Below are 72,089 nucleotides of genomic sequence, written 5' to 3'. Positions count from 1 at the left end.
AGATGAAGGAACTGAGATGCAAAGAGATTAAATTCACCCAGTGAGTTAATTAATAATGAAAACATTGAGATTTGGAACAATGGAAAATTATTTAGAATAATCAAAATTTCTAGAACAATTATAAAGATTCGGCAACTGTTGAAAAGTACAGTATGGAAGACTATAGAATGAATGACCCCATAAGTAATTTGTAGTTATAGGGATTACTCAGTAGGAGAAGTTCTGTAGTTGTTCTTAATTTAACCATAGGTTAGAACAAAACAGAACAGGATGAATTTAAATTTGATGGGGGGGAAATACAAAGAAGAGCATTTGCAAAGTACTGGACAAATTTTATGTATGTCAAGAAGAATCTCTTTATTGAAAGGACTGACCAGTTATTCAACTGGCTATTTGCTAAGCCAGGGACTAGGATCAGCTTTAAAAACTTGACTTCTTGCTAGTTCTGAGTTAGCATATGTGTGAGAGTGGGAATGTTGTTCCAAATCTATTTGGTCTGGTGCATGCATGTCAGAATTGTAACTTTAGAAGTATTTATGTGATAATTTAATGTTTTATTTTATTAGTTTTCTAGGCATATAGCAAAATTAATTGATTATAATAAAATTATTTAAAAAATAGTTTGCTATAGAGCAAGGAGATCAAACCAGTGAATCCTAAAGGAAATCAATCCTGAATATTCACTGGAAGGATTGATGCTGAAACTCAAATACTTTGGCCACCTGTTGCAAAGAGCAGACTCATTGGAAACCACCCTGATGCTGCCGAAGATTGAGGGCAGGAGAAGGGGGTGACAGAGGACTAGATGGTTGGATGGCATCACCGACTCAATGTACATGAGTCTGAGCAAACTGTGAAATGGTGAGCGAAAGGGGTGCTTGACATGCTGTAGTGCACCGGGTCACAAAGAGTCAGACACAACTTAGCAACTGAACAACAACAAAGGCAACAAAACACCCCAAACTGAGTAGTTTAAACCACAATTTATTTTCTCAGTTTTGGTGGCTAGAAGTCCAAGATCAAAGTGTTGTCAGGGTTGGTTTCATGTGAGGCACCTCTCCTTGGCTTTCAGATGGCCACTGTCTCACTGTGTTCTCAAATGGTCTTTCCTCCCCATGTGCACAATCTTCGCGTCTCTCTGTGTATCTACTTCCCTCTTTTTCTAAGGATACCAACTAGAATGGCCTCATTTTGACTCATTTAAAAAGTCCTGTATCCAAACATGGTAATGCTCTGAGTTACTAAAGGTTATTGCAGCTTCACCTCCTCCTCCTTACAGCTTCAGGGCTTCCCTTGTGGTTCAGTAGGTAAAGAATCCACCTGCAATGCAGGAGACCTAGGTTCCATCCCTCCATTGGGAAGACCCCCTGGAGAAGGGAAAGGCTACCCAGTCCAGTATTCTGGCCTGGAGAATTCTATGGACTGTATAGTCCATGGGGTCACAAAGAGTCGGACTAGACTGAGCGACTTTCACTTTCACATTACATATAAATTTACACATCACAAACATATAAATTTGAGGGGAACAAACTCTGCCTATTATGTCTGTCTTCCCTCTAGAATGTAAAATTCATGACGCTATGTCCTATGTTAATTTTGTTCCTCACTGTATTCCAGAACCTAGTGCTGGGCCTGGCATGTTTTAGATGGTCAGTGTTATTTTTGATGAATGAATGAATGAATATAGAGGTTGAAACAGAAGGTACAAAAAACATTTGAGGAGATGTTTCTATTATTTGGAAATAAAAATGTTGATAAGCTTGCTACTTTTCTTTTTTTTGCAAATCATGTATGATGTTATAAGCCGTCTAGGATTTTCTTTTTGTGAGAGTTATAAAGAACAGTGTAGATGGCAACAGTTCCATGAAAAAAATGAATGAGGATTGCAGAAGATTCAAATTCTTTGACAAAACAGAAGGAAAAATTGTGGTATTGCTCATTGTGAAAGGCTAAAATATTGTCTATGAGTTGCTGCATTTTTAAAATACCCTTTTCTCTTTATTTGTAGAGGAGGAATATTCTCTGGGAATAGAAAGTATGTCCTTTCTGCTTTTAAACTGTACTTCATAATATTATCATTAAGTGTTCAGCTAGCTGATAGGCAAGACAGTCCCTTCTAAGGTTAAAAACAGCAGTTTTTATTTACAGCCAAAGCCAAATATGTACTATCTTTTAGATGCAAAGGAGACCAAGTATCCCAGAAAAATGGATATGACTTTCCTGTCAGTAGCTGGACAAAAAAAGCCTGTGGATGAATTGAAAGCATTGTTAAAAATTCAATCATGTCAGTGAGTTTTCTTCTGTTAGTAATATTTTTTCTTTGAATAAGTCTGACCATCATAAAGATTTACGTCTTAAGTGTTTTACCTTTCTCATCCTTGCTGTAGTCTCATTTTTTTTCCATCCTTCTTTAATGTGTTTGAACTATGTGCTTTCATAGTTCACTAAAGTAATATAGAAAAGTAATAAGAAACTCTATAGAAACAATAATTTTTCATGGAGTATAGAATTAGAACAACTGGATGTAACACACCAAAGGAAAATCACCTGAAACAACTTATGAGGAGAAATGTTTTATTAAAAACAACATTTAATTTCTCTAATTTAGAGTTCTTTTCATTTTTCAAAGATGTTGGCAATAACTTCTATGTTACTATAGGAAGTACATAGTTACAAAGAAAAAGGATCTTTTTTTGTAAAATAAGTTAATGATACACTTGGAAACCACACTTAGGACCAGGAACTAAAATGAAGTTAGAAGTTACATAGTTACATATTCAGAAATCTCAGATTTAGGGAAAAAAAAAAAAAAAACTAAACAAAAAAGCAAGCCATTGCCAGTAATGAGTTGTGAAGCTAAAAGAAACATTTCTAAATTATTATTTTAAAAACATATACACTAATCAACATTGCCAGAGAAAAGACTGAGTTATCCTTCCAATACCCAAGAGAAAATGGTATGACAGAATTTGATTTTGCTGATGTTGTTTCATGGCTAAGTCATGCCTGACTCTTAGCAATCCCATGGACTATACTCTGCCAGGCTCCTCTGTCTATGGGATTTCCCAGGCAAGAATACTGGAGTGGGTTGCCATTTCCTTCTCCAGGGGATCTGCCCTACCCAGAGATCAAAACTGCATCTCCTGCCTTGGCAGGTGGATTCTTTACCTCTGAGCCACCAGGGAAGACCCATGACAGAAACAGTATCCAAAAAAGATGTGTTAAGTATATGCAGTCAAAAATATAGGGGGATGGTATTATAGAAGTATAACAGACACTTCAATTAAAATATTGGGTTATTTTTTAGACTTTATAAAATTTGTGGTATTGGACATCTTTTAAAAATGCATACATTGCTGGATATTTTCTCACTCTAAATAAGCATGTGCTGCTGTACCTATTTCTATATTGCAGTTATGTATTTTTGTTTACTTTTGTAAAGACAGTGCTGCAAAATTGCAAAATCTTTAGGTTCCAAAAACTCAGGAGCTCTCCTTCAATTTAATATATTTCATCTCAGATGCCATTGCATCGTAAGGCATGTAACTTGTATTATCATGTTGAACTCAAACTTGTCAACCTTTTTTCCTATACACCAAGGCTCAATCCTCAAAAACCAAAAAAGAGCAACCTTTATTTTTTTTTTCCAAACTAAAGTGATTATTCTCTTTAACCTCTGTCTTATTTTTGCTGGACAGTATCCTCAGTTTCCTCAGTTACTTTTTATATGAAAATAGTAAACTGATCTTTCTTTTCTGTCTATGCTTCATGTTACTCTTAAAGTGTTGCTAAGATCATAACAAGCAAGATATGATATGATGAATTTTTAATAAAGTCATAAAATATTGTTATAATAAAATAGTATTTCTGCTGTCCCATTTTAGATACTATTCATAAAATAACTGAAATAATTAGCTTTTGTTTGTGAGTGATATCCTCAATGGGCAATGGGGTGATCTTCAACAAAATTATACATGTGTTTATCATATGACCAATTTCACTTTGGAGAATTTACCTTCATATATGTTTGTACATGTGTGAAAAAACTTACATATAAGATTATTTATTACAGTATTACATAGTGTACCAAAAATCAAAAATAACCTAGATGCCTATCAGTAGAGGACTGGTTAAATAAATCATGGTGCATTCATACAACAGAATTATATGCCTCTGTTTTAAAAATGGCAATGTAGTCAAATGATGAAATACAGAACAATTAAAGCTTTATAGAAATTATAACAACAAATTAAATACATTAAATATATAAAATCATGAGTTCAAAATGACAAAATGTACCTCCCTGAGTCACTGTTATAGGATGCTGGGACATTAATTCACTACCCCAAGAAGTGATAAATATCCTATCTTTCCTATAGGTATTTCACAGTACCCCAAAAGTTGGTGAATAAAGGTCTGTTATCAAAGAATTATAGCGAATTAAAGCAAGAGGGATGATAGAATTATAAAAGCATCATTTTGTAATTCCTTATGAAAAATGAATCTAGGCAACAATCATCAGTGACTGCTAAAAGCATCAGGGGATCAGTGAAAGAGAATTTTGTACTGAATAAGCCAGGATGATACCACCTAGACCCACTGATTAATCTCTGCAAGTGAGCTATCCCATGATATGTGCATCCTGCTGAGATGCATCAGGAAGAAAATAGGCTCACTTATGAAAGATGCTTGTTAAGTAATTACACCTGAATTTAATAAAGCACCTGACTCTAATAAACCCTCTAGTTCTAACTGTCCTTTTATAGGAAGTATAGTGGGAAGAGGACCATGTTAAATAGTAGGAGGACACAGTCAATTAAATCTGAATGTGGGAACTTCTACATGACAAATGATCCTTAGATTAAAAAAATCCAGGCCAGGGAGAGAAAAGAGAAAGAGAAATGTTATAGATTAAAAGAGGCTTTAAGAGAGACATCAACCAAAAGCAATATATAGACTTGTCTGAATAGTGATTCAAATAAACCAGTTGTACAAAACTAATTTTGAGCAAAGTTGAGGAGTGACTTGAACATGATCTGAGTTTTAGATTAAATAAATGAATTGTTAATTTAACTGAGTGTGATAGTGGCAATGTGTTTATGCAAATAAGTAAATTATGTTTTTAGCTATTAGAAATACAGTCGACCCTTGAATAATGTGGGAATTAAGGCTGCTGACTCTTTGTGCTACCAGAAATATACATATAACTTTTAGTTGACCCTCCTTATACAAGAGTCCTCTGTATCTGAGGTGCCCCATCCCATGAATTCAACTAACCTTGGGTCCTCTAATACTGTTGTTCAGTTGCTAAGTCGTGTATGACTTTTTGTGACCCCATGGACTGCAGCACACTAGGCTTCCCTGTCCTTCACCATCTCCAGGAGTTTGCTCAAACTCATGTATCTACTGTTAAAAAAAATCCAGTTGAATTGAACTTTCACAATTCAAATCCATATTTTTCAATGGTCAGCTGTACAAAGCACAGTATTCATTGATGAGATATCAGAGATTTGTTTTAAAATAACCAAGAAAATATTCCATGGTGTATATGTACCACAGCTTCCTCATCCATTCGTCTGCTGATGGGCATCTTTGAATCAGTTCTAATGAGATGGGTGAAACTGGAGCCCATTATACAGAGCGAAGTAAGCCAGAAAGATAAAGACCATTACAGTATACTAACACATATATATGGAATTTAGAAAGATGGTAACGATAACCCTATATGCAAAAAAAGAAAAAGAGACTCAGATGTATAGAACAGACTTGTGGACTCTGTGGGAGAAGGCGAGGGTGGGATGTTTCAAGAGAACAGCATCTAAACATGTATATCTAGGGTGAAACAGATCACCAGCCCAGGTTGGATGCATGAGACAAGTGCTCAGGCCTGGTGCACTGGGAAGACCCAGAGGGATGGGGTGGAGAGGGAGGTGGGAGGGGGGACCGGGATGGGGAATACATGTAAATCCATGGCTAATTCATTTCAATGTATGACAAAAACCACTGCAATGTTGTAAAGTAATTAGCCTCCAACTAATAAAAATAAATGGAGAAAAAAAATAAAATAAAATAAAATAACCAAGAAAAAATAAAAATAGGAAACAGATGAAGCATGAGTAGCAGAATATTGATAATTATTTCAGAAATCATACTATTCTTTCTACCTTTATTTGTTTCAACAGTTTCCATAATAAAAACTGAAAATAGAATAGAACCAAAAACCTCTTTATGTGTACATATGGAAAGATTACCAAAATACGATGAAATTGGGAGATATCTAGTTAGAAAATATTTTGTATACTATGCTACCATTTGTATACAAGAAGAGGAAAGAGAAATAAAAATGTAGATTCATATTCTTGTAATGATATACAGTAAAGCTTTGGAAAGGTACATAAAAAACTAATACTAGAAGTGGTTGGCTACAGAAGAGGATAGGGTAATAAACTTAAACATAGTATTAATTTTACTTACATCACACAAATCAGTAAAAGTAAACAATGAGTTGTTAATATATGCAACTGTGAAAACTGAAAACTAAACATAATCATCAACATGAAATTAAAGAATTTAATTATGTACTTTGTAAATTCCAGTATTTTAACTATGTTCATATAAAATCTATTCAAATATTAGAAAATGTATGGAGAATGGCAATTTGGAGTTATATTCTTCATGTTTTTCTTAGTCATTTTGTATCTATTTAATTAAGATCAGGAGGAAATGGCAACTCACTCCAGTGTTCTTGCCTGGAGAATTCCAGGGACGGGGGAGCCTGGTGGGCTTCCGTCTATGGGGTCGCACAGAGTCAGACACGACTGAAGCGACTTAGCAGCATCAGCAGCAGCAACTGTACTTAAATGTCCCTGTTCTCTGAGTTTAGTAGAACTTCCTTTTGCCAAGTATAGAATTTTATAAAATTCTGAAATGATTATTTAGTCATCATACTAACAGTTTTTAAAAACATAAATAAAAATATTTTTAAGAGATAACTTCTCTTTTTAGCATGGTTACAACTGCCTGTTACCAATATTTATTCCTCATTCATTCTACAGAGTTGAATGAGTGCACTTTAAACTGTAATTTGGTAATATCAAAATTAACCAGATTGGCCCTATCAAACTACCAACGGTATTTTTCACAGAATTAGAACAAATAATTTCACAGTTTGTATGGAAATACAAAAAACCTCGAATAGCCAAAGTAACCTTAAGACAGAAGAATGGAACTGGAGGAATCAACCTGCCTGACTTCGGACTATACTACAAAGCCACAGTCATCAAGACAGTATGGTACTGGCACAAAGACAGAAATATAGATCAATGGAACAGAATAGAAAGCCCAGAGATAAATCCACGAACCTATGGTCACCTTATCTTCGACAAAGGAGGCAAGGATATACAATGGAAAAAAGACAACCTCTTTAACAAGTGGTGCTGGGAAAACTGGTCAACCACCTGTAAAAGAATGAAACTAGAACACTTTCTAACACCATACACAAAAATAAACTCAAAATGGATTAAAGATCTAAATGTAAGACCAGAAACTATAAAACTCCTAGAGGAGAACATAGGCAAAACACTCTCCGACATAAATCACAGCAGGATCCTCTATGACCCACATCCCAGAATTTTAGAAACAAAAGCAAAAATAAACAAATGGGACCTAATGAAACTTAAAAGCTTTTGCACAACAAAGGATACTATAAGTAAGGTGAAAAGACAGCCCTCAGATTGGGAGAAAATAATAGCAAATGAAGCAACAGACAAAGGATTAATCTCAAAAATATACAAGCAACTCCTCCAGCTCAACTCCAGAAAAATAAATGACCCAATCAAAAAATGGGCCAAAGAACTAAACAGACATTTCTCCAAGGAAGACATACGGATGGCAAAAAAACACATGGAAAGATGCTCAACATCACTCATTATCAGAGAAATGCAAATCAAAACCACAATGAGGTACCATTATACACCAGTCAGGATGGCTGCTATCCAAAAGTCTACAAGCAATAAATGCTGGAGAGGGTGTGGAGAAAAGGGAACCCTCTTACACTGTTGGTGGGAATGCAAATTAGTACAGCCACTATGGAAAACAGTGTGGAGATTCCTTAAAAAGCTGGAAATAGATCTGCCATATGACCCAGCAATACCACTTCTAGGCATACACACTGAGGAAACCAGATCTAAAAGAGACACATGCACCCCAATGTTCATCGCAGCACTGTTTATAATAGCCAGGTCACGGAAGCACCCTAGATGCCCATCAGCAGACGAATGGATGAGAAAGCTGTGGTACATATACACCATGGAATATTACTCAGCCATTAAAAAGAATTCATTTGAATCAGTTCTAATGAGATGGGTGAAACTGGAGCCCATTATACAGAGCGAAGTAAGCCAGAAAGATAAAGACCATTACAGTATACTAACACATATATATGGAATTTAGAAAGATGGTAACGATAACCTTATATGCAAAAAAAGAAAAAGAGACTCAGATGTATAGAACAGACTTGTGGACTCTGTGGGAGAAGGCGAGGGCGGGATGTTTCAAGAGAACAGCATCGAAACATGTATATCTAGGGTGAAACAGATCACCAGCCCAGGTTGGATACATGAGACAAGTGCTCAGGCCTGGTGCACTGGGAAGACCCAGAGGGATGGGGTGGAGAGGGAGGTGGGAGGGGGGACCGGGATGGGGAATACATGTAAATCCATGGCTGATTCATTTCAATGTATGACAAAAACCACTGCAATGTTGTAAAGTAATTAGCCTCCAACAAATAAAAATAAATGGAAGAAAAAAAAACAACAACAACAACAAAATTAACCAGATTGGATTTTTGTCCTCAATTGAGTACGGGAAACTGATGTGAACAAATGATTATAATACGAGTAGAGAGAAACCCAGTGAGAGTTAAGTAGTCTGGTTTCCTTCTCATGACTTAAATTTACATCACAATCTCCACATAATAATCTACATTTAAGGGCCTTTGTGTTTCTAGATTTAAACTTTCCTGTCATTGTCCTGACATAATCAAACCATATGTTCATTTTCTAAGTCTCCTCATCTCTGTCAATCCATATCTTGTAAGACTCGCTGGTCAACTCCAGCGGTTCTTAAAGCTACAGCTGTCTGCTTTCTTACTGGAATTGTAAGTGACTTCTTTTTTAAATGCATGTCCTTTAAACCATTTTTATTTTAGAGATCCAGACTATGGGATCATATCCAACACATTCTTTCAAGTTTTTGAAATGTAACTTCCCATAGTATGGCCTGTCAGACTGGCTCTCCTAGATTTCTTCATTATCACAGTCTCTTAAATGGCTAACTCCAATTCTCCAACCTCCTATTTCCAATTCATCAACTGGCTCGTCCATGATGGTAAAAGTAGGACAAGGGTAGTAAAACTTCTTGTCACTTGCTTTTTCTTCTCAGTGGGAAAATCGACATTAAGTCCTCAATTAAATTGAAAAATTTATCTGCTAACCTGCTTTTACACTGAATCATCCAGACCATTACCATATCTTATCTCTGATTTAGTTTGGTCGTCTCTAATTTGACCTTGTCGGTTACTTTCTCTTTGCCTTTATTTTCACCATAGGTTTTCAGTATACTTCTTTTCCCAAATACATGGATTTTCATGCAAATATATGACGTGAAATGCTATTCATTGTTCTTCTCTAAGCTCTCCCCCCAAACATATTATGCTAATGCTTCTAAGATTTTGAAATAAGATTTTCAACATAAAATGCATTGTAAGGAAAAACTAGTTCTAGAAGAAGAAATAAAGACCCTCAACTTGATCCTCTTTCCTATCTACTACAAACTTCAATGAGCATAAGAATGAGCTAGGGACCTTGTTAAAATGCAGATTTTGATTCAGTATGTCTGGGAGGGGCTGAGATTCTCCATTTCTAACAAACTCCCTCAGTTCAGTTCAGTCGCTCAGACGTGTCTTGACTCTTTCTCACCCCATGGACTGCAGCATGCCAGGCTTCCCTGTCCATCACCAACTCCCGGAGCCTACTCAAACTCAATGTCCATCACGTCGGTGATGCCATCCAACCATCTCATCTTCTATCGTCCCCTTCTCCTCCTGCCTTCAATCTTTCCCAGCATCAGGATCTTTTTCAATGAGTTGGTACTTCATATCAGATGGTCAAAGTATTGGAGTTTCAGCTTCAGCATCAGTCCTTCCAGTGAATATTCAGGACTGATTTACTTTAAGACTGACTGGTTGGATCTCCTTGCAGTCCAAAGGACTCTCAAGAGTCTTCTCCAACACCACAGTTCAAAAGCATCAATTCTTCAGTGCTCAGGTTTCTTTATAGTCCAACTCTCACATCCATACATGACTACTGGAAAAACCATAGCTTTGACTAGATGGACCTTTGTTGGCAAAGTAATGTCTCTGCTTTTTAATATGCTGTCTAGGTTGGTCATAACTTTCCTTCCAAGGAGTAAGCATCTTTTAATTTCATGGCTGCAGTCACCATCTGCAGTGATTTTGGAGCCCTCCAAAATAAAGTCTGTCACTGTTTCCATTGTTTCCCCATCTATTTGCCGTGAAGTGATGGGACCAGATGCCATAATCTTCGTTTTTTGAATGTTGAGTTTTAAGCCAGCTTTTTCACTCTCCTCTTTCACTGTCATCAAGAGGCTCTTTAGTTCTTCTTTGCTTTTTGCCATAAGGGTGGTGTCATCTGCATATCTGAGATTAGTGATATTTCTCCCGGCAATCTTGATTCCAACTTGAATCTCTCTTTGTGTAGCAAAGCTCTCCCTCATAATAGAGTGTATACTAATACATTGATTATATTGGGATCCCTAAATTAATATAAAGACTATCCATGTGACAATATAGCTGAATATGCTATAGAACTATTATTATATTTGTTAAAGACAAATTAATCTGCCATTTTAGTTCACACTTCTAATGTGAAACTATTAGTATTTAGTCAATAGATCAAAAAAGTTACTTATAACAAGAAACCCCAGAAGTAATATCTGTCAATCTTAAATATTTCATTGTAGCTTTAAACTTATGAATATACATTCAGACACAATCATTCCACATAATTCCAAAGTTTTTCTTTTGAGTGAATTAGTTAATTAGAGTATTCCTTTCTCTTTCTTGCCATTCCACATCCTAAGATATTAATTAAATGTAGAGTATCACTTTCTTTAAAAGGGTATAAGAACTTAACATTTCTGAAATAAATTTAATGAAAATCAGTTTAGAATTCAACATTTAAGCATTTAAGCATAAATTCAACATTTAACATTAAGTTCATTGTCTTGCTCACAATTATCCCAGCAGTAACAATTTTTACATATTGTCAATTTAGTAATTATCTGTTGAGATTTAATAGAAACAATAACTCTTTCACCCTCTTTTTTTAAAAATTTGTTTACCAGTTCTTGTCCACTGCTAATCCAGTCATTCTTCCTATTTTAGAGAAGAAACAGACTAATCCACATTACAAAAAATATGAGGGACAGGCAAGGGTCACCAGGCCTCTGAGGAAAACCTCTAGAATAAAATAAACAAAATTACATTTAAACAGAGAATAAACAGATTTTTCAGGGGATATGAAAATAGCAAACTAGATTGGTATATATAAAAAGATCTAAATATAGCACTGAAAAAATCAAGAGTGTTTTGTTTCTGAAAATAAAATACTTAATTCTGAAAAAGGAAATGTCCTGGGAAAATAGCTCCTTGAAATCTGAAATATGACTGTATGTGTTATAAATTGTAAAAATACTGTAGGATAGAATGTGATCAAATTTTTCAAAGCAAAGAGCAAACGTACAAAGGGGTGAAAATATGAAAGGAAAAATGAAAAAGAACAATTAAATACATATCAGAACAATAGAAAGAAGGTCAAAAACTAAACAGGAAACAAGAGGAAGAATGTGATAAAAGTTAATTTCCCAGATCCAAAGGGAGGAAACATCTTCAGAATAAAAGGACCCATAAAATATTGCGAGGAATGAGTGATGTAACCGTAACAATAACTATTTTTCTTAGGCTGTTTATTGTGTGTGATTTTCTGTGCCAAATATTTATTCCTCTTTTACAGGAAAGTAAGGCTGTAGAAATAAAATTATTTGCTCAATGTTACATGACTAGTGCCTAATGGATTCAGGTGTCACTCTAAACCTCCTGCTCTTCAACACCACAGAAATAGAATATATTTTATGCCCCCTAATCTCACCTACGAAGTAGATTGTCCAATCAACTGTGATTTTGCACATTGACCAGTTTACTTAGAAGACTAAAATATTCATGCTGGTTTATGCACAGCATGACTGGTTTCTTTTTCTGTGAAAATGAATTCTTTCACTGGATCTTCTCTAGTCACATATAAGTTGGTCATAAACGGTCTACCAGACATTACCACATAAATTCAATATAAATTCAAAATGTTTTTTTCTTTTGGTTGATGCTGATGACAGTTGGGAATTTATTAGACATAGTGTTGACTTGCCTGGTGGCTCAGACTGTGAAGAATCTGCCTGCAAAGCAGGAGACCTCGGTTTCATCCCTGAATTGGAAAAATCCCTTGGAGGAGGACACGGCAACCCACTCCAGTATTCTTGCCGGGAGAATCCCATAAACAGAGGAGCCTGGCAGGCTGCAGTGCACAGGGTCACGAAGAGTCATATATAACTGAGCAACTACACACACACAGTAGAAGCGGTGCTGGGCTTCTCGGATGGCAGTAGTTATGAAGAACCTGACTGCCAGTGCAGCAGACAGAAGAGACACGGGTTCGATCCCTGGTTTGGGTAGATCCTCTGGAGGAGGGCATGGCAACCCACTCTGGTGTTCTTGTCTGGAGAATCCCATGGACAGAGGAGCATATCAGGCTATAGTCCATAGGGTCGCAAAGAGTTGGACACAGCTGAAGACACTTAGCACACACTTAGAGGCATAGTGTTAAAGTCTTTGCAGAATTGTTAAAAGTCTGTATTATTGCTACTCAGTTAATACAAGCCAGTAAAGAATGCCATTTCCCTTACTCTGAGTTATCTTCAATATTCTAGAGTCAATCTTCTTTGTATCATAACAATAAAAGTTATATCTAAATAGCACTTACCATTTCAGACACCTCACAGTGCTCAGCCTTTTACTGCTTGCTAACATCCTTCAGTTTCTCATTATCTCACTGGCAAGAAGTCAATTCAAAGCAGCAATAATCAGCCAACTCTGAGGTCCTTGTAGGAATCATTGACCCCATATTTCTAAAACTCCTGAATTTTTTTTTTTTTACTAATCAGAAAACTATTTTTTAATTGAAGCATAGTTGATTTATAATACTATATTAATTTCAGGTGTACAACATAGTGATTCAATGTTCTTGTATACTATACTCCATTTAAAGTTATTATAAGATATTGTTTATATTTCCTGTGTTGTGCAACATATCCTTGTAACTTATTTATTTTATACATAGTAGTTTGTGCCTCTTAATCCTCTGCCCCTGTCTTGCCCCTTCCCATGCCCCTCTCTCCACTGCCAAACACTGTCTTTCTCTGTATTTCTGAGTCTGTTTCTGTTTTGGTATATTCATTCATTTGTTTTATTTTTTTTAAATCCACATATAAATGATAACACATATTATTTGTCTTTCTCTGAATTATTTCAACAAGTGTAATATAACCATGTTATTGCAAATGGAAGAATTTCATTCTTTTTTATGGTTGAATAATATTCTGTTGTGTATATATATACACACCACTTGTTTATTCATTCATCTGCTGATAGACACTTAGATTGCTTCCATATTGTGGCTTTCATAAAGAATGCTTTATGAACATTTAGGTGCATGTATTTTTGAATCAGTGTTTTACTTCTTTGGATATATACCCAGGAGTGGAATTGCTAGATCATATGGTAATTCTGTTTTTAGTATTTTGGGGAACCTCCATGTGTTTTCCACAATGGCTGCGCCAATTTGTATTCTCATCAGCAGTGTACTAGGGTTCCCTTTTCTCCACAACCTTGCCAAAATGTGTTATTTGTAGACTTTTTGATACAGCCATTGAGTGATTAACATTATACTACTATTCTGACAGCTGTGAGGTGACATCTCCTTGTGTTTCGGATTTGCATTTCTCTAGTAATTAGCAGTATTGAGCATCTTTTAAATTTCTGTTGACCATCTGTATGTCTTCTTTGGGAAAATGTCTGTTAAGGTATTACGCCCATTTTTTAATCAAGTTGTTTGTTTTTTGGATATTGAGGTGTATAAACTGTTTGTATATTTGAATGTTAGCCCATTATTGGTCATGTCATTTGAAATATAAAATGTCTCAATCTTTGCTCCTTCATGGGGCTTCCCCAGTACCAGGACATTTTCCCAGGTTACTTCCAGTAAAATCTTCAGCACTTAGGCCACCACTTCTGCTCAGGGCTGTCTATGCACAGATACCATGTAAGATAGTATCCTCCTTGCTCACCAGGCAACAAGTGAACCAGTCACGAAACCCCATGTTCTTTGGACTACTCTTGGTACCAAATGTGTTATTTCAGCTTTCCCAAGAAACAGGGGATTTCCACGTGGAGTTTATGGTAAATAATCCATCTGCCATTGCTGGAGATGTGGGTTCGATCCCTGAGTTCAGATGATCCCCTGCAGAAGGACATGGCACCCCATGCTGGAAGAATCCCATGGACAGCAGAGCCTGGCAGGCTACAGTCCATAGGGTCACAAAGAGTCAGACGTATCTGAGCATAAGAAGCAGTCTCCAAACCTAGATTAGTCATGAAAGAGAGATTGAGGGTGGGGGAAGGGAACATATATGAAAGATAAAAAGGAAGAAGAGGAAATAAAGAGAAAAACCAATCAGTGCATAGCGACCTGACCTGAAAAAAATAAATAATAAATAAGAGGGGAGAGGTAGGAGGACTTGGAAGGAAAATTCTCAGACTTTAGCACAAAAGAATGCTTCATCAGGTGAAGAGGAATGGAACCAAAGGCGTCCATTAGAAGAGTCCCCCATCCCACAGGAACGGCCTCCACAAGTACCCCACAGCTCTCAGTTTTAGATCCAAAACAAGCCAAGGGAGGCATAGCTTCTACCTTAATAAAGCATTGAGTCCAGCCGGGGCTCTCAGTCAACTGTTCTCCACAGTAGGAGACCTGAGCAGTGCATTTTCTTGGCCAGCAGAGACTTGAAGTACCATTCCCCCACTTACTGACATTTACTGTTAATTCAAATTTAGCTTCTGTTTATTTCCACTGGGAAAACTTCCCTCTCCTCTTCCCTTCCCTTTCTCCATGTCCTTATAACATGCAAAACTTTAATCCATTCCCCAGATCCCAGTGTATACCAAATGTCTGCTTGCTTTGATCTTTCATATGAGCACCTGGAAGGCAGGCATTTTTCTTTTTTAATTTTTGACTTTTTACTGCATCATAGAGTTCTTAGGATGTGGCAAATTCTGAGTGAGTGTTTGCTGAGTGAATAAGTGCATGCACAAGAGACCAAAGGAGCTCTGTTCAGGTTAGATGTTCAAACTGATATACAACAGTGATGAAAAGAAAGTGCCAAGTCAAGTCTACAATCTCTCTGTAAATAGTGAAATATTTGCAACTGCCTGGAATGGTTTGGAGACTTAAACTTTGAAGTGATTTAAGAAGTAAATGACTCAAGGTGCCATTCAGCCCCTGCTGTTATCAAAATCTGAGTGTCAGCTTTTTTTTTTTTAAGTTGTGCTTTAAACTAATAGCAAGATGTGCATTCTGATTACAAGCAATAATGATCACAGTAATAATACCATGAACGAGAAACATTAGCAGATGAAATAAGTCACCACAAAAAGGTAAGGAAATAGATAATGTTACTAAAAAGGATGAGAATTTAGGAGTAATATAAATTTAAAGGGACTGACTTCTTTGCTACAAATCTAATCTCTGGGGCAGTGTGATTGTCAAGAATTTTGTCTCCATTAAAGAAAAAAATTCAAAGTGAAAAAGAACAAGGCAAAAAAACCAAATGTCAGACATGCCCGATTAGCCAGCTAGGGTTAAGACCTACAGTCTTGAATTTAAATTCAGATTTGCAGTGTTTACATTCATTTTTTTTTTTACTGAGAAATAGCAATATGGTCAGAAGATTTCCCACTGATTAAATAGAATTTAATTTTAAAATGATTTGCATAACCTTGAATTTTTATTAAGACATTTGGCCAAAATATCAGGAAATGATTTATATACTTCAGGGATTATAAATTCCTAAAGTTATTACAAAGTAAAGTGAAGTCACTCATTCGTGTCTGACTCTTTGCAACCCCATGGACTATAGCCTACCAGGCTTCTCCATCCATGTGATTTTCCAAGCAAGAATACTGGAGTGGGTTGCCATTTCCTTCTCTATGGGATCTTCCCAACCCAGGGATCAAACCCAGGTCTCCCGAATTGCAGGCAGACGCTTTACCTTCTGAGCCACCAGGGAAGACCTAAAGCTATTACACTTTCTCAAGTGAGAAAAATATCACATTCTTTAATATATTGAAACAGGTACATTTTATAGCAATCATTTGTGTTGCCACTCTAAGTGCTTCTGTTTGTAGCAAGATGATTTTTTAAAGCATATATTTTAATTTTTTAGTTTTCAATATACTTATCGTGTGGTTCACAAGTGCATTATTTAATTTAGGGGATAGACATTAATGTCACACATTCTTTCGGGCATAATGAAGACCACTGATTAACTTTAAAAAGAAAGTATACTAATTAACTTGTCTTCATCTGTATTAAAGCATTTGCTTCAATTTTCTTGGAGCCAAATTAAAAAAAAAAGAGTCATAATCAGGCTGAAGATGTGTAGATGATCCAAAAAATTAATAAGAACGTCTCTGTTATCTCATCTATCTGGATCTTTCAGGTTAAAATTTATTAACAGATTTTTTAGTTACTTAAATAGTAGCTTAAAAGTTTGTATAATATTAAACATTAATCAAATAATGATGAAATATAAATAATAACCAATTCTGATTTTAAAAGTATATTCTAAGTCTATCTCCTTGTACCATCACAAAAGACCATAAATTATTATTTAATCTTTTTAAATGAACTTATGTGCATGTATATGTATATGTGTAGAGCATATTATACATTGTATTATGCACACAATATGTTGTATTATGCATACAACATATTATATATAATATACAACATCACATATTACATAAATTGTGTATATGTTCTAACTGGAAATCTCTTTTTTATTATGTCTTTTGAGAGTAGGAATCAAGTCTACTCTAAAATGTATAGCTCCAAGTGTCTCATACTGAATGAAACTAATTGTTAATTCATTGGCTGATGTTTTTTTTAAAAAAAATTATTGGAGTATATTTTACCTACAATGCTGTGTTATTTTCAGGAGTACATCAAAATGAATCAGTTCTACATACACATATCCCCTGTTTATTAGATCCTTTTCTCATATAAACCCTTACAGAGTATTGAGTAATGCCCCCTGTGCTATACAGTAGGTCATTATTAGGCATCCGGTCCCATCACTTCACAGCAAATAGATGGGGAAACAATGGAAACAGTGACAGACTATTTTGGGGAGCTCCAAAATCACTGTAAATGGTGACTGCAGCCATGAAATTAAAAGACACTTGCTCCTTGGAAGAAAAGTTATGACCAACCTAGACAGCATGTTAAAAAGCAGAGACATTACTTTGCCAACAAAGGTCCATGTAGTCAAAGCTCTGATTTTTCCAGTAGTAATGTATGGATATGAGAGTTGAACTATAAAGAAAGCTGAGTGCCAAAGAATTGATGCTTTTGAACTGTGGTGTTGGAGAAGACTCTTGAGAGTCTCTTGGACTGCAAGGAGATCCAACCAGTCCATCCTAAAGGAGATCAGTTCTGGATGTTCATTGGAAGGACTGATGTTGAAGCTGAAACTCCAATAGTTTTGCAACCTGATGCAAAGAAGTGACTCATTGGAAAAGACGCTGATGCTGGGAAAGATTGAAGGTGGGAGGAGAAGGGGGTGACAGAGGATGAGATGGTTGGATGGCATCACCGACATCAATGGACATGAGTTTGAGTAAACTCTGGGAGTTGGTGATGGACAGGGAGTCCTGGTGTGCTGCAGTCCATGGGGTGGCAAAGAGTCAGACACAACTAAGCGACTGAACTGAACTGATTTCATATATAGTGCTATGTATATGTCAATCCCAATTTCCCAGTTTATCCCATCCCTTCTAACCTCCTAGTAACCATAAGTTTTTTTCTACATCTGTGACCCTATTTCTGTTTTGGAGATAAGTTAATTTGTACCCTGTCTGGATACCACATATAAGCAATATTATATATTTGTCTTTTTCTGCCTGACTTAGTTTACTCAGTAAGACTACATACAGGCCCATCCTTGTTGCTGCAAATGGCATTATTTCCTAATTTTCGTGGCTGAGTAATATTACATGTATGTATGCACCTCATCTTCTTTATCCATTCCTCTGTTGACGGACAGATTGCATCGATCTCCTGGCTATTATAAATACTGTTGCAGTGAACACTGGATGACATGTATCTTTTCAAATTTTTCTGAATATATTTCTCCAGGGCTTCCCTGGAAGCTCAACTGGTAAAGAATCCATGTGCAATGCAGGAGACCCCAGTTCAATTCCTGGGTTGGGAAGATCCCCTGGAGAAGGGATATGCTACCCACTCCAGTGTTCTTGGGCTTCCCTTGTGACTCAGCTGGCAAAGAATCTGCCTGCAATATGGGAGACCTGGGTATGAGCCCTAGGTTGGGAAGATCCCCTGCAGAATGGAACAGCTACCCACTCCAGTATTCTGGCCTGGAGCTTTCCATGGACTGTATAGTCCATGGGGTTGCAAAGAGTTGGACACTACTGAGTGACTTTCACTTTCCAGCTGTATGCTCAGCAGTGGGAATGCTAGATCATATGGTAGCTCTATTTTTACTTTTTTCAGGAACCTCCATACTATTCACCATAGTGACTATACAATGTACATTCTCACCAAAACTGTAGGAGGATTCCCTTTTCTCTACACCCTCTCCAGCATGCACTCTTTATAGATTTTCCTGATCATGGCCTTTATGTTCAGTGTTGGGTGATACTTCATTGTAGTCTTGATTTGCATTTCTTTAAAAATTAATGATCTTGAGAATCTTTTCATGTGCTTTTTAGCCAGGCTGTTGCTTTTTTCAGTCTCTTTCTAACTCCCTCAATTGAGGAGATATTTTTCAATAGCAGATGGGTTCCTTTCCTGTTTTATAATTATTTATTTTATCACTGTGTGGTACATTTCATGTGACCACAAACTCATCAAAAGACTAAGCAACATTTACTGTTTTTATTTCATAAATTAATTTTATTAAAATCTTACTTTCTTCAAAATGTAATTTACTTCAGTTCAGTTTAGTCACTCAGTTGTGTCTGACTCTTTGCGACCCCATGAATCACAGCATGCCAGGCCTCCTGTCCATCACCAACTCCCAGAGTCCACCCAAACCCATGTCCATTGAGTCAGTGATGCCATCCAGCCATCTCATCCTCTGTTGTCCCTTTCTCCTCCTGCCCCGAATCCCTCCCAGCATCAGGGTCTTTTCCAGTGAGTCACTTCTTGCCATCAGGTGGCCAAAGTATTGGAGTTTCAGCTTCAGCATCAGTCCTTCCAATGAACACCCAGGACTGATCTCCTTAAGGATGGACTGGTTGGATCTCCTTGCAGCCCAAGGGACTCTCAAGAGTCTTCTCCAACACCACAGTTCAAAAGCATCAATTCTTCAGCACTGAGCTTTCTTTATAGTCCAACTCTCACATCTATACATAACCACTGGGAAAACCATAGCCTTGACTAGATGGACCTTTGTTGGCAAAGTAATGTCTTTTCTTTTTAATATGCTATCTAGGATGGTCATAACTTTCCTTCCAAGCAGTAAGTATCTTTTAATTTCATGGCTGCAGTCACCATCTGCAGTGATTTGGGAGCCCCCCAAAATAAAATCTGACATTGTTTCCACTGTCTCCCCATCTATTTCCCATGAAGTGATGGGACCGGATGCCATGATCTTAGTTTTCTGAATGTTGAGTTTTAAGCCAACTTTTTCACTCTCCTCTTTCACTTTCATCGAGAGGCTCTTTAGTTCCTCTTCACTTTCTGCCATGAGGGTGGTGTCATCTGCACATCTAAGGTTATTGATATTTCTCCCGGCAATCTTGATTCCAGCTTGTGCTTCTTCCAGCCCAGCGTTTCTCATGATGTACTCTGCATATAAGTTAAATAAGCAGGGTGACAATATACAGCCTTGACGTACTCCTTTTCCTATTTGGAACCAGTCTGTTGTTCCATGTCCAGTTCTAACTGTTGCTTCCTGACCTGCATATAGGTTTCTCAAGAGGCAGGTCAGGTGGTCTGGTATTCCCATCTCTTTCAGAATTTTCCACAGTTTATTATAATCTACACAGTCAAAGACTTTGGCATCATCAATAAAGCAGAAATAGATGATTTTCTGGAACTCTCTTGCTTTTTCGATGATCCAGCAAATGTTGGCAATTTGATCTCTTGTTCCTCTGCCTTTTCTAAAACCAGGTTGAACATCTGGAAGTTCACAGTTCATGTATTGCTGAAGCCTGGCTTGGAGAATTTTGAGCATTACTTTACTAGAGTGTGAGATGAGTGCAATTGTGCAGTAGTTTGAGCATTCTCTGGCATTGCCTTTCTTTGGGATTGGAATGAAAACTGACCTTTTCCAGTCCAGTGGCCACTGCTGAGTTTTCCAAGTTTGCTTGCATATTGAGTGCAGCTCTTTCACAGCATCATCTGTCAGGATTTGAAATAGCTCAACTGGAATTCCATCACCTCCACTAGCTTTGTTTGTAGTGATGCTTTCTAAGGCCCACTTGACTTCACATTCCAGGATGTCTGGCTCTAGGTGAAGGATCACACCATCATGATTATCTGGGCCGTAAAGATCTTTTTTGTATAGTTCTTCTGTGTATTCTTGCCACCTCTTCTTAATATCTTCTGCTTCTGTTAGGTCCATACCATTTCTGTCCTTTATTGAACTCATCTTTGCATGAAATGTTCCCTTGGTGTCTCTAATTTTCTTGAAGAGATCTTAGTCTTTCCCATTCTGTTGTTTTCCTCTATTTCTTTGCATTGATCACATTATTGAAGTATAGCTATCTATATATATGTATAGTAATAATATATATATTTAATACATATATGTGTATATATATCCTTTTTACATTCTTTTCCACTATGGTTTACTATAGGGTGTTGAATATTCCTGTCCTATGCAGCTGGACCTTGTTATTTATCTGTTTTTTATAAAGTGATTTGTATCTGATAATCTCCAAAGTTCAAAGTTCAGTTGCTCAGTCATGTCTAACTGTTTGCAACCCCATGGGCTGCAGCATACCAGGCTACTCTGTTCATCACCAAAACCTGGCGCTTGCTCAAACTCATGTCCATCGAATCGGTGATGCCATCTAACCATCTCATATTCTGTCATCCCCTTCTCTGCCTGCCTTCAATCTTGCCCAGCATCAGGGTCTTTTCCATTTGCAAACTCCTACTTTATCCCTCCACCACCCTTTTTCACCTTTTGGAATTTTAAGTTTGTTCTTTATGTCTGTGAGTCTATTTCATAAATAAGTTCATTTTGTCATATTTTAGATTCCTAATATAAGTAGTTATATGGTCTTTGTCTTTCTCTTTCCAATTTACTTCACTTGATATGCTAGGCTCATCCATGTTGTTGCAAATGGCATAATTTCATTCTTTTTATGGCTGAGTAGTATTCTGTTCTGTATACTTGCCACATCTTCTTTATCCATTCATCTGTCAATGGACATTTGCTTCTATATGTAGGCTATTTAAAGATAACTGCTATGAACATTTGGATCATGTATCTTTTTTAATTATACTTTATCTGGATATATACTCAGAACTGCATTTGCTGGATCTTATGGCAACTCTACTTTAACTTTGTTAAGAAACCTCCATACTGTTTTCCATAGCAACTGCACCAGTTTAATTTCCCAACAGTGTAAGAGGGTTCTGTTTTCTCTATATCCTCTCCAGTATTTGTTTCTTATATATAGACTTTTTAATGATGACCATTCTAACAAGTGTGAAGTCAGAATGAGCTCACTGTAATTTTGATTTGCATTTCTATGGCAGTTAGTGATGCTGAGTGTTTTTGCATGTGTTTATTGATCAATCTATATGCTGTCTTTAGAGAAATGTCTGTTTAGGTCTTCTGCTCATTTTCTGACTGGGTCTTTTGTCATCATTTGTATTTCTTAAGTGTTTTTGTTTTTTTCACAGATATATGTTTTTTCAAATACTGGAGACTCAGAAAAATGCACATAATTAAGAAATGCATAATTTAATTTGTTCTTTCCTCAGCTCAAAAATCTATTAAAACCCTTACATTAATCCTAAATTTACAGCCTCTTAGGACATCTTTTGAAAATACTTAGTGTGGAAATTACCTTTACACATTCACAATAAAGAAAACTAGAATGTTTGGATTAACTTTTTTCCCTTTTTGCCTTTTTATTTTTGCTGGACATATTTTGGAAAAATTACTTCTCTTCACAGTATCAATTCATCTTAAAGGAGGAGAGAACCAGAATTGAAGATAAATGAAAAATGATAGTGTGAGACTAAGGTACACCTGGAATCAAGATTGCTGGGGAGAAATATCAATAACCTCACATATGCAGATGACACCATCCTTATAAAGCAAAGAGGAACTAAAAAGTCTCTTGATGAAAGTGAAAGAGGAGAGTGAAAAGCTGGCTTCAAACTCAGCATCCAAAAAAAAAAAAATAGCATCATGGCATAGATCCCATCAATTCATGGCAAATAGATGAGGAAACAATGGAAACAGTGACAGACTTTATTTCCTTGTGCTCCAAAATCACTGCTCTAAACCCCATCACCAACCTGAACTGAGAAGAATGGGGTAGGGGTCTGGAATTTCAAAGTGGAAGAAGACAAGTTACATGGAGATCGAAGTCTTTCTGATGTAGAGTACATTATTTTCCTAATAGCTCTCTTCTTTATAAGGGGTTCCTATGTACATTCTTTTAGGCATTTTAAGGGATGGGGAGGTAAAAACTCTTAAGTCTGTAGGGCTTTGATTATCTTCAGTTCAATTCAGTTCAGGCAGTCAGTTCTGTCCCACTCTGCGGGCTGTTTGAATCACAGGCTGGAATCAAGTTTGCCAGGATAAAGATAAATAACTTCAGATATGCAGATGATACCACTACAAGGGCAGAAAGTGAAGAGGAACTAAAGAGCCTCTTGATGAGGGTAAAATAGCAGGGTGAAAAAGCTGCCTTACAACTCAACATTCAAAAAACAAAGATCATGGCATCTAGTCCAATCACTTCTTGACACATAGCTGGGCAAAAAGTGGAAACAGTGGCAGATTTTATTTTGTTGGGCTCCAAAATCACTGTAGACAGTGACTGTAACCACAAAATTAAAAGACCATTGCTTCTTGGAAGAAAAGCTATGACAAACATTGACAGCATTTTAAAAAGCAGAGACATCACTTTGCCAGCAAAGATGCATATAGTCAAAGCTATGGTTTTTCCAGTATTCATATACAGATGTGAGAGTTGGACTGTAAGAAGGCTGAGCACCAAAGAACTGATGCTTTCAAATTGTGGTGCTGGGAAGACTCATGAGAGTCTCTTGGACAGCAAGGAGATCAAACCAGTCAATCCTAAAGGAAATCAGTCCTGAATATTCTTTGGAAGGACTGATGCTGAAGCTGAAGCTATAATACTTTGGCCACCCAATGTGAAGAGCCGATTCATTGAAAAGACCCTGATGCTGGATAAGACTGAGGGCAGGAGAAGGGGATTACAGAGGATGAGATGGCTGGATGGCATCACTGACTCAATGGACATGAGTCTGAGCAAATTCTGGGAGATAGTGAAAAACAGGGGAGCCGGGCATGTTGCAGTCCATGAGGTTGCAAAGAGTTGGACAGGACTTAGTGACTAAACAACAATCTCAAGAATGAGTTTGGGAATCTGACATTATGGTTATATGGTATTTTTCTTCTACTACAATACTTGGAATTCTAACTGCAGCTATGCGAAACTGTATACTATTTACATTGAAAGCCGGTTGCCAGTTTCCTTGATATTTTGCTTTTTTATAGTTTCCAATGTGACTAGTGATGGAATAACTGCTAAAAATGTGTACTGTTGTTGAGAAGTAGAAGCTATCTTTCAGCTGGTACATATGAGAAAGCTTACTCCAGTGACATAGATGGGATTTCCAGCCTGCACAGTGGTACAACATCCACCTTTCACTGCCAGAGATGCAAGAAACATGGGTTCAATCCCTGGATCAGGAGGATCCCCTGTAGTATGAAATGGCAACCCACTCCAGTATTCTGACTTAGAAAATTCCAGGGACACTGGAGCCTTGCAGGCTACACCCCATGGGGTCACAACGAGTTGAACACTACTGAGTGACTAAGCACACGGCCACACACAGTGATACAGATACAGATGCAGATGCACACACAGTGACGCACACAGATACACACAGGGATTTTAGCAGTGATTCAATCTAAATCTACAAGTGGCTCCAGAATATTTTCTTATCACAGATTTACATGATGGTCATCTGAGGTCTGTGAACACAGGGGCTCTACTTAATATGCATTTGAGAAATTTAAGCAATATAAGTACAGTTAGCTCCATTGTTTGTGTTTTTCAAGTGAAACCAAACTGATAGGTAACCCAGAGTATGAAAAGTTAATTGTGTACCTGGAAAGAGTAAAAGCCCAAAGATGTCTTCACTAGAAGACAAAAGGATTGAAGTCAAATGATGCTTCTGCCAGAGTCTTTGAAATGGAAATACCCATAGGACCCGATGGCACCAGCATGGAGTACTAAAGAGAACAGTCGCAGGAAGAGAAGTCCTGAGGACTGTTCCACACAATTCACATCAGAAAAGAGAAAACATTAGGAAACTGGAAGAACTGAACCAAAGATTAAAATCTGGTTAAAGGTCATTATTAGTGAAACCAAAAGGGTTAAGCCAAAGATGAAGCTGAAAAAGAAGGTAATAGCAGCAAGCTCACCTAAGTGGAAAAGTAGAATAATGGATCAAGACTGACACTATCAATATTGAGCATCTGCCAGCACATTTCTTGTATAATTACGCTGGCTCCCTTGTTTGAGAGCGGGGGAGAGACTAAAAGGAGTTGTTTGAGACAACTGAAATAGTACTCTGTTGTCTAACATAATGTGTTCCTGTAATCCATCCTAGAATTCAAGCTTCCTCAATATATACACAAAGCTGTTTTTCTAAATTCTCACTAGTCCTCTTTAGGCATTCTTGGCATCAATTAAACTGCACTATATTGTCTGTTTGTGAAAAACACCTCATGCTTCTTCTCTTAGAGTTGTAATTCATACTGCCTCTTTTCCCTTCGTCCTCATATGTGTACAAACCAGACTTCCATTAAATATCAAAACAAAATCTCACCTCTTCTACCAGCTAATATAGGAATTTCATTCGGCCTTCTATATTTCACACTAGCCAGAAACAATTCATAAGAGCCTACAATCTTTAAGAAACTATCTTATTACTATTTTTTCATGCAAGTGCATGAATTTATATTTTATTTCTAAACTTTTTCCAAAGCATGACTCCTATTTTATAGATATACCTAAGAGGATCCATGTCTCCAATGTATTACAATAAGTACATAAGTATATATATGTTAGTCACTCAGCCGTGTCTGACTCTTTGCGACCCCATGGACTGTAGCCCACCAGGCTCCTCTGTCCATGGAATACTCCAGGCTAGAATACTAGAGTGGGTTGCCATTCCATTCTCCAGGGGGTCTTCCCAACCCAGGGATTGAACCTGAGTCTCCTGCATTACAGACAGATTCTTCACCATCTGAGCCACCAGGGAAGCCCCTTTAGAATATATCCAGTCTTTCTTCACTGCTCTTATTCATGTGAACGTATAAGAGACAAATACATACAGTTCAATTCAATTCAGTTCAGTCTCTCAGTCATGGCTGACTCTGAGGCCCCGTGGACTGCAGCATGCCAGGTTTCCCTGTCCATCACCAACTCCCGGAGCTTGCTCAAACTCATGTCCATTGAGTCAGTGATGCCATCCAACCATCTCATCCTCTGATGTCCCCTTCTCCTGCCTTCAGTCTTTCCTCGATGGAGTCTTTTCCACTGAGTCAGGTCAGTTCTTTGCATCAGGTGGCCAAAGTATTGGAGCTTCAGCATCAGTTCTTCCAATGAATATTCAGGACTGATTTTTTTAGGGTTGACTATTTTTATTTCCTTGCTATCCGAGGGACTCTCAAGAGTCTTCCCCAACACCACAGTTCAAAACCATCAATTCTTTGGTGCTCAGCTTTCTTTATGGTCCAACTGTCACGTCCATACATGACTACTGGAAAAACCATAGCTTTGGCTAGATAGACCTTTGTCGGTAATGTCTCTGCTTTTTAATATGCTGTCTAGGTTTGTCATAGATTTTCTTCCAAGGAGCAAGCATCTTTTAATTTCAAGACTGCAGTCACCATCTGCAGTGATTTTGGAGCCCAAGAAAACAAGGTCTGTCACTGTTTCTGTCGTTTCCACATATGTATGGTACATATATATCAATATAAGCTTAACTTTTCTTCATTTACAAAATAGGATGTTCAATTGTGTTTCAATACATTATTTAACATTGGATCTTTCATTATTGACATGATTTTTAAAAATCTAATCCTTGTGAGGATGGGGCTAATAGATCATTTTATAGATCTCTTTATGTAAGCATCTTGCAAGAGCCAACTATGACATGAATATCTGATAAAAAGTGAGAAGATGCCTTCTCTGTATCAGAGAAGTGAGTGCTAAGTTATTCCCTTGGGTATAAATCTAATTATTGTTACATAAAATATGGGAAGGAAAAAAATGTTTTGTACCCACTTTCTTGTTTCATTTTATAGTGGTATTTCATACATATTTTGATCATTTATCATGTTTCACTCTAAATAATTCTGAATGGTAACAGGGTCATTAAACATTTAATTTGAAGCTTCCAATTTCATGACCATCAAATATGTCTGATTGCTCAAGACATGTTCACGATAATAAGAATTTCATAGTCAGATGTTCTTGATAAGGAGTTTGTTGAGTGAAGGGACAGCAATAATTGTGACATTTTGAATAGTTTCCTAAAGTCATATTTCAGGGAAATATTCTTTATTGTGGTTCAAGAATTGCCTTGATTGTGGCTTTAAATTTCCCTAAACATGTTGAGAATACAGTTACAGTAGTTTTTACAATTAAAGTTGACAGACTAAAATTCAGTAATTTTATGACTTCTTAAGATTTGACCAGATGGCCAGCATCATATTTTGCATGACTGCCTTCAGAAATTAACCAGCATAGTTTTTATCAAAATTGCTACTAAAATATCAAGTGTAAAATGCCCAAAGAAGTATTTTTATTGCACCTCTATTTTGAACAGAGTTGCTTTTTTACATCAACTACAATAGATGCTTTGTAATTTTTGATTATTAATGATCCATACCTTAAGAGAAGGCATTGAACATATTTGCTTAATGCTTTAGCAAAAATAATTATTAGATATTAAAATTGACTTATTAATGACTGACATGTGTTCTGAGATCTAAAGGGATCAGGAACAAGTTTTATCTTAGCGTTAATTTACCATACTTGATTTAACTTTCATTGGTATGTGAACATAATTTTCTGTGTGGTGTGTGTGTGTGAATGTGTGCGCGCCCGCGCGCACACTCAGTCACTCAGTTGTGTCTGACTCGTTGCAATCCTATCGACTGTAATCCACCAGGCTTCTCTGTCCATGGGATTTTCCAAGCAAGAATACTGGAGTAGGTTGCCATTTCCTTCTCCAGGAGATCTTCCAAGCCTGTGACTTTTGCATCTCCTGCATTGGAGGCAGATTATTTACCACTGAGGCACCTGGGAAGCTCTTGTGTGTGATAATGTATGTGATTTTTCTGGAGCCAATTGAAAAATTTTTGTGTCTCTGTCTTTGTCTATTTTTTTCTCTCCCTTTCTCTCTCAATCATGTGCTATAAGGACCCCAAATTGATACTGATATTTGAATTTACTTTCAGAGTAGATTGTGTTGAAATATGATACATTACCTAGTTGTTACATAAAAAAACTCCAACCTTAGTCTTAAATCAATAATTATTGTGCTCATAATTCTGTGGATCAAAATTTATCTGAGCTAATTAGAGGGTTCCTCTGATGTCTAAGCTCAGTTGGACTTACTCATGCATTTATAATCCTGAAGGTAAACTAGTTTTGGTAGAATCAGTAACCCATTTAAGCTTCATATACTTTCTATTTTAATGTCATTTTTATTGTACCTCAGTATTGTATAAAATCTTTGAAAATTCTTGCTTTCAACCCTAAGAAGGACATCAAAGAGAAATATCTGTGTCGATGCTTGTTTTGTTTTTTAAAAAGGCAGTGGGGACCTTTTATCTGGGGACTAAATGAAGGTAGAGAAAACAGAATTCAAGAGCAACAGATGTGGAGTGACTCAGTCCAGCTGCTCCCTGCCACCTACAGATTATTCTTCTAAGGGTGAAACACTGAGACTTTGTGTATTTATTTTAATGATGGAGGAGGTTCCACAAGGTGTTTTTTATTGGGAATATTGTATGGGTCACTTTATATAAAAATTATAATCTATAAATTCAGTGCTATAGGAATAAATATAAGAAATGTTATGGTTTATTTACTAAAGTTTATCAGAAATATAAGCCTTTCTCCTTGATGACTAATAAAGCATACTCCTTGTCTTAGTTCAACTCAGGTTGCTGTTACAACATACCCATAGCCTGAGTAGGTTATAAACAAAAATTTATTCACACATTGTTGGAGGCTAGAAAACTGAGATTGGGTGTCATCATGGTAGGGTTAGATGAAAACCCTCTTCTGGTTTCAAATTGCCAACTTCTTGTATTCTAGGGTGGTGAAGAGGGCAAGAAAGCTCTCTGGGATCCCTTTAATGAGGGCATTAATCCCTTTCAGTAAAGCTCAACTCTCATGACCTAAGCACCTCCCATAAGGCCCTGCCTCTTAATACTGCCACATTGGAAGTTAGGATTTCAACATTTGAATTTTGCAAGGGACACAAATATTCAGCCTGTTACACCCCTCCTGGCTAAAAACATGAAATGATGCTACAGCCTCATCTCTGAATATGCTTATTATACCTAATATTAAGAAATGCAGGAAAATGAATATAGATTTACAATATTCCCCTAATATATTGAATAAAATATATTGAGGCAGGAATGCTTTTAATAATTTTTTTTTAAAACTGGTTTATTGATATAATAAAATTGCAACCTGGTCTCAGACTAGATTGCTAGCATCTTCTTCTGAATCTTTATTTATATATTTTTAGGGGGATAAAAAAGTTTTATCTTCTATCTTGGATAGTATGCTCTAGGGTTCAATTTTATATGAAATACATTAGCACATTAAGCATTTGCCATTTTAAGTAAGAACTAATTTCATAATTATGTGGTATACCACATACTTTTCTTTAGAAATTCAGCAGGTGCAGTAAATACCTTCTATTTCATCTTAATATATTCTCTTCTTAACTAATTTTCATTTTGGAAAGTTAAGATGTTCCTTAAGTATATAATAAAAATAAAGCCAGTTCTCCTTAGAGAAAGCATAAACCTTACCTATATTAGAAATATTTTAATGTGGTAAGTAAGCAACAGCCAGGGTGGCGTTTACTAAGGAAATTGAGTAGTTTCAGGCTTCTATGTCACTGGGGGAAAATAAAAAGAGGGCATTGCTCTCATTTCCTGCTAGAAACCTGAAGTTATAAAAATCAATGTGAGAACATAAATGTGAAATTACTTTTTTTATGAATATAAATCTGATTGATTTAAGCGGTTACTTGTTCATGTCTGCATGTTATCTCTATATTGAGAGTCTCAACACACATCTCTAGTTATTGAAATTCCCTCTGTAGAAAGTGATACCAAAAAAGTTTCCTCTTCAATAAATACTAGAAATTCCCAGTTTATTAAGAAAACTTTGTTTTCTTACTTTCCTAAGGCCTTCTCTGGGAAATATTATGATGGGCTTATTATGAACTTAGCTTGCACTCCTAATCACTGTGCTCATAGTCACATGATCCTTTTGTGAGCGTGGGCAGATTGCTTAACAGTGCTGAGTGCTGGCTTTCTCAGCTATAAAACAGGAACAAGGCTAGCCATCCTACATATTGTATTTGTTGTTCAGAATAGCATGATAATGCAGGTCTAATGGGGCGGTTTTGGCTGATTGAGTTGGATACACCTGTCAATGCAGGCAGCTCCCCTGTAAACCTGCCTTTCCTCCATATCTGTTTTCATTGTAAGAGAGGAGCTTTGGCTATAAAATCAAGGCAATGGAATAGGGGATGGGATAGAAGTTCCTGGTGTCAATCAGACTTGGGTGAACAAATGAAATGGGACATGACAACCAAAAAGCTTCTTGAACTGGATTTGTGCTCCTGTGATTAAAGTAAAACTGCTCAGACAAAAACTGATGCAGTTTCTTGGAAACTTGTTTGATCTTTGGCACTTTTACCGCTTGAAGTCTGCATACCCATCTGAGAAATGGTGATGATAACAGTACTATTTCATAGAGGTGCTGGTTGTATTAAATGGAACTGTGGATAATAAGTAAAGTGTTTGGCCAATGATTAATAAATATCTATTATTATTTTTTTATCATCTGTGAGACTCTATACAAGCTGGCCTGTTTCAGAACCTTGATGACAAGCATAGGAAAGAATTGGGTAGGAAGCTACTTTCCCACCTATGTTCTTACCTCCCAAACCAAGTAGTTCCAAACTATGAGAACATAGGGAGACCACACTCCTAATGTAGATTGGCATTTTCATGATGGGAAATTATACTATGAGATTCCACTACGTGGATTTGTGGACAGAGACAGAAATAAGTAGAGCCAGAGCAGGAGTAGAATATCATGGTAGCTTCCAGGTGAGGACCTTCTTTGGTAAGCACAGAATGCTGAAGTCTAGGACTCCTGGGTTACACATGCAAAGGCCTGGACACAGTGCTGTAAGCATTCAAAAAACCAGTTGCTATAATTATTATCATTGGGTCCATTTTCCACTTACTGCAACAGCCAGATAGCTGAAAAATATAATGGGCTCCTGAAACAGCTTCAATCATCTACAATAGTGGTTTTCTTGGCATGTCGACAGTTTACAATCACTTGGGTTTAAAATAATGACATAGTGTTGTAGTTCAGCCTGGTTAATGAAAATAGAGACAACCATCAATCCTGGGGGATTTTCTCCTCAGTGAGAAGTAAAGAAAGATAAGTCAAAACATATTAGAAACACAGGATACCTGTATCACTTTGCTCAATACTTAATATTTCAACATCTTGAAGGATGTGTAGGATTCCAATAGGCATATACATTCTAGAAGGAAGTAAAAACATGAGAAAACCAATCATAAAAGGAGGGAAAATGAGAATTTATGGAAAATGTGTGAAGTCCAGTTTGTCTGGGAACAAGGCTCTCCTTTGTGCCTGATTCAGTTATTTATTGATGCATAAGGAAGTACCCCCAAACAGTATCTTAAAACAGGGATTTTTACTTCTTGCTATTCTAGAATTAACTGGTCAGATCTTTTGAACCACAAGGTTTTGACTGGGGTCACTCAAGTGGCTTCATTCAGTGGGGAATCTGGCATAAGTGTCTTTATTCTCCTCGACATATCTTTTTCTCTCATTATGTGATGTTTCATCTACCAGGTTATCTCCATGTGACCCCTATCCAACAAAATGGCCTAAAGTGCTACTCCCAATGTAAAAACAAATATATGCCTCTGCTTGAGTCATTGTTGCTGATACCCCACTAATGAAAGCAAGTCATGTGAATAAACATCTGGAGTCAATATGAGAAACACAGAAAGATATATATACTGAGAGTTGTGACGTGTGTATATTGAGAATGGGAGATGCTGACAGCTCTAATGGAAAGGATTGAAAGATAGAGTCAACTAGAGCCATTTATCATCACCATGAAACATTATAGTGGACAGAGTCTGCATGTCTACTTTCAAGCATAAATCTCAGGGGAAAAAAAGATTGAAAAAATATTTGGGGAAAAAAGTAACAATAAATCTATCATAAAGATGAAAAGTAATTGTGAGTTTAAAATTTGGTAGATATCACTAGAAGATTTAGATCATAGGTAGGATTAGATTGACTTGTTGCAAGAACTGTGCTCAAAGGAAGCTTAGGAAATATCTCTGCAAAGGAAACATTCATTCCAGAAAAACTGGAATTCAAGAGAGAGCAAATAGAATTAGTAGGATTAATTTTGAGGGGTATTTTCAAGGAAATATCTCCCTTCCTACCTACATAAAATCCAAATATATAAAGCAGTAGGCAGCAGTGGCAGTCTGATTAAAGAGAACTGCCTACTTAGTAGACAGGTTCCCAATGAATGACAGACTGTTACACTGGAGACCCATATGAAACACATCTTCAGGATACACACCTTGTGTTCTTTCCGCCAACAAGAATAATACAGGGCCTTTACAATAGCCTACCCAAAGAAGTATAGCCCTGTGGGAAGCTTTTATGAGCATCCTGCTGCCTTCTAAGGAACTCTGGCTCTAAGTGTCTAATGATAAGAGAAACACCACATGGAAAGACAGTGGACATCCTGAATCATGGGTATCTTGGACATTTCCATCCCAGTTGAGCCGCCACGAGTGATCCCAGTTGATATTACATGAAGTTGAGACAACCAGATCTAACCAAATTTACCCAAATTGCAAAATTCAAGTTAAATAGATGCTTGTTTTATTAACCATTAAATTTTCGAATGACATGTTATACAACAATAGGTAAGTGAGAAAAATACATGACTGGGGGAGAAAAATACAGAAATGTATGTAATTATTTTTGTATAGGACATTCATGATGCAGGGAAGGCATATAAATGAAAGAAAAAAGGGGAACCATATCCAAGGGGAACCATATCCAAAGGGGAAGAACACTAAAATCCCCACAGCCTCTCCTCAGTGTGGAAATTTAGTGGGAGTGGTATTTCCATGCCTCTCTTCCATAATTAAGGCAAATTCTCCTGTCAATATGTCCTACCCACTGACAATTAAATCTACACAAAGGGGAAATATTGTTCCCTAAGTTTTCATCTTTACATTTTATTATTTTATCTTCTATACTTATGTTTATGATTCATTTTGAGATGCTTTTGGTATACATAGTATAAAATAAGCATTGAGATTTAATCTTTTGCATAGAAATATCTCATTGACCCAGATCAATTTATTGGCATTCCCTAACTAATTTCCTTGGAAACCTTTCAGAAATCTTTGATAATACACATTGGTCTAATATGAAATCTGTCCTGTTTCATTAATCTGTATGTTTTTCCTCATTCTAATACAGTTCTATTTTAATTACTGTAAAGTAATAGTATAGTCATGAGAAATGCTGGGCTGGAAGAAGCACAAGCTGGAATCAAGATTGATGGGAGAAATATCAGTAACCTCAGATATGCAGATGACACCACCCTTATAGCAGAAAGTGAAGAGGAACTTCATCACTCTTGATGAAAGTGAAAGAGGAGAGTGAAAAAGTTGGCTTAAAGCTTAACATTCAGAAAACTAAGATCATGGCATCTGGTCCCATCACCTCATGACAAATAGATGGGGAAACAGTGCAAACAGTGTCAGACTTTATTTTGGGGGGCTCCAAAATCACTGCAGATGGTGATTGCAGCCATGAAATTAAAAGACACTTACTCCTTGGAAGGAAAGTCATGACCAACCTAGACAGCATATTAAAAGGCAGAGACATTACTTTACTAACAAAGGTCTGTCTGGTCAAGGCTATGGTTTTTCCAGTGGTCATGTATGGATGTGAGAGTTGGACTACAAAGAAAACTGAGCACCAAAAAATTGATGCTTTTGAAGTGTGGTGTTGGAGAAGACTCTTGAGAGTCCCTTGGAGTGCAAGGAGATCCAATCAGTCCATCCTAAAGGAGATCAGTCCTGGGTGTTCATTGGAAGGACTGATGTTGAAACTGAAACTCCAGTACTTTGGCCACCTCATGCGAAGAGTTGACTCATTGGAAAAGACCCTGATGCTGGGAGGGATTGGGGGCAGGAGGAGAAGGGGACGACAGAGGATGAGATGGCTGGATGGCATCACCGACTCAATGGACATGAGTTTGAGCAAACTCTGGGGGTTGGTGATGGACAGGGAGCCCTGGCATGCTGCAGTCCATGGGGTCGTAAAGAGTCGGACACGACTGAGCGACTGAACTGAACTGAACTGAGTATTATAGTCAACCCTTGTAAAACTTGGGCTTGAACCTGGATGGGTCTACTTACATGGGCTTTTTTTTAATAGTGTTAATAAATAGTGCAGTATGCCATGATCTTAGATTATTTGAGTGCACCAATGCAGAACTGCAAATATGGAGGAAACTGGGATGTGCAAGTCAGACTATAATTATACTCGAATTTGCAACTGCAAGTGAGGGTCAGGGATCCTAACTTCCTCAGTGTTCAAGGGTCAAATGTAATACTTGAAATAAAAGTGCTTCTTTTTCAAAATTTATCTTGTCCTCTATCAAATTTGCCTTGATTATGTTGTCTTCCTTTTCATATAAATTTTAAAATTAGCTTATCAATTTCTATAGAAAACTTGAAAGGATTTTGATTAGGTTGCATTAAAAATTTTTAGATCACTTTGAAGGGAATTTACATCTAAACTATACTAAGCTTTTTGATCCATGTTCATACATTCTCTGAATTGAGGTGTTCTCTAATTTATCACAGTAATGTTTTGTAGTTTTAAGCATACAGTGTAAATTAAATTTAAATGTATCCCCATGTTTCTTGTTTCATATAATTTAAAAGGAAATATTTATGTTAAGTTCTGGTTGTTTTTTGCTGGTATATAGAAATTCAATTGACTTTTGTGTACTAATCTTATTTATATCATATGACAATACTAAGCTCATAAATTAGCTTTAACTGTTAATTTGTACATTACTTGAGATATTCTACATGAAAAATCAGATTATCTATAAATAAACACAATTTTCCCCCCAATCTGTATCCCTTTCATTTCTTTGTTTTGTTTTATTGGTAAAATTTGGACTGCCAGTAAAATGTTAATTTTTAAAAGTGGTAGAACCAGAAAACCTAGCCTTTTTCTGATCCTAGAGGGAAAGCATTTGGTCTTTTAAGTGCAATGTTGTGGTAGATATTTTGTATATGTCATTTTTTCAAGTTTGTTCAGTATTATGGATTGTATTGCATCTCCCTAAAAGATATGTCTAAATTGTAACCCCCAATACTTGTAGATGTGACCTTATTGGAAAGTAAGGTCTTTACAAATATAATTGACAAAATCATACTAGGTTAGGGTTGTCCTCATGAGAAGATAAGAAAGATGGAAATAGACACAGGAAGACCATTAAAGAGGGAGGCAGAGATCAGAGTAATCTACAAACCAAGGAATACGCAGGATTGTTGGCAAGCACCAAAATCTGAGTCAAGGAAGTGTTTCCCTTAGAGGCACCAGAGAAAATATGGCCCTATCAACAGCTTGATTTTGGATTTCTATCCTTCAGCACTGTGAAGCAATAAATGTTTGTTGTTTCAAGCTATCCAGTGTGTAGCAATTTGTGATAGCAGCCCTAGGAAACTAACATGTTCAGTTTTCATAATTTGTACTGGATATGTGTAAATGGTTTATCTACATCTATTGAGAGGATCATAGTTTTTTTTTGTTTTCCTCTTACAGTATGTTAATATGATGATTTATTTGAATTGCATTTTAAACATTAAATCAGTAGAATGCCAGTTGTGTGCATCTTCCCCAACTCTGAATTCAGTAAAATGAACAGTGATAGTTGGAAAGAAATTGTCCATGGTGGAAATTGCAACAGGAAAATTGACAAATGCTGCAAATTATCAGTTTTTCTTTTTCCTCCTTCTCGAGCCTGTTGTTACAAATATGTGAACACACCACTCTGTTAAATCAACTTAGTGTCTCTCTGATAAATCTATTATTCATGATGTGGTTTTTTTTAAAATATATTTTCTGGAATTTATTTGCTGAATTTTTGTTAAGGAGTTTTGTTTGGTTGTTTCCCTGTTCATTGGGGCCACTGTATTATAGTATTTTTGTTACGTCATTATCTTGTTTTGATAACAAATACAGGCATCATAATATGAGTTGGGAATTATCCCCTTCTCTTCTATTTCAGAAAGAGATTGTGTAAAACTGATTATTTTAGCCTCAAATGTTTGGTGGAGTTCACTAGTGAAGATACCAGGGCTTCAAGTTTTCTTTGTGGAAAATATTTTACTATGATGTTACGGGGTTATTCAGGTTATCTTTCAGGTTATCTTTTCCTCTTAGTGATTCTGGCTGTAGGTGACATGTCATCATTGAACTATGCATTTCATCTAACTTATTGACTTGGTGGTCATAAGATTGTTTATAAAATTCCTGTATAATGCTTACAATGCCTAAACAAGTGATACCCTCCTTTCATTCTGATATCATTAATTGGCGTCTTCTTTCTTTTCTTCTTCATCGGTCTGGGCAGAAGTTTATCAACTTTACTGATTTTTCTGAAAAATCAACTGTTAGATTTATTGATTTTTATCAACTTTCTGGTTTTAATTTTGTTGATTTCTGTTCCTTATCATTTTCTTGTTTTAAGTTTCATTTTATCTTTGTTTTTCTAGTTTCTAGATGAAAGCTTCCACATTGATTTGAGATTTTTCTTATTTTCTAATGTAAGCATTAGAAGCATTGCTCTAAATTTCCCTCCAAGAAATGCTTTAGCTGCATCCTTCAAATACCATTTTTATTTCCAATCTTCAAAATATTTTCTAATTTTTCTTGTGAATACCTTTTTGTTTAGAAGTTAACTTCCAAATATTTCAGTATTTTCCAGAAATATTTTTGTTATTGATTTCCATTTTAATTTTCTTGTGTTTGGAGGCTGTATTTTGTCTGATTTTAATCCTCATATTTTTTGAGATGTGATTAATGATTCATAAAGTAGTCTATGTTGGAGAAAGTTTTATATGCACTTGAAAGAATGTGTATTCTCCTCCTTTGAGATGATGTGCACTCTAAATTTCAATTTGGTAAAATGGAGCAAAATGGGTTGATGGTGTTATCCAAATCTTTTGTATCCTTATTGACTTTATTTGTATTCATTCTGACAGTTATAGAAAGAGAACAGTTGAAATCCCCACCTGTAGTTTTAGGATATATGTATGTGATATAATTTATCTGTTTCTTCTTTCAATTTTATCAGTTTTGCTTCATGTATTTTTCAAGTATGTTCACACCCAAGATTATTCTGTCTTAATAAATTGACACTTTTATTATGAAATGTCTGTTTACTCCTAGTAACATTCTGTTTTAATATTCAGTTTGTCTTGATATTAATAGAGCCAATTTAGTTTTTAATTCTTATTTTCTAGGTTTATATTTTTCCATCATCCCACTTTTAATCTCTGTGTCTATATTTGAAATAGGCTCATTGTAGATATCTATAGTAGGTCTTAATTCTTTAATTCAATCTGACTTTTTAACTTTTAAATAGAGTATATAAACAATTGACCTTTTGAAAAATATCCATATGTTTAGATAAATCTGCAATCAGCCTATTTTTTCTTTTTTCCTTGCCTTTTTTAAAGATTCTGTTTTAGCTCCACACTTGCTATTCCTCTTTGTTTTATTTTATAGTGATTACTTTAGGATTTATATTATATGTCTTCAATTTATCACACTTTGTTTCCAAATAATTATACCACATTGGGCTTCTCAGGGGCTCAGTAATAAAGAATCCACATGCCAATGCAAGAGACGCAAGAGATGTAAGTTCTATCCATGGGTTGGGACAATCCCATGGAGTAGGAAATAGCAACTCACTTGTATATTCTTGCCTGGAAAACTCCATGCACAGAGGAGCCTGGTGGGCTATAGTCCATGGAGTTGCAATGAGTCAGACACAACTGAGTACACACACGCACACACCCCACACTGGTTGGAGCATAAAGTCCTTGTAACAGTATACTTCAGTTCACTTGCTTCTGTCCTTTGTGTAATTGTTACACATATTATCTCTATGTATAATCTAATTTTAATTTTATTTGTAGCTGTGATATACATAACATAAAATTTACCATCTTAGCCATTTTTCAAGTGTACAGCTCAACAGTGTTAAGTACATTCACATTGTTGTGCAACCCATTTCCAGAACTCTTTCATCTTGCAAAACTAAATCTCTGTACCCATTAAACAACAAATCCCCATTCTCTTTTCCCTCATTCCTGGCAACTGCCATTCCACTTCCTAGCTTTATAAGTCTAACTATTCTAGGTACCTCATACAAATGGAATCATACAGCACTTGTCTTTTTGTGACTGGCTTCTTTCCCTTAGCGCAATGTTCTCAAAGAGTTATCTATGTTGTAGCATGGATCAGAATTTCCTTTCAAGGTTGGATAATATCTTATCATGTATATATATTCCACATTTTGCTTATCTATTTACCTTTTGATAGCCACTGGTGTTGCTTCTACCTTTTGGCTATACTGAATCACATTGCTGTGAATGTACTGAGTCACTTCAGTCATGTCCAACTCTTTGTGACCCTATGGACCATAGCCCACCAGGCTCCTCTGTCCATGGGATTCTCCAGGCAAGAATACTGGAGTGGATTACCATGCACTCCTCTGGGGAATCTTCCTGACCCAGGGATTGAGCCCACGTCTCTTATGTCTCCAGCATTGGCAGGCAGGTTCTTGATCACTACTGCTACTTGGGAAGCCCCCTTGCTGTGAACATGGGTATACAAACATCTTCATTTCATTTTGGAAGACATAAACCCAGAAGAGGAATGGCTGGAATATATGATAATACTATGTTAACTGTTTTAAGGAATGACTGTATGTTTTTCCATAGCAGATGCACCATTTTACATTTCCACCAATAGTGTTAGTGTTAGTGTTCCAATTTCTCCACATTCTAACCAATACTTATTTTCTGGTTTTATGATTGTAGCCAATCTAACGGTATGAGGTAATATCTTATTGTGGTTTTGATTTAGATTTACCTAATGACAATGATATTGGGCATCTTTTTATGTGCTTATTGGCTATTTGTGTATTTGCTTTGGAGAAATGTCCATTCAAACCCTTTGCCCATTTTTAAATTGGGTTGTTTACCTTTTTGTTGTTAAGTTTTAGGAGTTCTGTATGTACACTGGATATTAATCCCTTATCATATAATTTCCAAATATTTTCTCCCATTCCATAAACTCTGTTCACTGTATTCCTTGATGCACATAAGTTTTTTATTCTAATATAGTCCAATTTATCAATATTTTTCTTTCTGTTGCCTGTGCTTTTGGTAACATATCCAAAAAAAATCATTGCCAAATCCATTGCCATATAAATTATTTTTCAAGATTTTTTAAAGGAAAACTTGTTTTTATGTTAACCTACATGTTTATCACTTCTGGATAATTTTTTTTCTTTATGAAGATTCAAATTTCTGTGGGCTATTTTTTCTCTGTAAAGATCAATCTATAACAATTTTTGCCATGCATGTCTCCAAATGATACGCTTTCTTTGTTTGACTCAAAAACTCTTTATTTTTCTTCATTTTTGAAAGAGTTTTTTCCACTGATTAAAGAATTCCGGAACAACAGAGGTGTGTGTGTGTATATCTCTGTGTGTATGTTATATGGGTTATGCATTTTGTTTTCTTGTAGTACATTATGGGTGACCATCCTCACATGCTAGTTTCTGATGCTAATTCTTATCTTTGTCCCTGTACGTAATGTATCTTTTTCATCTGGCTATATTTCTTAATTACTACCTTTAAGCAATTTCACTAAGATATACTTTGAAGTGGTTTTATTTTTATCTTTACTCTGCAAAGGGTCATTGATCTCCTTGAATTAAATCTATGGGTCATTGAACTCCATGAATTGAATCTGTGGGTATATAATTTTCAGTAAACTTAGATACTCTTCAGTCATTATTTCTTCAAGTATATGTGTTGCATTCCGTCTCTGTGTTCTTTTCCTGTGACATCAGTTACATATGTATATGTTTGACAACCTGATAATATATTCCAGTTCCCCGATAGCCTATTTATTGATTTTTTTTGTCTATTTTTCTATCCATGCTTTATTTTCAGTATTTTCCAATGCTGTCTTTGGTTTCACTGATCTTTTATTTTGTAGTGCTTTACTATTAATCCCAACCAGCGCATTTTTAATTCCATATTTACATTTGTTTTATATCTACCATTTCCATTTTTTTCTATATCTGGTACTCACATTTTCCTATACCTTCTTACAAGTATAGATATCTTCATAATACATATTTTGAGGCTACGAAGATAATTATAATGACTATTGACATGTCCTTTCCAAGGGTTCTATCTTAGGTTTCAATGTAGTTTTTAGTTTTCTTTATTCATGTTAGATCATAACAGCCATAAACTTGAGGAACCTTTCTGCATTTCTCTGCAACTCTCCTTAATTGTGTTTTCCAGAGCTCCACTCCTTTTATAAGTTTTGGAAATTGCTCAGCTATTATTTCTTGAAGCTTGCTCTGTTCATTGTCTTTCTTTACTCTGTCAGAGACCCCAATTTAAGTTAATCATGTTATTCTACTCTACAGGTCTCAAATACTTTTATATTTTTCACATGTTTTCCTTTATGGCTCAATATGCATATATTCTAATATTCTATATTCAGTTCAGTTCAGTTCAGTTGCTTCATCATGTCTGACTCTTTGTGACCCCATGGACTGCAGCACGCCAGGCCTCCCTGTCTATCACCAACTCCCAGAGTTTACTCAAATTCATGTCCATTGAGTCAGTGATGCCATCCAACTATCTCATCCTCTGTCATCCCCTTCTCCTCCCACCTTCGATCTTTCCCAGCATCAGGGTCTTTTCAAATGAGTCAGTTCTTCACATCAGGTGGCCAAAGTATTGGAGTTTCAACTTCATCATCAGTCCTTCCTATGAATATTCAGGACTGATTTCCCCTTCCCCTTACCCAGGTCATCTTCCCAACCTAGGGATCGAACCCAGGTCTCCCACATTGTGGGCAGATTCTTTACTAGCTGATCCACAGGGGAAGCTCAATATAGTCTGTATTATGCATCACTAATCCTTCCCTAATATGCTCTTTCCCCTAAATTTTCTTGATAGAGAATTTCATCTATAGAATTTCCATTAGTTTCTTTTCTCTGATGAAAATCTCAAAGTCATCTTCTGTGGTTTCATCTTTTTCTCTCACTTCTTGATCTTATAAATATATTGTTGTTGTTCAGTCACCAAGTGTTGTCTGACTCCTTGCAACTCCCATGGACTGCAGCATGCTCAACTCCCTGTCCTTCACCATCTCCCGGAGTTTACCCAAACTCAGTTGCATTGAGTTGGTGATACCTTCGAAACATCTCATCCTCTGCCGCCCCCTTCTCTTCTCACCCTCAATCTTTCCCAGCATCAGGGTCTTTTCCAATGGGTTGGCTCTTCACATCAAATGGACAAAATATTGGAGATTTAGCCTCAGCATCAGTCCTTCCAATGAATATTCAAGGTTGATTTCCTTTAGAATTTACTGGTTTGATCTCCTTTCAGACCAATGGAATCTGAAGAGTCTTCTCCAGCACCACAAATTGAAAGCATCAATTCTTTGGCAACCAGCCTTTTCTATGGTCTAACTCTCACATCTGTACATGACTCTTGGAAAAACCATAGCTTTGACTACACCAACCTTTGTCAGCAAAGTAGTCTCTGCTTTTTAATACACTGTCTAGGTTTGTCATACCTTTCCTTCCAAGGAGCAAGGGTATTTTACTTTCATTCACTTGTTGTGGTCCATAGAGTTAAAGGCTTTAGCATAGTCAATGAAGCAGAAGTAGATGTTTTTTATGAAATTTCCCTGCTTTTTCTATGATCCAAAGGATATTGGCAATTTGATCTCTGATTCTCCTGCCTTATCTAAATCCAGTGTGTACATTTGAAAGTTCACAGTTAATGTACTGTTGAAACCTAGCTTGAAGCATTTTGAGCATTACCTTGCTAGCATGTGAAATGATTGTAATTGTATGGTAGTTTTAACATTCTTTGGCATTGCCTTTCTTTAAAATTGAAATGAAAGCTAATCTTTTGCAGTCCTGTGATCACTGCTGAGTTTTCTAAATTTGCTGGCATTTTGAGTGCAGCACTTTAGCAGCAGCATCTTTTAGTATTTTAAATAACTCAGCTGGATTCCATCACCTCCACTAGCTTTGTTTGTTGTAATGCTTCCTAAGACTCACTCAACTTCACACTCCAGGATGTCTGGCTCTAGGTGAGTGACCATACCATTGTGGATATCTGGGTCCTTAAGACCTTTTTTGTATAGTTCTTCTGTGTATTCTTGCCACCTCTTCTTAATCTCTTCTGCTTCTGTTAGGTCCTTTTGATTTTTGTCCTTTATTGTGCCCATCTTTGCATGAAATATTCCCTTGGTATCTCCAATTTTCTTGAAGAGATAGCTAGTCTTTTTCATTGTATTATTTTCCTCCATTTCTTTGCATTGTTCACTTAAGAAGATTTTCTTATCTCTCCTTGCTATTCTCTGGAACTCTGCATCCAGTAAGTACATCTTTCCCTTTCTCCTTTGCCTTTCTCTTCTTTTCTCAGCTGTTTGTAAAGCCTCCTCAGACAACCACTTTGCCCTCTTGCATTTCTTTTTCTTGGGGATAGTTTTGGTCACTTTACCCTGTACAAGGTTACAAACCTTCATTTCTGTCTACCAGATCTAATCCCTTGAATCTATTCATCACCTCCACTGTATAATCATAAGGGATTTGATTTAGGTCATACCTTAATGTCTGCTCAGACAGTAAAGCATCTGCCTACAATGCGGGAGACCTGGGTTCGATCCTTGGATCAGAAAGATCCTCTGGAGAAGGCAAAGGCAACCCACTCCAGTACTCTTGCCTGGAAAATCCCATGGATGGAGGAGCCTGGAAGGCTACAGTCCATGGGGTCACAAAGAGTCAGACATGACTAAGCAACTTCACTTTCACTTTCTTACTTATAGCTTAATGTCCTAGTGGTTTTCCCTACTTCCTTCAATTTAAGCCTGAATTTGGCAATAAAGAGCTCATGACCTGAGCCACAGTCAGATCCCAATCTTATTTTTGCTGACTGCATAGAGCATCTCCATATTTGGCTGCAAAGAATATAATCAATCTGATTTCAGTATTGTGCATCTGGTAATATCTATATGTAGAGTCATCTCTTGTGTTGTTGGAGAAGGTGTTTGCTATGACCAATGTGTCCTCTTGATAAAACTCTGTTGGCCTTTGCCCTGCTTTATTTTGTACTCCAAGGCCAAACTTACCTGTTACTCCAAGTATCTCTTGACTTCCTACTTTTATATTCCAATCCCCTATAATTAAAAGGACATATATTTTGGTGCTAGTTCTAGAAGGTCTGGTAGGTGGTTCATAGAACCATTCAACTTCATCTTCTTTGGCATTAGTGGTTGGGGCATAGACTTTGGTTACTGTGATGTTGAATTGTTTGCCTTGGAAATAAACTGGGATCATCCTGTCATTTTTGTGACTGCACCCGAGTACTGCATTTTGGACTCTTTAATTGACTACGAGGGCTACTCCATTTCCTCTAAGAGATTCTTACCTGGTGGTTTTGGTTTAGTTACTCTTGGGACCCCATGGACTATAAACCGCCAGGCTCCCCTATCCATGGGATTCTCCAGGCAAGAATATTGGAGTGGGTTGCTGTTTCCTTCTCCAGATTCTTGGCTACAGTAGTAGATATAATGGTTGTCTGAATTAAATTCACTCACTCCTATCCATTTCTGTTCACTGATGTTCACTCTTGCCATCTCCTGCTTGACCATGGACCTAACATTAGTGGACCTAACTTTCCAGGTTCCTATTAAATATTCCGTAAAGAAAAGACTCTTTACAGCATCAGACTTTGTTTTTCCCACTAGACACATTCAAAACTGAGTGTCGTTCCCACATTGGCCCAGCTGCTTCATTCTTTCTGGAGTTATTTCTCCACTCCTCCCCAGTAGCATAATAGACACCTACTGACCTGGGGGTCTCATCTTCCAGTGCCGTATCTTTTTGTCTTTTCATACTATTCATGTGGTTCTCAAGGCAAGAATACTGAAGTAATTTGCCATTGCCTTCTCCAGTGGACCGCATTTTGTCAGAACTCTCAACCACGACCCATCTGTCTTGGGTGGCCCGACATGGCATGTCTCATACCTTCATTGAGTTACACAAGATTGTGATCCATGTGATCATTTTGGTTAGCTTTCTGTGAATGTGGTTTTTGTTTTGGAGGTTGTGGGATTTTAGATCTTGCTTCTTCTGTCTGCCCTCTGATGGATGAGGATAAGAGGCTTATTCAGTTCAGTTCAGTTGCTTAGTCATATCTGACTCTTTGCGACCCCATGGACTGCAGCACGCTAGGCATCTCTGTCCATCACCAATTCCTGGAGCCTACTCAAACTCATGTCCATCGTGTTGGTGATGCCATCCAACCATCTCATCCTCTGTTGTCCCTCCTCCTCCTGCCTTCAATCTTTCCCAGCATCAGGGTCTTTTCCAATGAGTTCTTTGCATCAGGTGGCCAAAGTATTGGAGTTTCAGCTTCAGCATCAGCCCTCCAATGAATATTAAGGACTGATTTCCTTTAGGATTGATTGGCTGAATCTCCTTGCAGTCCAAGAGACTCTCAAGAGTCTTCTCCAATATCACAGTTCAAAAGCATCAATTCTTTGGTGCTCACTGAGTGCAGCACTTTCATAGCATCATCTTTTAGGATTTGAAATAGCTCAACTGGAATTCTATCACCTCCACTAGCTTTGTTCATAGTTATGCTTCCTAAGGCCTGCTTGACTTTGCATTCTGGGATATTTGGCTCTAGGTGAGTGACCACACCATTGTGGTTATCTGGGTTATGAAGATCTTTTTTGAATAGTTCTAATGAGTATTCTTGCCACCTCTTCTGAATATTTACTGCTTCTGTTAGGCCCATACAATTTCTGTCCTTTATTGTGCTCATCTTCGCATGAAATATTCCCTTGGTATCTCTAATTTTCTTAAAGAGATCTCTAGTCTTCCCCATTCTATTGTTTTCCTCTATTTCTTTGCATTGATTTCTGAGGAAGGCTTTCTTATCTCTCCTTGCTATTCTTTGGAACTCTGCATTCAAATGGGTATATCTTTCCTTTTCTCCTTTTCCTTTAGCTTCTCTTTTCTCAGCTATTTGTAAGGCCTTGTCAGCATTAAAGATAATGCTGTGGAAGAACTGCACTCAATATGCCAGCAAATCTGGAAAACTCAACAGTGGCCACAGGACTGGAAAAAATCGGTTTTCATTCCAATCCCAAAGAAAGGCAATGCCAAAGAATTTCACACATGAGTGCACAATTGCACTCATCTCACACACTAGCAAAGTAATGCTCAAAATTCTCCAAGTCAGGCTTCAACAGTACGTGAACCATGAACCTCCAGATGTTCAAGCTGCATTTAGAAAAGGCAGAGGAACCAGAGATCAAATTGCCAACATCCAGTGGATCATCAGAAAAGCAAGAGAGTTCCAGAAAAACATCTACTTTTGCTTTATTGACTATGCCAAAGCCTTTGACTGTGTGGATCTCAACAAACTGCAGAAAATTCTAAAAGAGATGGGAATACCAGACCACCTGACCTGCCTCCTGAGAAATCTGTATGCAGGTCAAAAAGCAACAGTTAGGATGGGACGTGGAACAACAGAGTCCAAATGGGGAAAAGAGTATGTCAAGGCTGTATATTGTCACCTTGCTTATTTAACTTATATGCAGAGTACGTCATGCGAAATGCTGGACTGGATGTAGCACAAGCTGGAATCAAGATTTCTGGGAGAAATATCAATAACCTCAAATGACACCACCTTTATGGCAGAAAGCGAAGAACTAAAGAGGCTTATTACTATAGTTATTTTAGTCTTCCTCAGCTAATACCTGCGTCTAAGTCACCTTTATATCTGTTCCATTTCTTTGTTTTCAATCTTGGTTTTCAGTCTTGTGTCCCTTTCTTTCACAAGAATAATTTTCTTAATTGAATTATAAAGAGTGTGTATGGATAATTGTAGAAGTTCTAAAGAAAGGCATAGCACGTATTGGGTTTTCAAGGCTGTATATGATCTCTATCTCATATGTTTCTTTTTTCTTTCTCTTTCTTTTTGGTAACAACCCTTTAAAAACAGTTTAGTTTGTGTGGGCAAAGCAGTAAGTGTGTCTCAGCAGCCATGGTTTGCCAAGTCCATGGCCTGAATAGTGAAGTGATTCGCCATTGCCTCCTCTAGTTGGACCACATTTTGTCAGAACTCTGCACCAGTGCCCATGGTGATAGGCGGTGTGTTGGTAAATAGTTCAGTGCTGTGAAATCTTGAAAGGCTGGGGGTTAGGTGGTGGAAATGATGAACTAGAAAATAAGATGCCAGTGGTACAAACGTAGACATCTCTCTGAGAACAGAGTTAAGAGAGGCAAGAAAGGAGTTGGCAACTAAACAATCAACCACTGTCAAGATTAGAAATTTTCAAGATGACAGTTTAGGTCAAGTTCAAAGGTAAAGCTGCTGCTGCTGCCGCTAAGTCGCATCAGTCATGTCCGACTATGTGTGACCCCATAGATGGCAGCCCACCAGGCTCCTCCATCCAAAATAGGAATTAGGTTTGTTATTTTGTTGATAAACATATTTGTACAAAACTTCTATAGTGTTTATACTGAGGCAGCAAAGTATATTTTGAAAAACCATTTTTCAAACTGCAATACTAGTTAAAGGTGTATTTGAAACTTGTAAATTGCTGATTTGCCCTTAGAATAGCACTGAAAAAACAGCACTTCTTACATCATGTTTTGATACATCAATCAAATAATAACGTTGAAATGACTAAATATATTTTTACATAGCAGATTATTCAATATCATCATAGACTAGTAAGTAAATAATAATGCTCAAAAGTTAATAAACACATTCGTGTGATACACAGGTATTATTTTCAACAGATTAAATACTGTAGGTTCCCAACCATGATCCTTTGACCTGTATCTATACCAGCTTAAATAGATATTTATTAAACCTAATCGTGAATATATATATAGGAAAAAAGTCTTACCTTTCTTATGCAGAAGTTGTTATTATTAATATTTAGCTATTTTCCTGGTAAAACATTTTGACATTGAATACTATTGCAAAATACTTTTATTGCCTCACTCTGGAGAATCTTATCTTCTATTATAGAGAGTTCACCCTTCCTAACAGTAGATAGACAGAACAGTGGTTGATCACCTTGATATAAACAGGCACTGTGCAGAGTTAAACTGGGTAGAAGTCTGATAATGTTCTGTTTATCCCTGCTGTTCCCCTGGCCCTCCAGCATTTTTAATTAAGAGCATGGGATATAACCTGCAGACCCCTACTTCTGATGCGTCCTATACTCTAGTCATTGTCTTGTCAGAATGTCATCATTTCTACTCTGCTGTCCAGGGGCTTTCTGCTCAGATTTGTAGTCTCCTAGACCAGGTATGGCACCCCACTCCAGTACTCTTGTCTGGAAAATCCCATGGACAGAGGAGCCTGGTGGGCTGCGGTCCATGGGGTCGCAAAGAGTCGGACACAACTGAGCGACTTCACTTTCACTTTTCACTTTCATGCATTAGAGAAGGAAATGGCAACCCACTCCAGTGTTCTTGCCTGGAGAATCCCAGGGATGGGGGAGCCTGGTGGGCTGCTATCTATAGCGTCGCACAGAGTTGGACACGACTGAAGCGACTTAGCAGCAGCAGCAGCAGACCAGGTATCCCCAGTATTTGGAAAATATCCTGGGAAGAAACTGGCGCTGTGCTGAGAACTACCAAAGCCTCTCTGTCCATGGTGGCCCTCCACCACACAGGGGCCATCCTCAGCACTGGCATGCCCAGCAAATTTGGTCTGAATCCTCAGTTCCCTGCCTATGCCCAGAACTGGCACATTTCCCAGGATGACCTGGCAAAGTTCAGCTCACTTCTCTAGGTTGATTCCCTTTTTCATGATAGCTTTTCTGTTTCTAATTGGCTTCTGTTATTCTCCATCTCCTTCAAACAGAAGATTTCTGTAGTCTATTTGGCTGTCCTAGTTTTTCTAGAAGTGCTACCCTGCCATGAGCTACCCTATCCCCCTGGAAGCAGAGCTCTTAAAGATGGTCTAATAATAAGCAAAAAATCATCAGTTTAGCCTTTCACAGTCTGACCTCTATCTTTACTCCAGTCATATCTCAGCTATGCCCGAGTGACATGATTCAGTTCTAACTTGCCAAGTGCTCCAAATAATCTCTCAGTGTCACTTGTTAGAGTTCTTAATCTAACCTCTCTGAATCCCTGGTTGTAGAAGTAAGACCTACTTAACTCTTCTCCATAGTCAAATACTCCTTGAAGTTAGACAGACTGAGTAATGCTTATGTTTACATTTTCTGGTGTCTCATCATTCAGAGCTATAAGCATGGCAGAAACCCAATGAATATTTGATGATCTTATTTGAGTAGCCTTTATTTAGTATTTTGACACCCTTTGCTCTTTCTTCTATGACCCATTAATCTAGGAAAGTTCAATTCCAGATAAGTCTTTTATCAGCTATGATTTTTCCTGGTGAAACTTCAGATTTTGAGCTCATTGACCTTCATGTTAGCCATATAGAACCAAATAAACAGAAAATACAATATATAAATGAATTTTAGTAACTGAACAAACCAGAGAAATTAAAATCTTTATCTTTGACATATTCTGAATTTAATGACTAATATAGTTTGGAATTTAAATTCAGATACATTATTCTTTAAAATGTCCATAGGAGTCCAGATGGCTATTTCTTATCAGCTAATAAAAATAGAATTTCTTATTAACACTTTTATCTGTTCTCTCCCTTTATGAGTTTTTATTATAGGGACGGACAGTGTGTCTGCTGGTGAAAAATCTGCCATTAATACTTTTAAAGATTTAAGTTGGAGCAAACGAGACTCACCGAAAGTTGTTTTATCCATGCCATGGTTTTAGCATTTTTCTTTAAAGAACAAGTTCATCTTGATAACCTTTTCTTAAACTGATTTCAGAGGGAAAAAATATCTTAAAGAAACAATATGCAATGGCAACAACTATTGCCACTTAGAAGTTTATTATGTTGACATCCCTGTACTAAGCAATTTTCCTGTTTATATATCCTTTAAAATTCACAATAACTTCATAAGGTGCGTGCCCTTATAACTGTTGTAATTATACATTTATAATTATACACTAACCATTGTAAATGAGTCTTGGAATAATTAAGTAGTTTGCCCAAGACCGAACATCTAGCAAGTGCCAGAATGAGAGTTGTACCAAATTTTGTCTGAATTCCAAAGTCTATACACTTAACATATAAGCTGCTGGCCTTCTACCAAGAGATGGAAAGTCACCAACAATGATTTATGACGGAAGGAATCAAGTTGAAATATTATAGCATGAACAAGTGTGATTTCAAGTGTTGACCTGAATTGGATTAATAAAATGTAAATTAATTTTGACCATAAATTAATATGAATGGCCCCATTTTACATAGAAAAGTTCATGAATTCATAAAATTGAAACATTTTCCTAAAGCTATCTATACCTGAAAAATGTCCATTATTAGATGTAATATATGTCACAAATATAAGAATTCATTGCTGTTGACTGTAACAAATCTGAAGTAAGCATGCCTGGGGAACTGGAGAGAACTCTTCAAAAGTCTGTCTTATTTTGGACCTAAAAATATCATATGGAGTAAACTCGTAGGAGAAGCTTGGTCTCATGTTATAATAATCATTTTCTGAAGGGAAAGAGAATTTCAAATAGAGGGTAGAAACTGTCACTGAGATTCAGCTCCTGGTCCATTTCCTCACAGATTTATCTGTAAGGGAAAAAAAATCAGAATAACTATTAAACTGTGTAAGGCAGCACAACACAAACATAAGAAATAAGAAAAAGGGGAGAGGGTCTTCTCCCCACTTCTGCTGAAAGTCAGCGGGCCTCCACATAGGGCCACCTCCTTGAGAATGTGGTGCATGGCTGGTATCAGTGTCTCAGAGGCTGGACGCCTCCCGTGAAGTCATCGGCATCAGCCACTCCCCGTGGGCGTAGATAATTGAGTAAAGAATCGGGAGCCCAGATGAGGAACACATCCAGCCACTACTGAAACCACATTTGGTGAGAGACTTTGCTCATAAATCGCTTTGAGGTGTTATACTCAGAAAGAATTCCACAGGAGCTTGTCAGTGATGTATCATATGCCACGCATGGTAGTGGCTGTTGTTTAATCATTAAGTCATGTCTGACTTTTTTGTGACTCCATGGACTGTAGCCTTCTAGGAACATCTGTCCATCGGATTTCCCCAACAAGAATATTGGAGCCATGCATGGCACACAGTGTTTAAAATAATGGTCATTAAATATAACGGCGCAGTGGGGTAAATATTTTTTAAATATATCAGTTCAGTTTAGTCACTCAGTAGTGTCCGACTCTTTGTGATCCCATGGACTGTAGCCTGCCAGATGTCTCTCCATGGAATTCTCCAGACAGGAATACTGGAGTGGGTTTCCACCCCCTTTTCAATATCAGGCAAAAAATCACCTATATTATATCAGCAAATATGTAACCCTGACTGGATTGCCTGCTACACTATACTTTTTCTTCACATGATAAGATGATCTTCTCTCTTCACATTAGGTCAAATCCTTTTGATTTAGAATTCTCTGGTACCCTGATTTACTTTGTCTTTAATACAACAATTCCTACGTCATATTATTCAGCATACATGGGCTAATTGTGTATTATTCTATATCCTCAGCCCAAGTAGAGTGACGAGCATTCAAAAATACTTAATGTGAACTATGTTCTCCGAAAGCAAAAGTTTGTCTCAGCTGCGTATATTTGACAATGACTTATACATTAACTTAGTGTGTTATTGGGCCAACTTTCCAATCATATTTACATTGTGGATATCCTGCTTATATAAAAACACTTATATATAAACAATTTAAAATTTTCCATCCTACAAAGCAGATAGGAAATATTTGAGGATCCAAGAGAGACTGCCATCACCTCCTAAGTCAGACCACATCAACGGTCACATACTCTGCATAGAGTATATTTACATCTCATAGCATAGTTATTTTTTAATATTTTAATTTCAGTGCTTTAACTCTTTATTTTATATTGAAGTATAATTGCTTAACAATGTTGTGATAGTCTCAGGTATACAGCAGAGTGATTCAGTTATGCACACACGTGTATTTATTCTTTTTCAAATTCTTTCCCTACTTAGATTGTTAAATAATGTTGAGCAGAGTTCTCTGTGCTGTACGGTAGGTCCTTGTTGGTTTTCCATTTTAAATATAGCAGTGTGTACCTGTCAATCCCATGGCATAGCTGTAATATGAATTTTTTAAAGCCTTTTGCATTTTCCAGTTTAGCTTTATTCTATTGATTAACAAAAATAAAAAGATAAAAGAAAAATTTAAAAAAACAGAAGTCATTCTGTAGGACAAAATAATTATTTTAAAAATGAATTGAAGACCATGACAATAGTTATTTTAAACACATGTCAAATGATCATTAATTAAACCTCCAGATTTGAATTGTTATTTAAAAAGTATTTTCTTTTTAAAAATAGATGAATCCACTTGTAAATAACAATTATTTATTTTCTTTTATTAAGTAGTGGAAACTATTAAATAAACTTCTATTCTTGTAGGATCCATGTTCCTGTTTTAAGAGAGTTCTACAGTAGGCTATTGATATGTCCAATAATATACTATGTTCTCTCACCTACTTAACAAGATCTGTCACTTAACTTTATTTCAGTCTTTATCGTATGCTTTCAAATTCTGGAAACCACATATCAGTGTCATCCCATTCATGATTTAGTGCATTATAATTCAGTTCTTCTTTTGTAGCAAATGTCTATCTCTGTAAACCTACTGGTAAAATTAAAGGTTTGAGTAAGGAACAAATAGATAAATGAAATTTAGAAAAAGGATTCCCTTGACTATTTCAATCAAAAGCTCTCTATTCTCATACATATAGATTATTTCTATTTGTTAGAATACATGGTCCTAACTAGAGGGGTCAGTTTTTCATTTCCTATTTATAAAACTATTTAAATAATAATCTTTATGTTAAACAGGACAAAAGCAAAAAAGCTTAAACAGTAAACGTCTTAGACTTAGAAGTTTATCTTTGAATATCAAAGTAAGTTTAGGTTTTTAATAGTGTAGCTTAGCATATTTTAAATCTTCTGTTCACTTTACACTTTCATTTGGCTATTTAGTTAAGAGCTTGTTCTCATTGAAAGCCAGCATGCTTTAGGAGAAAATGAATTGAACCAGGCATCAGAAGTTATTGGTAGTACTACCACATTTTCACCATTTAATTGGAGGAGTGATCTTAGACAGCTAATTGTAAGAGGCCCAAATCATCACCTGTAAAATGGGGATTGGATTAATTATCTTCATGTGTACTCCCAGCTTTAACATCTACAATGAGTTTGTGTTTGTGTGTGAGGTGTATGTTACACAATGTACAGCCTGTAACTATTTTTTTGATCCATAGAAACTAGAACACTGTCTTGTCCCCAGGGGTATTGCTTTTTATTTTTGCACAAAAGTAGGAAGCATCAAAAGGTACAATGGTGGTGGGAAGGAAGAAAAGGGTGTTTAGAAATGTGGAATTCAAAAAGACTATTTCTACTTCTTCTTTATTGACTGTGCCAAAGCCTTTGACAGTGTGGGTCACAACAAACTATGGAAAATTCTTAAAGAGATAGGAATACCAGACCACCTGACCTGCCTCCTTAGAAATCTGTATGGAGGTCAAGAAGCAAGTTAGAACTGGACTTGTAACAATGGATTGGTTCCAAATTGGGAAAGGAGTACATCATGGCTGTATATTGTCACCTTGCTTATTTAACTTATATGCAAAGTACATCATGAGAAATGCTGGGCTGGAGGAAGCACAAGGTGGAATCAAGATTGCCAGGAGAAATATCAATAACCTCAGATATGCAGATGACACCACCATTATGGCAGAAAGCTAAGAACTAAAGAGCCTCTTGATGAAAGCGAAAGAGGAGAGTGAAAAAGTTGGCTTAAAACTCAACATTCAGGAAACTAAGATCATGGCATCTGGTCCATCACTTCACGGCAAATAGATGGGGAAACAATGGAAACAGTGACAGACTTTATTTTTTTAGATTCCAAAATCACTGCAGATGGTGACTGCAGCCATGAAATTAAAAAACACTTGCTCCTTGAAAGAAAAGCTATGACCAACCTAGACAGCATATTAAAAAGCAGAGACATTACTTTACCAATAAAGGTCCATCTAGTCAAGCTTTGGTTTTTCCAGTAGTCATGTATAGATGTGATAGTTGGACTATAAAGAAAGCTGAGTGCCAAAGAATTGATGCTATTGAACTGTGGTTTTGAAGAAGACTCTTGAGAGTCCCTTGAACAGCAAGGAGATCCAACCAGTCCATCCTAAAGGAAATCAGTCCTGAATATTCATTGGAAGGACCAGTGCTGAAACTGAAACTCCAATATTTTGGCCACCTTATGCAAAGAGCCGACTCATTTGAAAAGACCCTGATACTTGGAATGATTGAAGTTGGGAGGAGGAGACAACAGAGGATGAGATGGTTGGATGGCATCACCAACTCAATGGACATGAGTTTGAGTAAACTCCTGGAGTTGGTGATGGGCAGAGAAGCCTGGCGTACTGTAGTCCTTGGGGTCGCAAAGAGTTGGACACGACTGAGCGACTGAAATGAACTGATTGCCTATTGAGTAGACCTTTCAACATGAGGAAACAATGTCACAGAAAGATTTGGCAGGATATTTGCTGTTGTTTTATATTTAGCCACCCACCCCCCACATCTGGAACAATTCACTCACATTTGAGGCGCAGCATTTCTAACAGTTTCACAGGTGCTCCATTGAGGTACCATTATCATTTCTTAGCAAGGAGCACTGTTATTAGTTTGTTAACAGTTTTTGCTTCTTAGTGTCTCTGGGTTTTATTTTCTCTGTCCATTTTTTAAAACTTCATTCACATTCAGGGCCACTATTTCAAAAGTCTCACCTCTTTTACTGAGATTTATCTTTCATCAAGGACCAATGAGTATTCACTTTACCAGTCCTGCAGAGTAGGCAGTTCTTAACTAAGTTCTCACCGAAAGGAGAATAGGTCCCTAGAATATAACCTTATTTAACATGCAGAGGGTGGTATCGTGAGAGTGGCACCAGATGTTTGCTAATTATGATAGAAAATGGTGGCTCACTTGTCTAGCTTTTATTTTTCTGAAATGTAAATGATCTTAAATTATTAGGTGTTCAACTCATAGGTGAAAGTTAAGCTAACATTTCCAAAGAAATTTAGAAGCAATTTATATGGCACCCAGGCAATTTCTGCCTTCAAGTGTACTCAATCTTTTATTTTAATGCTGACACCTCAAGCTGGAAGGCTTTCAGTTACTATTGAAGTTAAAATAACACAGTGGAGGTAGGTGAATAAACTGTTACAAAAGACATGATGAATGTTCAGAAAACAGTGTCTATTATATGCAAGAGAAAACACACTCAGAGAAGAAAATGAACTTGCAAGATGAGTGAGGGTAAAAAAAAAGACAACTAACATGCAGAAAAATGAAATGTAGACTGGGGAGAGAAGAGATATTTGTTAAAGAAAAGCAAAGACAATCGTATTTCTTAATTGCAGTTAATAAGCTTTAGAAATCTTCTTTCTTGCCTTTTAGCAATATTTGTTAGCCCCTTCAGGTTGACTGGTCCAGGTGAATTGATTACATGTTTAAAGAGAGAAAATTATTTTTGAAATGGAAGATTCACTTTATCCATAGGCATGAAATGTATACTCACTTTGTGGTGAACAGGAGAGCTAAGAAAGTATTTTTCCATTCTAAGGTGACAGTTACTATGATTATTTATTTGTTTAGCTGTGTCTGTTTTTTTCTAAATTATTTGAGGGAAAAACAATTATTCAATGAAGAAAAACCTTTGTGACAGTATAAATAGAGTAGTTAGATGAACTTTGCCAAATGACATTTCAAAACTGGTAGTATAAGCATTTTAATGGTTTGCCTCTCTAATATTGGTGTCCATATATTGACTCATTTATTACTCAACAAATAATTGTTGAGAGCATATTTTGTGGCAGGTGCTAGTCTACACTGAAGATGGAGGAGTTTTAGAAATTGCAAAATAACCTCCACATAAAGGCTGATTTTTAGGTAAGGAGACACAAAATAAAATACATACACAGCTTGCCCTAAGTGCTACAGAGGAGAATAATGAATAGTAAGGGCATAAGACTAAAAAAGATGCAGAAAGGACTGTGGTTGAAATAGTGTGACCCAGGAAAGTCACTGAAATACATCGAAGTAAATATCTGAAAGGCATGAAGAAGTTAGTCATAAAAATACCTGGGAAAGCATTGAGTCAGCCTTACACACATAAAGTACTAAGGCCTGAAGTCAAGAGCATATTTGGAGTATCACAGAAAAGACCTACAGGCCATTGTTAGGGTATGCCCATTACCACAGTAAGATGAGAAGCTGTAGAAGGCTTTGAGCAAAAAAGTAACATAATAAGTTTTAAGTTTTTGCAGGATTGCTTTAGCTGTTCTGTGGAAAATAACTGTTGATGCCCAAGGAAAGTAAAAATTGTGAACAGTTAGGAAGTACTGCAACAGTCCAGACAAAATATAATGGTGGCATGTGCTGAAGTGGTAGCATGATGAAAAGTGGCTATGGTGCTCTTTCTCCTTCATGGATCACAGCCTTGTCATGGTGAAGGGACTGTGTAACTCAGTGAAGCTATGAGCCATGACCTGCCAGGCCCCCAAGATGGACTGGTCAGAGTGGAGAGTTCTGACTAAACGTGGTCCACTGGAGAAGGGAATGGCAAGTTCAGTTCAGTCAGTTCAGTCGTGTTGTTCGACTCTTTGCAACCCCATGAATCCCAGCATGCCAGGCCTCCCTGTCCATCACCAACTCCCGGAGTTTACTCAAACTCATACCCATCCAGTCGGTGATGCCATCCAGCCATCTCATCCTCTGTCATCCCCTTCTCCTCCTGCCCCCAATTCCTCCCAGCATCAGGGTCTTTTCCAATGAGTCAACTCTTCACATGAGGTGGCCAAAGTATTGGAGTTTGAGCTTCAGCATCAGTCCTGCCAATGAACACCCAGGACTGATCTCCTTTAGGATGGACTGGTTGGATCTCCTTGCAATCCAAGAGACTCTCAAGAGTCTTCTCCAACACCACAGTTCAAAAGCATCAATTTTTCGGCGCTCAGCTTTCTTCACAGTCCAACTCTCGCATGCATACATGACCACTGGAAGAACCATAGCCTTGACCAGATGGACCTTTGTTGGGAAAGTAATGTCTCTGCTTTTTAATATGCTATCTAGGTTGATCATAACTTTCCTTCCAAGGAGTAAGTGTCTTTTAATTTCATGGCTGCAGTCACCATCCGCAGTGATTTTTGAGCCCAAAAAAATAAAGTCTGACACTGTTTCCACTGTTTCCCCATCTATTTCCCATGAGGTGATGGGGCCAGATGCCATGATCTTAGTTTTCTGAATGTTGAGCTTTAAGCCCACTTTTTCACCCTCCTCTTTCACTTTCATCAAGAAGCTTTTCAGTTCCTCTTCCCTCTCTGCCATAAGAGTGGTGTCGTCTGCATATCTGAGGTTATTGATATTTATCCCATCTGTCTTGATTCCAGCTTGTGCTTCTTCCAGCCCAGCGTTTCTCATGATGTACTCTGCATATAAGTTAAATAAGCAGGGTGACAATATACAGCCTTTTCCTATTTGGAACCAGTCTGTTGTTCCATGTCCAGTTCTAACTGTTGGTCATAGTGGAGAGTTCTGACTAAACGTGGTCCACTGGAGAAGGGAATGGCAAACCACCCCAGTATTCTTGCTGTGAGAACTTATTGAAAAGGCAAAAGATAGGACATCAGAAGATGAGTCCTCCAGGATGAAAAGTGTCCAATATGCTACTGGTAAAGAGTAGAGGGCAATTACTAATAGCTCCAGAAAGAGCTATTATGAAGAGACTTGGCCAAAGCAAAATCTACACTCAGTTCTGGATGTGTCTGGTAGTGAAAGTAAAGTCTGATGCTCTAAAGAACAATATTGCATGGGAACCTGGAATATTAGGTCCATGAGTCAAGGTAAATTGGACGTGGTCAAGCAGGAGATGGCAAGAGTGAACATCGACATCTTAGGAGTCAATGAATTAAAATGGGCGGGAATAGGCGAATTAAATTCAGATGACCATGACATCTACTGCTGTGGGTAAGAATCCCTTAAAAGAAATGGAATAACCTTCAAGTTCAACAAGAGTCCAAAATGCAGTACTTGTGCGCAATTTCAAAAATGACAGAATGATCTTTGTTTGTTTCCAAGGCAAACAGTTCATAATCACAGTAACCCAAGTCTGTGCCCCAGCTACTAATGCTGAAGAAGCTGAAGTTTAATGGTTCTATAAAGACTTACAAGACTTTCTAGAACTAACACCAAAAAAAGTCCTATTCATCACAAGAGGTTGGAATGCAAAAGTAGGAAGTCAAGAGGTACCTGTTGTAGCAGGCAAGTTTGGCCTTAGAGTATAAAATAAAGCAGGACAAAAGCTAACATTTGTATCAAGTGAACACACTGGACCCAGCAAACCTCCTCTTCCAACAGCAAAAGTGACTAGTCTGTATGTGGACATCACTAGATGTACAATACTGAAATCAAATTGATTGTGCTCTTTGCAGCCAAAGATGGAGAAGCTCTATAAAGAAACAAAAATAAGACCTGGGAGCTGAATGTGGCTCAGATCATGAGCTAAATATTTCAAAATTCAGGCTTAAGCTGAAGAAAGTATAGAAAATCACTAGGATATTCAGATATGACATAATTAAATCCTTTATGATTATACAGTGGGAATGATGAATAGATTCAAGGGATTAGATCTGGTAGTCAGAGTGCCTGAAGTACTATGGATGGAGGTTCATAACATTGTACAGGAAGCACTGACCAAAACCACCCCAAAGAAAAAGAAATGCAAGAGGGCAAAGTGGTTGTCTAAGGAAACTTTACAAGTAGCTGAGAAAAGAAGTGAAAGGCAGGGAGAAAGGGAAGGATATACCCAACTGAATGCAGAATTTCAGAGAATAGCAAGGAGAGATAAGAAAGCCTTCTTAAGTGAACAGTGCAAAGAATTGGAGGGAAACAATAGAATGGGAAATACTAGAGATCTCCTCAAGAGAATTAGAGATATCAAGGGAGCATTTCATGCAAGGATGGGCAAGATAAAGGACAGACACAGTAAGGCCCTAATAGAAGCAGAGGAGGTTAGGAAGAGGTGGCAAGAATACACAGAACTATGCAAGCAAAATCTTACTGACCCAGATAACCATGAAGATGTGGTCACTCACCTGAAGCCAGACATCCTGGAGTGTGAAGTCAAGTGGGCCTTAGGAAGCATAGCCACAAGCAAAGCCTAGTGAAAGTGATGGAATTCCAACTGAGCTATTCAAAATCCTAAAAGATGATGCTACTAAAGTGTTGCACACAGTATATCAGCAAATTTGGAAAACTCAGCAGTGGCCACAGGACTAGAAAAGGTCAGTTTTCATTCCAATCCCAAAGAAGGGCAATACCAAAGAACGATCAAACTACCATACAATCATGCTAATTTCCACATGCTAGCAAAGTTATGCTCAAAATCCTTCAAGCTAGGCTTAAGTTTCCCAGGTGGCACTTGTGGTAAAGAACCCATGTGCCAATGCAGGAGACATAAGAGACACAAGTTCCATCCCTGTGTTGGGAAGTTCCACTGGAAGAGGACATAGCAACCCACTCAGTATTCATGCCTGGAGAATCCCATGGAAAGAGGAGCCTGGTGGGCTGCAGTCCATAGCATCACAAAGGGTCGGACCAACTGAAGTGACTTAGCCCACACACAGGCTTCAGCATTGTGTGAACCAAGAACTTCAGATGTACAAGCTGGGTTTAGAAAAGGCAGAAGAACCAGAGATCAAATTGCCAACATTCACTGGATGATTGAAAAAGCAAGAGAATCCAGGAAGACATCTACTTCATTGACTATGCTAAAGCCTTTGACTGTGGGGATCACAACAAACTGTGGAAAATCCTTAAAGAGATAGGAATACCAGACCACCTTATCTGTCTCCTGAGAAATCTGTATACAGGTTGAGAAGCAACAGTTAAAACCAGGCATGAAACAATGGAGTGGTTCAAAATTGAGAAAAGAATATGACAAGTCTACCTATTGTTTTAAAATACCCTCTTATTTAACTTCAATATGCCAAGTACATCATGCAGAGTGCCAGGCTGGATGAATCACAAGCTGGAACCAAGATTGCCAGGAGAAATATCAACAACCTCAGATATGCAAATGATACTACTCTAATTACAGAAAGTAAAGAGGAACTAAAGAGCCTCTTGATGGGGACAAAAGAGAAGAGTGGAAAAGCTGCCTTAAAATTCAACATTCAAAAAACTAAGATTGTGGCATCTAGTCCTATCACTTCATGGCACATAGTTGGGGAAAAAGTGGAATCAGTGACAGATTTCACTTTCTTGAGCTCTAAAATCTGTGTGGATGGTGACTGCAATGATGAAATTAAAAGACATTTACTCCTTGAAAGAAAGCTGTGACAAACCTAAACCCTAGCATATTAAAAAGCAAAGATATCACTTTGAAGACAAAGGTCTATGTAATCAAAGCTATAGTTTTTCCAGTAGTCATGTATGGATGTGAGAGTTGGACCATAAAGAAGGCTGAGTTCCAAAAAATTGATGCTTTCAAATTGTGGTGCTGGAGAAGAATCTTGAGAATCCCTTGGACAGCAAGAAGATCAAACCAGTCAATCTTAAAGGAAATCAACCCTGAATATCCATTGGAAGAACTAATGCTGAAGCTGAAACTCCAATACTTTGGCTATCTGATATGAAGAGCTGACTCATTGGAAAAGACCCTGATGCCGGCAAAGATTGAAGGCAAAATGAGAAGGGGGTGGCAGAGGATGAAATGGTTAGATAGCATCACCAACTCAGTGGACATCTCTCTCTCTCTTTAGTCGCTAAGTGGTGTCCAACTCGTGACCCCATGGACTGTAGCCTGCGAGGCTCCTCTGTCAATGGGATTCTCCAGGCAAGAGTACTGGAGTGGGTTGCCATTTTCTTCTCCAGGGTGTCGCCCTGACCCTGGGGTCAAACTCAGGTCTCCTGCACTGCAGATAAATTCTTTACCAACTGAGCTACGAGGGAAGCCCAAAGTGAAAGTGAAAGTTGCTCAGTCGTGTCCAACTCTTTGTGACCAGATGGACTTAGTCCATTGTCGGGGTCCACCCTTGGCAGGATCCAGGGGATACCCTCAGGATGAACGGCATCAGCGAGAGAGAGACGTGAGACCAGCCTTGATAGGGCCAAGTCTGTGAGGGAGAGAGAGAGAGAGAGAGAGAGAGAGAGAGAGTGACCAGACGGAGGGTGCAGCAGGGTCTGGCAGAGTCTCGCAATGCTTTATTTTTTACCATGGCTTTTATACCCTAAATTAGTACATTTCTAAGGGGAAGATAGTTTAACATTACATCAGCTTGTTCTTCACAAAACCAGGGTGTTTTCTGCATGCTTCTTTGTTTATGAGGGTCTTGTACATTATCTTCTGGCCTTGGGGCCTATTGACATTTTATGACCTAGGTGAATGCAAAGCTGTTTTCCGTAATCTATTCTTTAATGAACACAAAGGTCAGTCCTTTTGTAGAAGTTATCAGTTAAATTTATCTAAAAGGTTTACCACACAAAGACTCTGCAGCTCCAGTGAGGCAGCCCCTGTTTAGCATTCCTGGTTAAAATTAACAATTCTAAACCCTTATTTTTCTAAATCTTTAACTATAACCGCTTTTAGAATAATATTTTATGTTCTCTAATAGGGCTTCCTCACCCCCGAAGGGCTCTGTACCTATTAGGGCTTTTTGTGTGATCAGGTTCTTTATGCTGTTTCTGATTAAGGTGTTGTGAGCAGTCATGTGCATTAGTACGCATTTGCCAAGCAGGCTAGAATGCCAGCAAAGGGGTCTAAATTGAAACACTCCTTTCATCCTGGATAATCTTATAGGATACCACCGTCCGGGGAACATATTGATTAAAGTTCTGGGTTGATTCTGTTTGGAGAGAGATCGGGGAAGGCCTTCTACCCGTGTCATAGAAATTAGGGAGTAGTCTAATACAGCAAGCATCAGAAAGACAGAGATCATCTTTAAGGTGAGCGCCGGGGCAGCTTTTCGAAATCTCTGAAGTCCTGATCTGCCTTGCTTGTCAGGTCTCCTCCTCACGACCTTGTCATGGGTGGGATCTCGTGTGCTGGCTCCCGGCAGTCCATGGAATTCTCCAGGCCAGAATACTGGAGTGGGTAGCCTTTCCCTTCTCCAGGGGATCTTCCCAACCCAAGGGTCTAACCCAGGTCTCCCACAGTGCAGGTGGGTTCTTTACCAGCTGAACCACAATGGAACGAGTTTGAGCAAACTCCAGGAGATAGTGAAGGACAGGGAAGCCTGGCGTGCTGCCGTTCTCAGGTTTGCAGTGTCAGACACAACTTAGGGACTGAACTACAACATGGCAGTGTTTGCTGTAATGATGATATTGGTTATTTAGAGACCAACTCTGAAACAGAGATGCAGGAGACAAAATAAAAGTGGTTCTGTGAAAGCTTTTAGGAAGTGAGCATATAGCAAGGACTGTCAGAATAAATAATTATCAGAGAAAGCAAAATCCCAGAAAGGTAAAACAGGACACTTAAGATGCAGTGGCCCAAAGGGCATTTGCTTATACTGTAGACTAGCTGATAAGGTGATGGACTCTGAAGGAGAGGGAGTAGAAATGAATGCCAGATGGTATGAACGGCAAGAACCCTTAATAGTATGCATTATGGAATAGTATGGAATAGTATGCATAATAAAGTAGAACCCTGAAAGACAAGAATTTTGTTATGCTGGAGATGACCCAGAAGTTATATCAGTCCTTTTCACTCCCTGGGATTGAGCAAAGATATGGAAGGAAGGAAAGCAGAAATATTGCAATCTCATTTGAGGAGTTCAAAGCCAAATATGTATTTTTGGCTAAATGAATTAACTCATGAATGTGTTTACTGTATGAATATTTGTTTATACTTTGGAGTTCTGGAATAAAATAATTTCTCTCTCTAAGTTAGGAGTCCAGTGGAATCTTTCCCTACATGAAAGAACCATTTCTGGAGACAAATGTAGCCATTTCCATGATCATGATTTTTTATTTATCCCCAATTTATATAAAATTTTAATAAATATGATATTAATGATCATGTTAAGAAAATATTTAGTAATTTCCAAAACATTGGATGTGAAGATTTGGAAGGTTTTAGAACAACAATATGCTATAACTTTTTGATGTGAATGTATGATATTCAATTTAATTAGTTTTTTTTTAAAAAGAAGTGAAGCAACTTAACTGAGAAATCATGTAGAATTTGTTTTGACTCTACTTTAAAATTTCCATAATGGTCAATTTTAATTTCTAAATTAAATTGCTTAAATCACTTTGTACTGTTATAGCTTCATAAAGAACCCAAAGAACCTTCATTCTTAAGTTAAAAGGAATCACAATACATAATTGTTACTTACAGTAAGAAAAAGTCTTATGTTGTTAAAATAATCAGATGATGAATTGGAGACTCTTCATCTAGTCAAGGCTATAGTTTTTCCAGTGGTCACGTATTGATGTGAGAGTTGGAAAGCTGAGCACCGAAGAATCGATGCTTTTGAACTGTGGTGTTGGAGAAGACTCTTGAGAGTCTTCTGGGACTGCAAGGAGATCCAACCAGTCCATCCTAAAGGAGATCAGTCCTGGGTGTTCATTGGAAGGACTGATGTTGAAGCTGAAACTCCAATACTTTGGCCACCTGATGCAAAGAGCTGACTCATTTGAAAAAAATCCTGATGCTGGGAAAGATTGAGGGCAGGAGGAGAAGGGGATGACAGAGGATGAGATGGTTGGATGGCATCACCAATTCAATGGACATGGGTTTGGGTGGACTACGGGATTTGGTGATGGACAGGGAGGCCTGGCGTGCTGTGGTTCATGGGGTCGCAAAGAGTCGGACCCGACAGAGCGACTGAACTGAACTGAACTGAACATGCACAAAAAGTTTTCAGATTCTGAGTATATGAGTGTTATCTTCTATTATTTATCTATGATGAATAAAATAAGAGATCTCTAATTACTAGGTCAGAAGCCAGAAGTTATTTAAATATAGGTCCCTTAATTTAAGAATAAATTGGAATAAAGTTATTCAAGCACACAAAAAAATCTGCCTGCTTTGAAATATGATTTCCTTTAAATATATTAAATATATTCAGGAGATATTATGGTTGATCTCTTACGTGAGAAAACATAGCTAGCTAGGAGGTGTGGAGATCACATCAACTTAACCATGTACTTTAATCAGAGATGACTGTAATCATAAAATGCTGTATGTTTGTAAATCATGTGTCATGAAAATATTTCATTGGGAACTACTGCATTTCTGACAATAGGGATCTTAAAACTTTTCTTTTGGAAAGAAGAGAAATTATAGATGGACAAAATCTGGATTGTATGAAAGTATACAACATATTATAAAATTAGGTAAACAGTATAAAAATTTTGATCTGGGACTTATTCTATAGGATCTTATATATGCTCCCTCCCTGACTCAACCCCCAAAAGCACTGTCAAAAATTCACTGTATCCTTTATTCCAGCCAACTCTTAAGCATCCTTCAAGTGCCTGCTCAAACCTCACATTCTCACTTTCACTGCACCTCAGACCAGGTTACATTTCCCTGTTTAACACAACCGCCACCACCCCAGGTCCAGCTGCTTCATCCGTCTCCTCCGTATGCCTCTTTACTGAGTTCCTGGCTTCCAATTCAGGCCCGATCTAATCCATTCTCCACCTCATAGCCAGAACAATCTTTTAAAAATGCTATTCTGAGCCTGCCAAAGCCCAGATTTAAAGCCTCAAATCACTGGCATATTTTTTAGGATAAAGTTTAAAATCTCTATCGTGGTCTATACATTCTAAGATTGTGGAGTGCCCAAGCACTTCTCCAGCCTTCATGACTGCCATGCCTTGTTCTTTGTGTTCTAGGCATGCTGGCCTCCCTTAACTTCCTTCCATGTGCTCCCTGCTCTCTCATATTTTAAATGCATTGGTTCCTTTTCCGGAAACCCTTCTCTCTATCCTTTATCCTAGCCAGCTCTAACTCATTTTGCAAGTTTGGCTTATACTGTACTCAGAAAGCCATTCGTTGCACCCCAGACAGGTCATATTTCCATAGCCCTCTGAATTCTCCTCACGCATTTAATTACAAGTGTATTCTCCATCTTCTCTATTAGAATTTAGCACCTAGGATATGAGGGACTCTGCCATTTTCCCCTGTACTTGGCATATAATTAGCATTCAATACATGTTTGCTAAATAAATGGCTAGATTAATGACCTGACACCACTAGAACAGTAACCCTTGTACTGCAATGCTATCAACTTAGTATACCAGCAGTGTCACGTAAGATGCTGTTGGCTTTGTCCTCAGGTGAGTGGCCTTCTACCTTATAAGATGGTTATCATACTTCTGGGCATCACATGCAGAGAGGATTATACCCAGTGGAGGAGAAGCAATTATTAGGGTGTTGTTGTTTTTTGGGTTTTTTTTTTTGATAGCCAAGACAACTTTCCCAAAACCCCTTATAAGAGTTCCCTTCACATCTCATTATCTGGTCTACCAAATTTCAAAATCTGAATAACTATAGTTGATGTGTTCATTGTTTTCTCAAGTAGCAATGGTCTCCAACAAGGAAACAGTTCAGCACACAAATGATAGGGTCACGTAAGCACATTTCCTTAAGAAAATACGCAGTTTCCTTCAGCATGCTGACAATATGCTTTATGCTTACTTCCCACTATGTCACAAAGAATATACATGTACTCAAGATTAAGCTTTTAAAAAATCAATAATTCCTACTGCTTCAGCAAGGGAAATTTTAAAGTAAACCTGTCTATGTGTATGTGTATATATGTGTGTGTATGTGTGTTAACTTGTTCTTACTGCAAATGTGAGTCATAGAACAGAGGTCAGCAAATGATGGTCAATAGGTCAATTGCAACCCATAGCTACTTTTTTTAAAAAATGACAATTTCTTGGAATAGAGCCATACCCATTTATTTATATATTGTCTACAGATTTTTGCTTTTAAATTTCAGGGTTTAGTAATTGAGACAGAGACTATGTGGCCTATGAAGTCTAAAACTTTTCCTTTCTGGACCTTTACAGAAAAAAAAAAAAAATACTGACATTTAGCACAAAAAGGTACAGCGAAAACTAGTGGAGTTTGGTGTCACTGCCTTATTTTGGGCTAAGAATCTAGCAATTTTACTTGTCGTGGCCTCCACACAGTCAAATAAAATGCCAACTCAGTGAAAAGGGCAAATAGCATCTTATTATGAAAATCAAACCTTCCTCATGGGCACACTAAACGGTCCTAGGTACCCCTTAGATCAGTACAGTACACTTTGGAATAATTCTCAGATTACAATGTGCATTCATATCAGAATCTAATATAAATTAGTAGTTTTACCTCTTCTTAGACAATACAAAATTTTAGAATACTTTAGCTCCATTTGCTCCATTCACAATTGTTAAGTCATTGTGATGCAGATTTTCTCTATATTTAAACTCTACAAGACTTACTGTTTTTAAGCAGCTGAAGTGAAGTGAAGTGTTAGTCACTCAGTCATGACTCTTTGTGACACCACAGTCTGTAGCCTGCCAAGCTCCTCTGTCCATTGAATTCTCCAGGCAAGAATACTGGAGCGGGTAGCCATTCCCTTCTCCAGGGGATCTTCCTGACTCAGGGATTGAACCCAGGTCTCCTGCATGGCAGGCAAAAGTTAATATCACTCAAATATCTTTTCAGATATTGTTTCCTAAATCTCTAACCTTTTCTCATGGATCACTGGCCAACCATCTGAAAAACACTGTAGGGTATCTTATTTGATCTGTGGCTGGTTGTAGTATATGCTCTACATTTTTATTTGCTTGAAAATATCTGTATTTAACTTTCATATTGGAAGGGTGTTTTGCTGAATAAGGCATAGTATATTCAATATGCTGAAATGAAGTACCTGTCATGCTAACTATGATTCCATTGCTAGTTGTTTGAAATAGTTTCCAATGAGGAATTAACTGACAGTCTTGTTCCTGAAGTATGATCTAGAATGATCTTTCTTTGCTTTTGACTTTCAGTCATTTTTCTAAGATGACATTCTAAGGAGTATCATTTTCCTTATATCTATAATGGCTTTGTGGAAATGTTTGCTGCCTTGATCAGTATTGGGAAATTTACAGTCAGTTAATCTCATTAAACTTTGCTTCCATCATGTTCCCTCTCCCAGTCCCTTCTAAGACTCCAGTTGTACTTATTATATACTTTTCATAGTACCCCCTTTATCTTTTATGCCCTGTCTGTATTTGCAACCTTACTTTTATCTGTATTTCAGTTTGTATATTTTTTCTGACTTCTTCACTAATTCCCTCTTCAATCATGTCTAATAGAATTCAAACCATAGTATTATACTCTTAATTTTACGAATTGTATCTTCCTTTTGTTTAGAAGTTCTATTAAGATCTTTTAAACATGTCTTTTTCTCTCCTCAAATTCTTAAATTTGTCTTTTTGTTTCCCTGAACATATTAAATCATACTTGTAATTCTGTATCTGATAATTCTGTCTATACTGTCTGTTGCTTTTGTAATACTATGGGTTTGTATTCTTATGTTCCTGACTACTTCTGAATTAGTTTACACATTGCATGTGAAAATATGTAGGAATTAATAATTACATCTGGCAGGCTACTATGAGTACTTGGCATCCAAATCTTTATATCCCAACAGAGATCATTTGACACTGGTTCTCCTTTGGTTTTAGTGCTAGTCAATTGTCAGTTCATCCTTCCTTTTAGTTTGTAGTACCTTGGGGTTCAGTCTCAAAGCTTAGGACATATACTAGATAATCCCTCCTTAGAGCCTCCAAACTAATTATTTGTCACTCTAGCCTCCACAGTTTGTCAACAGCCCTGCTCTACCTCTTAAAATCTGTCACATTTTATGGGATCAGCAGCTAACTCTAGAAGAAAAGCAGCCCAACAGTGAGGCTCACCTTTTGGGGTTCTATTATTCTCCTGGATTTTAGCTATATAAATTGATACTACTTTTAAAGCTTTTCAGTGTCTTCATACAATTATTGATTATTTTACTTCTCAGCTTTTCAGATATTTGTTATAGTTTGCAGCTAAAACCAAATTACCTAGTCTACACTTATTGGGAGTAAATTCTGGATTGGTACACCTCTGTCATAGCCCATTCTACATATCACTTCTTTATTTCAACTTTTATATTCTTTGTTTTGAGTCCTATACAGTTCATATCCCATAATATTTTGATGCTTACTTTTTTTAATACCATGGATTTAAATAAAAATGTTTTCTCAATCCATCTGCAAGTGGTATTTTCAGAAGAAGAAAGAACTTATCGATTGTGCTTTCATGTCTCAAGCACATTCTGATCTTAATTGCACAGAACTGCACAATATTGACACCAAAATCAAAATATTTGATAAAAGTTATCCCACCAATTAACATACTTTTTAGACATAAGGTATTTTTTTTCCATGTGGCATTGCAGTTTACTGTGATCTGTCCCTGGAGTCTAAATTTAATTTCCATATTGAATCTAAAAAATATTCCCAACCGGGCAGCATTTCTTAGAATCTATAATAATTCTTTTTTTAAATTATGTTTATTTATTTTTAATTGACTGACAATTGCTTTATAATATTGGTTTGATTTCTGCCGTACATCAGCATGAATTAGACATAGGTGTACATACATCCCTCCCTCTTTAACCTCCCTCCCCTATCACCGTTTCCCACCCCTCTAGGTTGTTACAAATCCCCAGTTTGAATTCTGAGTCATATAGAAGATTTCCATGGGCTATCTATTTCACATATGTTAGTGTACATGCTTCCATGCTACTCTCTCCATTCATCTCACCCTCTCCTTGCTCTCCCCCATCCTTGTCCATAAGTGTATTCTGTATGTCTGCATCTCCACTGCTGCCCTGCAGATAGGGTCATCAATACCATCTTTCTAGATTTCATATATGTAGGTTAATATACCTTATTTGATTTTCTCTTTCTGACTTACATCACTCTGTGTGTTAGGCTCTAGGTTCATCCACCTCATTAGAACTGACTTCAATGTTTTCCTTTTTATGGCCGAGTAGTTTTCCATTGTATATATGTACCACAGCTTCTTTATCCATTCATCTGTAGGTAGATATCTAGGTTGCTTCCATGTCCTGGCCATTGTGAATAGTGCTGCAATGAATATTGTGGTACATATGTCTTTTTCAATTTTCGTTTCTTCAGGGTATATGCCCAGAGGTGGTATTGCTGGGTCATATGGTGGTTTTATTCCTCGTTTTTAAAGGAATCTCCCTACTGTCTTCCATAGTGGCTGTATCAATTTACATTCCCACCAGCAGTGCAAGAGTGTTCTTTCACTCCACACACTGACACTTGTTGTTTGTGGATTTTTTTGATGATGGCCATCCTGACCAGTGTGAGGTGATACCTCATTGTAGTTTTGATTTACATTTCTCTAATAATGAGCAATGTTGAGCATCTCTTCATGTGTTTATTAGCCATCCATATGTCTTCTTTGGAGAAATATCTGTTTAGGACTTTTGCCCACTTTTTGACTGGGTTGTTTATTTCTCTGGTATTGACTTGTATGAGCTGCTTGTATGTTTTGGATATTAATACTTTGTCATTTCTTTCATTTGCAATTATTTTCTCCTATTCTGAGGGTTATCTTTTTGCCTTGTTTATATTTTCCTCTTATGTGCAAAAGCTTTTAAGTTTAATTATGTCCCACTTGTTTATTTTTGTTTTCGTTTCCATTATTATAGGAGGTGGGTCATAGAGGATCTTGCTATGATTTATGTCATACAGTGTTCCGCCTATGTTTTCTTCTAAGTGTTTTATAGTTTCTGGTCTTAAGTTTTTAATCCATTTTAAGTTTGTCTTTTTGTATGGTGTTAGGAAGTATTCTAATTTCATTCTTTTACACTTAGTTATCCAGTTCTCCCAGCACCACTTACTGAAGAGACTATATTTTTCCCATTGTATATTCTTGTACTGGAGACTAATAACTGTTACCAATTATATTTAATAACTTTCTTGACTTGTTTATATCATGTACAGATTATACAATTAATGATGAAGTGCTATGGCTCCACTGTGGTTTATCCAGGAATTGACTTGAAGAAGGATACTTAGTGATAGAAACTGATGATTATATAAGAGTTATAGAGAGAGATTTAAGTAAATTGTAAGCCAGGTACTGATCTAGAAGGGAGACCCAATATTGAAGGATGTGTGTGTGTGTGCTAAATCCCTTCAGTTGTGTCTGACTCTCTTCAACCCTGTGGACCATAGCCTGCCAGGCTCCTCTCTCCATGGGATTCTTCAGGCAAGAATACTGGAATGGGTTGCCATGCCCTTCGCCAGGGGATCTTCTCAACCCAGGGACTGAACCTGCATCTCCTAAGTCTCCTGCATTGGCAGGCAGGTTCTTTACCACTAATGCCACAAAGAATGGTGAACTTTAATTGGAGTATAAATAGACTATAACAGAAGTTTTAAATATATATATGTACACATATGTATATTATATCTACTGGTTTATATAGTGTCTAAGAAAGTAACCAGAATTAAACACTTTATTGACCTCTTATAATAACATTATTTTAAATAGATATTAAAGCAAAACATACTTGTTCAAATAGTAAAATATTTGTAAAAGTAAAAATTGTTTTTTTTCCTCTGCTTTACTATTCCAACTTTAATGTGTGCCAGAAACTTAATTTAAGGTTTTGGGAATAATAATATAACATTATAGTTATATTAATTAGTATAAAACTTAATAAATTAAATATTAATAAATATTAGGCATATGACTTAATACAGTAGAATACAGTATATAGTATATTATTTGACAAATATAGATCAATGCATATTTTTGTTTTATATTTTTAACTCAATAAACCTCTTACACAGTTTACCTCATTTACTCCACACAATACCACCAAAAACTGGGGCCACAAAAGCCTTCACAGAAATAACTCAACCAGTACCTGAGTAGTTGAATTGAGATATGAGCACTGGCTGATCTGATCCCCCAAATTATATTTTCCCCACTGTATCATATCAAATAGAAGAAAAAAATGAAAAATCAGACATGATACTAGTGTTCACAGACATACATATAATATCTATGAAATATTGTGCAAGGATTTCTGGTTGTGGCTAAGACACTTAATTAATAATCAGTTGTTTGAGAAATATTTATTTCTTTAGAATTAGTTCAAATATTTGATTTTATCAGAGTACATAAAACATCTAAAACTCAGGGTTTATATGAATAGTAAATAATACAACAATTGCATGGAAATTATTGAATCACATGTGACATATTAGCCTATCTAGATTATTATTCTGAGGAGATAACCTCTCATTTAGCAGCACCAAACTCTCCCTCATAGCAGCAGACCATTAAAAACAACAGTACTTCCCTTTGTCCTAGAAGGAAGTTACATGCAGTGTTAATATTTTCAGCAGACTCTTTTAGCAATTACAATCTATAATCACTCACCTGGGACTGAACATATGTTGTTCTGAATTGTCATTTGTCTTTGCAGATTAAAAGTGAGTAAGAATCTTGACTGCAGTAATCACAGAGGAAATAGTGGTTGACATGAAATCAAAGACCTGCTTCTTGTCAGGTCTGTGCATGCTACTTTGATCTTCAGTCCCCTATCTCTAACTTTCCTCCTTCCATCATTATTAATTCCCTGCTCCCAAGCTCTGAATAGAGTCATGTTTTAATTCATCTCATTTCTTACCAGAAAAATAAGTTATGGAGAAGATAAGGCAGATGTTTATTTCTCAGAGGTTCAAGTATAAAAGGATCCTTTGTTCTACTTTTTGTTTGTTTTTGCTATTGTTGTTTATTCTTTTTATCTAATATCTTTACCCAGATGCTCAAGGTCATTAAGAAAAAATCTGTTGAACCCTTTGAGTTTATAATCTTGCAAAACTATGGTTTACCTTACATTCCCTGTATTCTAAATCCACAAGTATAATTCAAAAATATTAATAATATACTTCATACATTGGAATATTATCTAGTTATGAAAAAGAATGAAGATCTATATGTAATGGTGTAAATAATCCATAAGATTTATTACTAAATAAAAATGAAGGTGTAGGAGTGTGTTTAGAGTATAATCTTATTTGTGAAAAATAGTGAACGTGTCTAGATATGTTCGTACATACATACTTTGTTTTGCATTGATTGTAAGTGAAAAGATATATAAGAGAGTAGTTTCTGAGCTCCCTGGTGGAAGGGAAGCTTACTTTTTAACTCATACACTCTTGTGTATCATTCAAAATTTTTATGAAATGCTTCAGATAGTTTCAATTTTAAAAAATAAAATGACAATTCAAGATTTCTCCAAACAAGAGTATACAGGCTATAATGCATTTATTCATTCATTCATCTAAGAATTATTTATTAAATCTCCTTAATGTTCTGCCTATTAAACTGGATTTGTTGTTGGGGAAGAAGGTGGAG

Source organism: Odocoileus virginianus, chromosome 13 (assembly GCF_023699985.2).
Source record: "Odocoileus virginianus isolate 20LAN1187 ecotype Illinois chromosome 13, Ovbor_1.2, whole genome shotgun sequence".
NCBI lineage: Eukaryota > Metazoa > Chordata > Mammalia > Artiodactyla > Cervidae > Odocoileus > Odocoileus virginianus.
The sequence above is the reverse complement of the archived record's forward strand: the minus strand, read 5'-3'. Positions refer to the sequence as shown.